This window comes from Prionailurus bengalensis, chromosome B1 (assembly GCF_016509475.1).
Source record: "Prionailurus bengalensis isolate Pbe53 chromosome B1, Fcat_Pben_1.1_paternal_pri, whole genome shotgun sequence".
NCBI classification, from domain to species: Eukaryota; Metazoa; Chordata; class Mammalia; order Carnivora; family Felidae; genus Prionailurus; species Prionailurus bengalensis.
In genome coordinates this window covers 186,149,387-186,221,475 of record NC_057344.1, presented here as the reverse complement: position 1 = coordinate 186,221,475, position 72,089 = coordinate 186,149,387, and the positions used below count along the sequence as shown (strand labels likewise).

General features: G+C 42.8%; 1 protein-coding gene across 2 annotated transcripts; it reads right to left on the bottom strand.

Annotated features, from left to right (window-relative positions):
• Positions 1 to 27,947: 27,947 nt before the first annotated feature.
• Positions 27,948 to 64,950, bottom strand: SEPSECS (Sep (O-phosphoserine) tRNA:Sec (selenocysteine) tRNA synthase). 2 transcript variants are annotated; one of them, XM_043572858.1, is made up of 11 exons: positions 64,724 to 64,950; positions 63,753 to 63,907; positions 61,248 to 61,366; positions 60,723 to 60,881; positions 57,636 to 57,789; positions 54,136 to 54,238; positions 46,852 to 46,981; positions 46,638 to 46,729; positions 34,858 to 34,951; positions 32,844 to 32,934; positions 27,948 to 31,431 (listed from the first exon to the last, which is right to left on the bottom strand). In XM_043572858.1, the coding sequence occupies exons 1-11, from the start codon at positions 64,835 to 64,837 to the stop codon at positions 31,128 to 31,130; spliced, it is 1,515 nt and encodes a 504-aa protein (XP_043428793.1). In that variant the 5' UTR covers positions 64,838 to 64,950; the 3' UTR covers positions 27,948 to 31,127. The 2 variants fall into 2 exon arrangements, with proteins under 2 accessions (XP_043428793.1, XP_043428794.1); XM_043572859.1 differs by having other exon boundaries at positions 27,948 to 32,765; positions 64,724 to 64,936.
• Between the last annotated feature and the right edge of the window lie 7,139 nt (positions 64,951 to 72,089).

Genomic DNA, 72,089 nt, shown 5'->3' with positions numbered 1-72,089 from the left:
ATTTACTTTCTCAGTTGCACTGGCCGCATCGCAGTCATCAACCACACGGGGCCGGCGGCCACAGTATTGGAGAGCACAGGTATAGACCATTCCCGTCACCGCAGGTAGTGCTGTTCCGGAGGAACCTAAGAGTGAGAACCTGTTCAGCATTTCAAGGCTTCTTAAGTCTGGCCTGACTGAAGTGGGGCAGGGCAGAGAGGTCTGACCTGGAAGCAGTGGAGAAGAGATGCTTAAGGGCATGAAGCACGGGGCCACACAGCCCAGGTCCGGATCCCAGATCCCCCACCTACTGGGTAGGTGACCAGACAAGTCACTTACCTCCTCTTTCTACATGTGTAAACTGGGAATGCCGTCTCCTGGGCTCGCGATGAGAACGCTAAGCTGCTTCGTGTAATGGTGCCGTGGCCCCTGCTATCTGCTGTACGTATCTGCAGCCCATGTTGTCTAGGAGGGCGCCAGGGGTCCGAAGCCCCCCCCGGAGGGGCCCTCGCTGGCCACCTGTGCCATGTTACCCGTCAACACCGCCGGGAACCGCACCTAAGCTTCCTGACTGGGGCCCCGACGCTGGCATTTCCACGCCACCCCTTGCTCTGAAGTCTGTCCTCCTGGCACCCAGCTGGATGGCCCACCCTGGTCCCTGCCTGTAGGGCGAGTGAGGGAATGAACGAATGGATGAACCCTGCCCGCATCCTTGTTTTCATTCACAGAGTGTAAGGAGGCCCTTTGCCATGTAACTCGCTCCCGGGTGTGGTGGCTGCAAGAGAGTGTGGGGGCAGGAGAGGCAGGCTGTGTGGTCCCGGGCAGGCCACCGGGCCTCTCTGAGCTTGTGGCCCCTGATCTACAGAATCAAGGGCTGGAGGGAAGAGGGAGTACCGCCTCTGAAGGGCGTGAGATCTCTGCAGCACAGTTTTCCCTTCTTGGGGAAAATTACAGCTTCCTAACCAGGGTGGCTGTACCTTGGTCTTCTTCCAGGGCTTCTGATCTCCCCAAGGTGAGATGGGTTTCCTTTCTCAGCTCCCCAGGCTGCCACCCGAGCCTCCCCTGTCCCTTCCCTACCTCCAGGCTGTGTTCACAATGTCTAGGAATGGGGTCCTGGGGTAGGAAGATGTCATTTACTGCACCAGAAATGAACACGGTGCCCCCCTCCCTGCCACATGAGGGTTCTCAGAAAGTGGGGGCGGGGGTGGGGGAGGGGGGCAGCGGCGAGGCTCCTTGAACAGTCCGCCTCCCAGGGAAGGAAGGGCATTTTCAGATGCAACAACCTTGAGCCTCAGCACATCTGCTCCTGGCGTGCGCACTCCTCAGCGCGGCAGACACGCCACGATGGGTCCCAGTCATTAACTGGCTGTCAGGTTCTTCAGATGATGGAGCTAAAAATAGCGCGCTATAGATAGAACCTTCTCCCACGCAGGCAGGCACAGACTGCAAATGGAAGTGGGGAACAGGAGCTGCGCGGCTCCCTCTCCCCTAAAGGGAGGTGTGTGTGCCCATCTCCAGCCCCCTGCCGCCCTCATGGGCAACGCCCTGCCTCCCTCAGCCGCGTCCCCCCCTCCCCTCACTTGCGACCCGCAGATGCGCCCCACTGTCCCTAACGCTCACTGCTGGCCGGGCGCTGCGGCGGGGTTCATTTGTATGCAGCACCCTGGATAAAAGTGATAAGGCCCCAAACCCTCCAAGGAGACCGCGCAGATGAAACCCCGCGCTGCTCGCTCCGGAGGCGAGCTATTTATAGAATCCAAATATCAGCATTTTCCACCCATTTACACAAAGCAATTTCAGCCTTTTCAGATGAGAAAAGAGCAGCCCGGGCCGTCATTCATTCCGGTGCCGGAATCACATTTGGGGCCAGGAAGCCCTGATTTTATAGGAAACCTCGAGGCGGGCTCGGATTAAAGATCAATGGCCACATAAAATGTAGGCTGTCATATTCTCGCTGCGAACTTGTCCTGGTAATAAAAAATGTTGTTTTAGTAAATAAACTCGGGGAGATGCATTGCCGGGTGCTGTTTATCCCCCCCACCCCTTCCCCGCGCTTCACCCTGAGCCCTGAGAGCAAAGGACTCAGGGACAGAAAGAGACCCGGGAGCAGGTCATGGGAGCCCAGCGCTGAGCCTGCCCCCCTGACTCGCTCTCCACCCGCAGAGCCCACGGGCCTGCCCTGGGTAGGTCTCTCTCTGCTGCTTCCTTAAGAAAAGTGGGAAACGGGTTTGCAAATAATGACGAGGCTGGCAGTGGAGCTGACTGGTTGGCAGAGCAGATCCTGGGACGGACAGACGTGGGGCCGAGGTGGGGTCCTAGCACATTCTAGCTGCTGGCGTCTGGGGAAATTATCCAGTCTGCTGAAGTTCAGTTTCTCATCTGTTAGGTGGGGGTCTGGTGGTCTCCCCTTCCCCCCCTCTCTCCCTCTCTCTCTCTCTCGTTGGGCAAAGATCCTCATGCATTCAGACCGTCCCCTCCACACATCCGCGTCCCCTCCGACACCACACCCTGATTTGGCACACCAAGCCGAGAAGGGGGCTGGCAAGGACCTGTCGCTCATCTGTTTGCTCACTGGCTAGACCAGTGGTTCTTAAACTTTAGCGTGTCCTCAAAATCGCCAGGACAGTCACTGAACCCCAGAGTGCTGAGCCCCACCCCCGGGTTTCTGATTCAGTCAGGAGTGAGATGGAGTCTGAGAACTTGACGTTCCTAACCGGTTCCCAGATGATGCCAATGGCTAGAAGAGGACCCGGCAAAGAGCACTGTGGGAAGGAGGGGCCGGCGTATGTGTTGGATGGAGCCACGTGGCCGAGGGAGGGAAGTGAGAGCAAAGGAGAGAATACGGTTAAGTATGAGTTTCCAACCCAAAGAAACCAACTGCCAGCTGTGGTCTTGTCATCTTCTCGAGACTCCTTGATGAGAGGTCAGAACAGACGCTCAGAGGCTTCCTCCTCCCCAGAATTCCTCCCGCCTGCCTCAACCCCGTCAAGTCCCGAGGCTGAGGGCCCCACCCTTGTTGACTGTTCTCACCCCGTGTATTGTTTCAGTTGGGGACTGCTGCATAGACACCCCAAGGATTAGTTCTCACAACGCTGTGGGTGGGCTGGTTCCTCGGCTGGTCTCACCTGGGGTCCCATGTGCCCGCAGCTGGCAGATGGCCTGGGTCAGCTGCTCAGCTCTGTCCATGTTCTATTGGCGGAGGGGAAATGGAAGGCAGGAGGTGGAGAGAAGAGTCATTCCTTCCTGTTTTCTTCCTGTTTTCATCCACATCAGCCACAGCTTTCAGACCTCAAGAAAGGGTCTAAAGGTTGACAGTCTGAAGGCTGGCTTAGTTTTTCAACAGGGTTGCAAAGGACCCAGATTCTGTCTTCTTACTTTGCCACCTGTGAGTGTTGTCTTTTCATCTTCATGCCTGTCACCTCACGGTAGCAAGATGGCTGCTGCAGCTCCAGACATCATGGCTACATCAAAGGCAGAAAGCAGAGAGATGGCTATGAGGGGCGATGAGAAAGAACTTCTTCCTTCTCCCTCTCTCTCTCTCTCTCTCTCTCTCTCTCTCTCTTAAAATTTCCTCAACAGACTTTCCCCCCACATTTCATATACCCAAACTAGGACAATACCTCTAGCCGCATGGGAGGCTGGTTAATGTAATGTCTAGCAAAGGAGGATGAGATTACCATGAAGAGCTGAGGTCAACCGTCATTTCCTACCCAGGGCTCCGTGTACTACCTGAACAAAAATCAGGGGCCTCTTCTCAGTAGGATGTGGAAGGGGAGCAGCGAGAACGGGGAACACTGCAGAGAAAGCAGTCCCCATCCAGCTCCTTGCCTGGCCTGCCTTCCTTGCCCCCGGCAGATCCACAGGCACTCGGCTGGGCTCCCCTCCAAGTCTCCTGACCCAGGGCTTGCTGCGACCTCTGGGGCCACCCCTGCAACACAGCAAGCGAGCTCCGGCCCTCCCGCTGCAGACACGCAGGTGGCCAGACAAGCCTGGGGTCCCGTGCTCCGGCTCCCTGGCCTCTCTCTCTGCCTTGACTTCCACACTCTTGGCTAAGGGCCCTCTTTCTGCCAGCTAAGGAGACACATCTCTCCCTCCAAGCTCTGTGTTTCCACATACTCCCTCAGACCCCCCCCTCGGAAGACAGGCTCAGACCTTAAAAAATGCGCAGTCCCACCAGGGCCCTGACTCCCCATTCTCCCTGCTGCTGCTCATTCGTGGGCCTGCCTGTGTTCACGAGAGAAATAAAGGAATTTAGGAAAACGTCTGTCCTCTCAACAGCACCTGGCTTCAGGAGACTGTTCTCTTACTAGTGCAGGCAAGAAGATCCCAGCCCAGGAACCCAGGGACACCTCCTCGGGATGGCGTGGCTCCCCACCCCTGCCTCTCCACCATCCCCCATCGCTGCGTCACTGTATGGACAGACTGAGGGCTGGGGTTCCCCGGAGGCCTGCTGCCTCCCCTCGGCCATGAGCGCCCCGTGCAAATCTAGCACACCCACGCTTATCTGGATATTTCTAAAGCTACTCACTCTGCCAGCGGCCAGCAGGGAAAAGAAGAGCAAGGACCTAGGTCCGTGACGTTTTCAGTCTCTGTCTGGTGCCATTTTTCTCCATGACCTCTTGGGGTCAGAAAGGTGGGAAAGGGATTTCCACCTCCTTTGTGTTATATCCGCCTTCTTCTTAACTCCAGCTCAGCTTTTGTGACCCATGTTGGTCACTGCTCTCTTCCCAGGGCCTAGAACAGTGCCTGGCACACAGTGGGTGCTCACCGAGTTGTACTCTGGAAGGCTGAGCGCCTCTGGTCCCCTCCCTCACCCTGCTCCTGGGATGTCCGGCCCATCCTCCCCCACCCCCCCCACCCCCACCCTGCCTCTTCCTGGCAAATCCTGCTTATCTGTCATCGTCCTGCACACGTTCACATTTTCCAGGAAGCTGTCCTCTCCTCTGCGGCAATTAGAATGACTCAAGAGTTTCTTCTTTCTTTCTCTGATCTCTCCCTGAGACTCATCCCCACCCCCTCTGCTTAGAAAGGACTTTTTTTTTTTTTTAACTTGGTGTTTGATCAAGTTGCACACGCACCCTACCCCCATTCTGGGTGTTCGTTACTCATTGAAGAGAATGGGAGACATTTTATTTTGCTTTATATTTATTCCCCCTCCCTCTTACCCCCATTGCCAGGGGCCATCACCATGCTTGGCACATAGTGGGTGAATATTCGTTGAACGACTACTAATGATTATTTTATTGTATATAATATGGATGTAAGATTATATTTACCTATAAAAGATGTATATTGTATGTTGTAGATGTATATATATGTTATGTGTGTTATATATACTAGTTATATATAATGAGTCTTCCTCTACGTTCTTAGCACATTATTAACTCATTCCCTCCTCCCAGCAGCCCTGAGGGCCGCAGAGTCTGTAGGAGAGAGTAGGAGAGAGAGCTGGGAATATAGCACTGGAGGGTGCTTGGTTTTAAAAGCATATTCTAGGGGCGCCTGGGTGGCTTAGTCGGTTAAGCGTCCGACTTTGGCTCAGGTCATGATCTCACGGTTTGTGAGTTCGAGGCCCACGTCAGGCTCTGGGGCTGACAGCCCGGAGCCTGGAGCCCCTCCAGATTCTATGTCTCCGTCTCTCTCCGCCCCTTCCCCGCTCATGCTCTGTCTCTGTCTCTCAATAATAAATAAATGTTAAAAAAAAAATATTTAAAAGCACATTCCAAGAAAAGGGTGTTGGTCTTTGGGGCATGGTAAATCCGGGAAGGCTTCTTGAAGGCAGGGGTAGATTGAATGGTTATTTAAAGGAGAGGAAGAATGTTTTCTAGGTGAGGGGACGGCAGAGAAGAACAAGACAGAGTAGGAGGCCCATGGCAAAGCCAGTTGCCCTTTTTCTATTCCTCCCTCATCTGGCCTGAAGTCAGCGAACTCGAAAGAGCAACTGCTTTATTTGGTTCCAGGGAAAGATGGTTCCAACAAACATTATCCGGATATGCTGACTTACCGGCCATCTCCGCTGCTGGAAAAGGTGCCCCGTCTTGGCGTATCAGACCTTTAGTAAGAGTTTACGGTCAGTTACCAAGGTGCATTACTTCCCACATAGGTATTCAGTGAATTGCAGAAACGCCATCCGCCGTAGCTAAAGGGTTCCATCGCCATCTGCATAATTCCCGATGCTGTCAGTCTGCGTGACATGTGTGCACTGGGCCTCTCACGGCCATCTGGCAGCCTCTCTGAAATCACAGCTTCCCCTGCACCCCCCGCCCCGTCCTCCATCAGGAGTGGGGTCCCCGAGCCAAGACTATCGGTAAAGCAAGATCAGGACGTATGGACGCCTGTGTGATGATTTAGCCGCGTCACCTGCTTTCTGACATTTCCATAGCTCTTCGCGGCTTCACCTCTGCGGCCGGCCAGTTGAAAGCCGCAGGAGGCAACAAGCAGAAATTGAATTTTCCACAGTCTGCCCACATTTGGGAGGCCCATTCCTCAGCTCTAGGGGCAGCTACCTGGGAAGGTTCCAGCAGCTGCGACTGTCCCCCACGCTCTGCCCTCGCCAACTCCCCTGAGAGGAACTGTCCCCACCCGGAAAGGGAAACGTGGCTCCAAGGGCAGAGGCGGAGGTAGGACTGTGCTCTTCTCTGTGGCCCCTGAACAGGTGTATGGAGGCCCTCCCCCGATTATCCCGAGAAAGCCCAAGAGAATTTCCCATTTCGTGGACAATTTGGCCACACAGAGGCTCCCCGGGGCGTCATGGCGAGTGTGGCTATGGGAAAGGCACATCGCATCCACACTTGGCTTAGTTCTCTAAATCCCTCGGACGAAAGAATGTTTGTCCACGGCAAGGTAACACAGGAACCGGGAAGAGAGATTTTCCTCGTGGTCTGCTGGACACCGGACCCACGGGCGAACGTGAGGGTGCGTGAGTGAAGCGAGGGTTCCAGACAACCTGGTTATTTGTTTCCGTCTAAACCCGAAGTCCCCTTTCTCTGACTGAGCGTTTCACTCCAGCACCTATCAGGTGGGCCACGAGTGATGGTTCCTCGGTTGCGGTGTGTAAAGGAATTTCCTGGTGGCTGTGGCGGGACGGGTCCAAGCTGCAGGGGTTCTCACTGAGTCGCTTTGAGTGGACCCAGGAAAATACGCGTTAAACAAGTACCATGCAGGGTTCTCTTGTAGGTGCGGACCCAGGAAAATACGCGTTAAACAAGTACCATGCAGGGTTCTCTTGTAGGTGCTTCTCAGCTGTAGTTTAGGAAGTGGGGTTGCTACTTGTAGTCCCTTCCTACCGCGTGGAATCTCTCCTTGAGGGTTAGGGCAACGGTGCCCATGGCGGGGGGGGCGGGGGGTGTGGGGGCAGGTAGGTGTTACAGATGTTCTGTGCTTTTCCTTTTTTTTTTTAAATTTTTAAAAATTGATTTATTTATTTTAAGAGAGAGAGAGGGAGGGAGCGTGAGCGGGGGAGGGGCTGAGAGAGAGGGAGAGAGAGTCCCAAACACTCTCCACACTGACAGTGGGGGGCTCAAACTCACGAACCATGAGGTCACGGACCGGAGCCGAGAAACCAAGAGTCAGACGCTTACCTGACGAAGCCACCCAGGCGCCCCGATGCTTCCTCTTTTCTATCCCTTAGACATGGGATACAGTCTCTGCAATTCACCGCTCGGGATGACCCTTGCTTTCCTGCGTTCTCCCTCCTGCTTATTTCTCCCCAAAGGCAGGTGCCTCCCCCGACTCCTTGTCACACGCTGGGTGTCCGTGGGGGCAGCAGCAGAAACGACGCCTAGCATGACGGACTTTATAAATATTTTCGAGCTACTGTGTTGCATATGTATTAAGTCCTAACTTTGCTTCAGGCCCTAAGCTAGCTGCTAATGAGAAGAAAGAAGGTAGAGAAATAATTTTAACCGAAATTGATAAATAGCGCTGAGGATAAAGGATGAAGCAGCAAATCTATTGGATTGGCACAGGTTGAAAAAAAGGAAAACACCCAGCTTTGGCAGAGGTGGGGAGAAGTTCTGACGGGGTGTGTAGGACTGCAAATGGGCAGGGCCGTTCTGGAGAGCAATCTGGCAATACATGACCAGAATAAAAATGTCCATTCCCTTCGATCCTAAAATTCTAGTTCTAGGACACTTTTTCTAAGGAGATAACTGAACGAAGACACAAAGCTCTTCACCTGAGTTGTTCCTCAAACATCTGCTGAGAACCTCCTATACCTGGGCGTGGAGCGAGGCACCGGGCAGCCAGAGTGTGACTCAAACAGGCAGGACGAGGTGAGAGCGTGGATGGTGTAGGTGCGTGTGGGGAGGGGGACGGTTATCAGAGCAAAAGCCCAGCAGCAACCTACAAGGCCATCCGTGGGTGGCCCACGCAGCGTTTTGATAGAACAGAATACTGAGGACCCTAAGCATCCATTTAAAATGTTGCTGTGTATTTGCAGTCGTTGTTGGAGGCTCTCCGTGACATCGTTGAATAAAAAAACATGCAAAACCAGAAAATGTCTCATTACGTCAAGTGACACCCAGATGTCCACATGACTGTGTACATAGAGAAAGGTGTCGAAAACTTCACTGTCCCATGTCAGAATGTTCAAAGGGTTTGTTTCCGGTTCATGGGGTGTTCTGTATTCCTCTTTCTACCCTTCTGTATCTAGATTTTTTATAAGAGCAGGCACTCAGGATGCAAATACTGTCTTTGTAAACGGAATGAACGAGCGAATGAGTGAACGAGTGAACCAACGAACGAGGGAAAAAGCAAAATAGCATCAAAGTTCAAGCAAAGAGCTAACTGCCTGGGAGGGCCAAATGGCTTTTCATGGAAGCCCTGGTGAGCCCTCGCCCTCGGCCCTGGGAGGACTCTAGCTCCTGGGGGGGTAGGCACCAGGGCCGGCAAATGGTAGGTGTGCAACTGTGTGGAGGCTGCCCTTCTATGTCCTTGGGTGGCACATCCTCACCCCAGAAAGCCTCACGGGTCTCCTCTCGTCCGACAACCGTTGGACCCCATGGCTTTCCCGGGCCTCTTCCACCAGGGAGGCTCGGAGAGGCTGAGACTCCGACAACAAGAGAACCCCATCCAGGCCTCATCGGGCTGGAGTCCGCCGGCTGGCCCCGGGTTGCTGTTTCTTATCTGCCGAGGCTCCGTTGAGCTGGCTGAGTGACAAGGCACAGCTGAGGCAGTTAAAGCTCCCCCAGCAACGCATGTGCGGTCAGGATTATTCACAGCGGCTTCGGTCCCCTGCCCAAGACCCCTTTTCCCCAAAGAAAGCCTTCCAAGCCCGACGCATGGCTAATAAACCCATACCCAAATTGATCTCCCAGCTGTTCTCCAGAGGAGCTGCCAGACCCCCTCGTCTGATCCAAGCTGTTTGGCCTTGCAATAAATCGGGGCGATTTTTCATCCGGGGCCTTTCACTGGTTTCAGAAATTGTTCTCATTCAACAAAGGCTGTGTGTGTGTGTGTGTGTGTTTTAAGATTTTATTTTTTAGCGCAGTTTTAGGTTTACAATAAAATTGGGAGGAAGGTGCAGAGATCTCCCATATATCCCCCTCCCCCTCCACATGCGTAGCCTCCCCGCTTATCAACATCACTTATCAGAATGGTACATTTTTTTTTTTTATTAAGGACAAACTTACAGTGACACATCATAATCACCCAGAGTCCACAGTTTACCTGAGGGTTCACTCCTGGTGTTGGACATTCAGTGGGTTTAGACAAATGTATAATGACACGTATCCATCATTATACTATCATATAGGATATCTTCACTGCCCTAAAAATCCTCTGTGCTCTGCCTGTTCATCCCTCCCCTCCTCACCTCCACCCCTGGCAACTACTGATCTTTTTATTGTCTCCATAGTTTCAGCAAGGGCTTTTCAGTAGAGACAGTAACACCTCTTGGCAACAACATGGGTTTGGAAAACTGGCTTTCTCCTATCACCACATATATTGGCCAAAAAGACGCTCCCCCCACCCCCCCATCTGCTAATATAGCTTGGTCCTTCCATGCCTGCATGATTTGTTCATGAGAAAGACAAGGGAACGGTGAATGCCCCCTTCTCACAGCTTCCTTTCATCAAATTGAGGCAGAACTTCAAACAACATGGCCCAGATGCAAGAGGGAGGCTGGATATTAAACACCACTGATGAACTCAGTACTAGGCAGCTGGGGAAACAGGAGAGGGGTGGTTCTTAAGAAGGAGGTGTCTGGAGGCCCATGAGGACAAGAGCTGCAGACCACAGTAAGGCCAGCAATGGCATCAGCCCCGGAACCAGTAGCCAGAGTGGTGGTGGTGATAGCGGTGGGAGAAGTAACAATTATCATGACAAATATTTGTGCAGGGCTTGGCCTTCCACAAAGCATGTGCTCATATATAGTCCCATTAGCTTTGGTTGCAAAGACAGATTTTCCCTTAGATGCATAGCACCCAATGACCATGCATGATTCATTCATCCATCCATTCATTCATTCATTCACTCACTTATTGAAAAACACTTACCAAGCTCCTCCTTTTTCCCAGGCACTCTGCTAGGTAATTGCCAAATCCAGGGTATGCCACAGAAACAGAGCTGATATGATATTTGTATATAAAGAGAGAGCTTTAGGGGCGCCTGGGTGGCTCAGTCAGTTAAGCATCCAACTCTTGGTTTTGGCTCATGTCACGATCTCATGGTTTCGTGAGTTCTAGCCCCGTGTTGCTCTGTGCTAACAGTGTGGGGCCTGTTTGGGATTCTCTCTCTCTGTCCCCCCTCCCCAACTTATGCTGTCTCTGTCTCAAAACAAATGAATTTAAAAAAAAAATAAAGAGAGGGCTTTATTTTAAGGAATCTACTTACAATTACGGAGGCTGGCAAGTCCAAAATCTACAGGGCGGACTAGCAGGCTGGACACCCAGGAGGAGCTAATGTTGCCATTCAAGTCCAAAGACCATCTGCTGGAAGAACTCCCTCTTGCTCAGTGGAGGTGAGTCTTATTCTATTCAGGCCTTCAACTGATTGGATGAGGCTCACCCACTTTATGGAAGACAATCCACTTTACTCACTGTCACCTGATTTAAATGTTAATATCATCCAAAAACATCTCACAGAAGCATCCGAAATAACGTTTGACCAAATGTCTAGGCACCATGGCCCAACCAAGTTGACAAATAACATTATTATAGTAATGAAGGCACTAAGCTGAAAAACTCAGTCCTCAAGAAGATCATAGACTAATAGTCGAAGCAGTCGTATGTACTAGAATGGTAGCACAAGATAGGAAGTGATGCATGCTATAAAAGAGGCACAGGTAATAGTGCCAGAAATCCAAACTTTGTTTGGCCATGGGTAGAAGGTAAAGGAGCAAGGGGTTCCCAGAAGGCTTTCCGGAGTAGGAGGATTTGAGCAGGCTCTTGAAGGATGGGTAGACTTTAGAAGCCTGCACGTAGAGGGAGGGATATGGCACTAGGTAGATGGAAGAGCATGAACAAAGAGATTCGAATCTGTTCACTGAGCAGCCAGGAATGGAATACAGGTGTGTAAAGAATTAACAAGCAATGTTGCAATCAACAGAGCAAAGGCATTGAAAGCGTGCTTTCTTGTCCCTTTCCACCTTCCTGTTCCCTGTGGCCTGACTTCTTTCTTTGTTCAGTTATAGTTAACTACGAGTAAGGCAGGCTGCAGGAGGCAAGCAACCCCCGTGTTTGTCCCAGCGTCCACGGAACCGCACCCAGCACTCGGCTCTGGGGGACACTCTTCCCCAGGCTCCGGCCCTGCTCTTCAGTTCACGCTCCGCCATTGGCTCAGCGACGGAACATCTGACCCAGTCCTGAACCAATCAGAGCCCCACACTCGCACTGCTAGAGTGATTGGTCAAGAATGGACACGTGACGGCACCGTGGCCAATTACGCGCTGCGAGCGGGTTTTCACGCTTCCTCTCGCCCTGAATATGAGTGAGAGTATGAATGGGGAGTGAGCAGAGAGGCTCCAGCGGAGGCTGAGCCTGAAGCCCACACGCTGGAGGACAGAGCCGACAAGAGAGAGAAGATGCGTTCCTGTGCCTCCAAACACAGCCCACAGAACACGGAGGAGGCTTCTGTGAGCTCGACATCCATAAGCGTCTGGCAATGATTAAAAACCCTTATAGGAATGAGCAGCAACTGTTTATTGAACTCTTACTGTGAGTCAAACACTAACGTAGTCTGTCCTTGGGGCCTCCCAGCCTTGAAAGGTAGTTACTGTCATCCCCCATTTTATCGCCGAGAAACCAGTTGCAAGAACTTAAGGAACTTCCTCAAGGACCCCTATCAAAAGGTAGCAGGAAAATCAAGTTGCAAACCCGGGTCTCCCCAGTGGTGAACCCCAAGCTCTCTCCACCTCAGTGGTTCAGAAACCCCTGGGAAGATTCTGAGAGAGTGGAGAAATGTGGGTCACTTGGTCTGGAGGGGTTGCCCGGGCACCCCTAAAGGGTAGCCACCGCACCAGATCGTGTGGGAGGCAGTTCCTATTGCTGGAAAGTCCTCGCAGCCACGTGCACAAAAGCGTGTGACCCCGACCCCGCAAACTCCCAGCAGCCCAGGGCAACCCTGACTTTGACTCCACACCGCCATTTGGATCACGCGATTCCAGTTCAGCCCTGATTGCGAGAACTGCCAAGTCTTCTAGAGGGTGCAAGGGAGGCATGGGGGGGGAGGGGGGCGGCTAGGCCAAAACAGGAGACCCCCTCCTTCTCTTTTTAAATTTGGCCTGTCATTTTTAGAAAACAGGCTGCATAGTCCATGAAGTGAGGAAAAGCAGCTGCAGTGAGAAACTCAGGGACGTGGGCTCCTGGCTTGTCACAGCTATGATCCACGTTCTGTTCCACTCCACTTACAGGCACAAATGTCCCTGTGATATTCAGGGAACAGTGTGCACAGCTGGTCCCACCACAGCATACCACAGCCGGGGCCAGGAAAGAGGCTGTCTGAGGCAGGGCAGGAGCCTGACTCCAAGTCTGGGGGCCATTTGGATTTTTAATTGTTGGGCGGTGGGGATGGGAATGGGGGGTGGGGGGCGATGAGGAGGGAGAGAGGTCGGGGTTGTTTGCTTGTTTTGGAGAGTTGGCCAAATGTAATCAGAACTTTTCTGAACATTCTTCTTGCTTTAAAAAAAAAAAAAAAAAATGCCTGGACTACAATTTTGGTTTTATGGCCTTTCCCATGAGATCAGCTTTTATTTCAAAAGTAAAACCCCAGCACAAAGGGTAAGGAAGCTTGCAAACCTTTTTGAGGATGGCTGTATAGCATGAGTTTTCATTAAAACGCTTCAGTAACTCCTATGTTACCAGGAGAAGGCCTTTTGCACTTACTCTAGAAACTCCAGGTTCCTTCTGATTTTCTGGTCCTGTGATTCTCTTGTGCCCAGCACCGTGCCTGGCACATAGTTGGTATTCAGCAGTTTTTTTTTTTCCCAAAGAACAAGAGCAGAAGAGAATCCTTATTGACCAACTAGCTTTTTTCTTCAGTAGCAAGTTGCTGCAAGGACATCAGTATTACATGAAACGTGAAATTATTGCCAAACTGAATTTTAATGAAACATTTCACCATGGGGGGGGAAACTTTAAGTAAAAAAAAAAGCAAAAAACACAAAAGCAAAATTATCTTCCTTGTTGTTACTATTTTAACATGATCCTACAAATAAATAAACAAACTTTAAAATAATGCTCAGAGGGGGGATAAAAGCCCCAGAATAATAGGAATAGTGTTGGAGAGCATGGTATCTATTTCTAAAATGCAATAGAGATATATTTGGGCCCAAGACTCAGCTCTTAAGACCTTTCTCTCACACTGGTCATTACTCAACATTCTTTGGCTACAACCAAAGATGAATCAATCTATCTGTGCTATGTAGCCAGACCACATTTCTTCATCTTGTCCAAAAGGCTGTTGTTAGTGTCTCTGATAAAGAGCTCACAAGATCAAGGTCTACCAAGTCTTCAGCATTTCCCAGACCCATATTAACCCCATCCCCAAAAGGGTTTAAAGGGGTTTGGCATGACTTGTTTGTGGTGAACCCATGAGAGTACCTGGTGATCACTTCTTTCTTCTAATCCAGGTATGTCCAAACTGTTGGATATTTTTATAAGGGATTATTATCACACAGTCTGGGGTTTCTACAATATATCCTTTTCTCCTTACAAAAAGAACTAGAAAAACCCTTTCCATCTCTGGCTCTCTCTCACGACTCCCCTCTTTTGATTCCTCATAGGACTCTGACAGCAGCTCTATGGCCACGTCCACAAGTTTTTCAATGTCCTGGAGTACAATTTAGCTGAGCCTTGGGAATGGCACTAAAGTAGCTCCATATGCTTTCACTATCTTCCTGCTCTTAAGAATCAGTTCGCTTATTCCCTGAACAATTGTTTAAAGGCAAGCCTCTCCAAAGAAGCTAGAAGCAAACTAACTGTGATCGTGGTCTGTTCTGGGCTTCCACACATGCTCACATTCTCTAGAATAACAGCTGCATCTGCTGAAGAACCTACAACGTGTTGGACGTGATTCTTTCAAAAAACTCAGTGAAGAAGGTACAGCTATTAACCTTGACATGCAGATGAGGAAACTGAAGCATAGAGAAGGTGAGTCATTTCTCCAAGGTCACACAGCACAATGGCAGAGCTGGTATTCAAACCCATGTCCTTATCCAGCATGCTATACTGACCTGTCCATTCTTTGCCACTTTTTCTGAACTCAGTTTTAAAAGCTCTTTATGATATGACAGGATTACGGGAGATGATTTTTCAATTTTTCTGGTAAAATGTTTTTATCCGATTAGTAATTTATAAAACCTGTTTAGGTGACTCCAGTATCACTGATAGGTCCTGCCTTTATGGAAGCCTAGCGAATCAGGCTCCTTTCCTGCCTCCTGCTTCACTCCCCATCGGTCTTTTCAGGAGCCACAGGCCCAGTCTCAGATGGTGGCCGGAACAGAAATCACTTCCGTGGAAGCATCAGCCATAAGGAAAGACTTAATGTTGTGTGTTGAAATGTGTCCCTCTAAAATTCACATGTTGAAGTCCTAATCCCCAGGATGTCAGAAGCTGACTGACCTTATTTGGAACCAGGGTCATTGCAGAAGTAATTAGTTAAGATGAGGCCATATCCGATATGACTGGTGTGCTTATAAAAAGGAAATTTGGACACAGACACACGTAGGGAAAATGCCATGAGGAGGCATAAAGGCAAAGACAGAGATCAGGATGATGTATCAGAAGCCAAGAAAGACCAAAGGTTGCCAGCAAACCACCAGAATCTGGGAGAGAGGCACGGAACAGATTCTCCCTCACAGCCTCCGAAGGTACCAACCGAGCTGACATCTTGATCTTGGACTTCCAGCTTCCAGAACCGTGAGACAATACATTTCCGTTGTTCGAGCCTACTTGGTGGCACTTTGTTACGGCCACCCTAACTGATACACTGAATGTGAAACAGTAAAGAGGGACGAAGGACGTCCCAGTTAATGAAATCCTCTGACTCTCCACTTAGATGCCCCCGGTCTCAGGAAGCCTTCCCCAAGGCCCCGACAGTGGTCTACAAGAGAGGGGGGCTGGGGGCAGCTCCCTGGCAGAAGAGAAGGCCAGGGGAATGGTGTGGAGGTGGGGGTCACAAAAAGTAAGCCTAGGCCCTTAGTAAATAGCAACTATTCCTACCTTTGCTGTTCCATGAACCAACCAGTGATATTCTTGGAGCCAGTAGCCCATAGTTGCCTAGGTGGTATGTGGGAGGTGGGGTGAGGGGGAGTGGAGGGCTTGGAAGATGTTTGGAGCAGGTCCCCAACTTCTCCTGCACTGGTTCCTATTCCCCAAACCTTAGGCAATTTTACAGTTTTGGGGACCCTGCAGGGACTCTGTTTAGAAGGCCATCCTGGGTGTGGGGCTAGTTCCTATAAAAGTAGGTTGATCTCAAAACTGCTTCTTCCAAGATGTCAGTGTTTGGAAGCAGTCGCTGATGCTCCCACCAGCTCATCTGTGAGTGGTCTTGCCTATCTGGGGGCAGTAGACCTCTACAGCCACTCTGCTGTGGACACCCCCTGAGCCTGGGCACATCGGCACAAGGCACAGCCCTTCAGCTCTTACCAAGTCAGCTCGTGCAATGGTTGGCAGCTCCCAGGTCTATCAGGGTCAGGGATGGGACCCAGCCAACTCTGAACACTGGAATCGATGCCCAGGATAGCACAAAGGCCCCTTCTGCTTCCTATCCATGTTAGCTTAGGTCTGGAAAGACTGACTACCTATGGTCCCTATTGTCTGTGCTGTGCTCTTTGTTCCTGGTGTCTCTCTGTGGAGCCTCCATGGTCCAAGCTGATTGCTTGAGTTCCAGCCATCACATCTGCATTCTGCGTGCTTCCCAGAGGCCCCCATTGTGACTGTTACTAAGTGCATGCCTTATTGATATGGGTGCCTCTTTAAAACATGTCCACAAATTCTCTGACCCTCCTACAGAGAAAGATGAGGTGTATGTCCCCTCCCCCTGAAAGTGGGCCAGCATTGGTGACTCACTTGTAACCAGTAAAATGCAATGGAAGAGAGATTGCTAACAGGAAATCAGAAAGGTCATGCAGATTCCACCTGGTACTTTCTGGCTGCTGGCTCTGGGTGGGTGGGGGTGGAGCTGGGGGTCATCCCTTAGGAAGTCTCAGGCCCCAGAGCCACCATGCTGAAAAGGCCATGCCCAAGAGGGCCAAGGCCATGCCCGAGTGGCCGTTCCGGAACGGCACTTTCTCCCTCTAGCCTGTGAGCGGACAGCAGGGCGCACCGCTCGAGTGTGGACCCGAGCGACTGGGGGTCAGGATTCGCGTGCTGCTTCATCCACTCCCTGGCTGTGTGCCTTTCACAGGCAACTTGATCTTTCTGTGCCTCCGTTTTCCCCGTCTGTAAGATGGGGATAATAATCGTCCCTACTGCACAGAATTGACGTGAAAATTAAATTGGTTACTACCCGTGACAGACTGAGAACCTTGTCACGCTCAATATTGCCTTGTTCTCTTTACTTCATGGCAACGGTTATTCCCTGGCATTAGCGTGTTTCCTCATTTATAGCTCTTTCTCCACTCGGATGTGAGTACAGTTCTCACTGCTGGGTCACCACCACCTGGAAGAATGTGTGGCATACAGGGGGGACTAGTATCAGCTTAGAGCAGGTTTGGCTGTGTGTACCAAATGGATTCATGACAACAGTAGTTTTATTATTTTTAGAAAATTTTAATGTTTACTTATTTTTGAGAGAGAGAGAGAGAGAGAGAACAAACAGTGGAGGGGCCGAGAGAGAGGGAGACACCGAATCCGAAGCAGGCTCCGGGCTCCGAGCTGTCAGCACAGAGCCCGACGTGGGGCTTCAGCTCACAAGCCAGATTATGACCTGAGCCAAAATAGGGCACTTAACGGACTGAGCCACCCAGGCGCCCCAGGACAATAGTAATTTTTAAAGGTAGCCTTTTAAGGAAACTTTCCAAAAGTCACATACAGTAACTCAGCCTACCTCTCATCGACCTGACCTTTCTACGTTTCTACACCTAACTCCAAAGCACGCTGGGAAATAGAATTCATTGGAAGGGTGCCATTACTCCCGGTTAGACTTGGGGTTCTAGGGGAGAGGTGGAAATACTGAAAAGAAGCTAGCGGTCTCTAGCCAGTGCTCAGTAAATCTTAGTTTGACAGATAGATAAATGGTGTAGTCCTTTCCAAGGGGATTGCCCTGGGGAATCCCATGGAACTGAAGGCCAGTTGACCTGTAATTTGCATACACCAAACTATGACTGCTGTCTGAGTCAGAGTCAGAAGGTAGGAGGCAGGCTCAGCAGAGAGGAATGCTCAAGGCAGAAGCAGTCACTCTTTGCTCTGTAGCATACCCGCTCCTTCCCATAATTAAGGTCCCCAAGTCACGGCCAGAGCAAGCCCTGGGCACAGAAGAGGCGACTGACCAACAATGAGGCTGTCGGATGGAGTGGGCGCGGCCGAGAGCTGACCTCCTTCACTTGCACTTCACCCCAGGACCTCATCTGCTTGGTTACCGAGGGTTCTATGCAAAGTGTCACCTTACTCATGGTGAGTGGGAGCGTCAGGGGTCACCTGGGCAGGCGCGGACCTTCCGGCTGACAAAGGGGAACTTCAGGCTTCCTCTTAGTATCCTGGGTCCTGAGAGCCCTGCTCTCATCTCTGGAGCCGCCCCCTTCCTACCTCCAGAGTGTAGAATCATCTGAGGTGGGTCTCTAGAGGATCCCAGAAACATGTGCCAAGCCACAAGCATCTGCTTCTGAAAGGGGAGAGCAGGGAGCCAGATTTGGGCAAATCTAGGCCAGCCGCCCACATGCTGAGCAGACAGACTCAGGACTTTTTCCTGGATTCAGCTCTTCAGCAGCTTTCTGTGCTCCCAGGCGTCTTCTTCTGGCCTCCATCCCAGTCTTCCCTGGTGATGCCAGAGGCCCGTAGACCATGACTCCTGGCCTGGGTCTGAATTCTTGGGGTGATAGGATTGGAACGCTCTTTCCAAAGTTCACACCCTCTTAGTCCTCAGGAATTAGAGGAGCATATTTGGCTGGTAGGCAATTACCCCCCTCCCCCCACCACCGACACCAACACTCAGGTCAGGTTCAGAACCTGAGCTTGGAGGTGGGCGCCGATGAGGTACAGAACGGGGAGTTCATCGGCTCTGGAAGAGTGCTGACCCCATGCACAGCACCAGGGTATGCACTTGACATGCGTTATCCCCAATCCTATGGGGTAGAGCCTGTTGTTATCACCCCCATTTTAGAGATAAGGACACTAAGGCCAGGAAACACAAATTCCTTATCCTGATTTCGGGTCAGGAGACCTAACATGCAGCCCGTGCTTGTTTAGCTTGGGCCTTTCTTATCACCGATGAGATGATTTTTAAGAGCGTATCTTTGGTTTAAAAAAAAAAAAAGGATTTCTGCCCTGTGGGCATGTCTGGATTTCTCTTCAGTGCACAATTTTTCATTAGCGCCAGGTGCGGAAAAGGCTGGGGTTGTTTGAAAGAGACACGTATATTTTGGGAGGACAAACCATTCCGACGTAGCATCGGGTCGGGGGCACCTCGCATGTCCCGAGGGCAAACTTACGACACACATTATGCTGAGTGCTTCACAGCCGTTACATTTCACCGTCCAGTTCCTGCAGGGAGAAATCATCACCTTTTCCGTCTTGTAGTTGAGGACACTGAGGCTTATCTGGATCACCGGCCCCACTTAATAAACGGCAGGACCAGCTCTAAACGTGAATCGCACACCATGGCCCAGAGCAAAACCCAACCAGCCTCCTTAGTTTTGTACAGCTCACGAGCTAAGAATAGGTTTTACACTTTTAAATGACTGGGGGAGAAAAAAATCAAAAGAAGGCGAATATTTCACAACTCATGAAAATTATCTGAAATTCAAATTTCAGTGTCCATAAATAAAGTGTTACTGGAACGCAGCCATGCCCATCATTTACATATTGTCTGTGGCTGCTTTCGAGTAATTGCGGCAGAGGCCGTATGGCCTGCAAAGCCTAAAATATTTACTACCCGGTTCTTGACAAGAAAAGTTTGCCTGTCCCTGTTCTAAAGCAGGATCCTGTTTGAAACCCTTGTTCCAAAGTTTCCACGAAACCTCCGAAGGCCTGAGTCACAGCCCGAGCGCTAGGGTTTCTAAAGCCCTACCCCTCGGAGTGAGGCCAGACAAGACATCTAAGTCATCAAACGCCTCTTGGGTTTCACCGCAGAGTAAGGATCATCACCACACCCTGCCTGGCTCCGAAGGCTGTCAGTGGATGAAAACATGATAATGTATATGAAAGCATTTTGTAATCTGGAAAGCACTCTACAGAAATGGGAGGGATTACTGCATTATCTGGTTCAGGAAAAGGAGGTTGGTATGAGGGAACGAAGCCAGTGAGTGCAGGGGAAGGGGGTGGAGGGGAATTCTACTTTGCTTTGGCATGATTCATTAATAAAACAGACCAAACCTGCTAGAAATGGCCTTTGGCATAAGCCCTAGCCCCCTGGCTCATGTGGTGGTTTCTTTGGCCTTGCACAGTGGAATCCACCCTCAAGCATTCATATTTGAGGCCAGTGCCTCGGCCCTGAAACGGCTTGGGCTGCCGCAGGGGGTGGGGGTGGGGGGCTTCCCAGGTCCACCCTTCTTCCCAAGGAGTGGCCTTCCTCCTCAGCGGCTCTTAAGGTGCTAGGAAGACACCCTTGCCCCCAAACATGCCCTGCTCTTCTGTTTTCTTGTTTGCAAAATTGCAAGAACTTCACTTCTAGCTTTATTCCAAGGTCGTTAAAACAGGTATTTCTAGAATAGGCTACCCTTCAACCCTATTGGTTATGTCTATAGTGTTTAGCAAGTTAGTTGATCATTTGTTCAACAAATATTTACCAAGGTCCTCCCATGTGCGGAGCAAAAGGGGGAAAATTCGGGAAGTAGATCAATGCTTCCCCCAGAAAGGAGGCAATCCGAGGTTCCAGGCAGGGGAGGCGAGGAGGGCGAAATCGAATCTGGTGCCATCACCACTGTGCAAAATCGACCCCATTTTTCAAGGTGTCTAGGAAAATGAAAGGTGGAGAAGAAAGTGCAGCAGGAATCTCAGGAGGTATGGTTAGGTTCGAAAAGTTTTGTAATATAGGAGGGCAGGGGCATGAGCCAGGTCTTGAGTCCGAAGGGATAGTTAGTTGGATCTGCCGCCTGGTAACTCCGGTGGGGGGGGGGGGGTGTCTGCGGCTGCAGTGAGCCCCCTCCCACTAACAGAAAACCTGCTGTCCTGTTGGCTCTGAGCACGAAAGCCAGGCTGGAACCCAACGGCAGCCCTGCTCTCCTATGCCCCCCGCCTGGATCCCCCTGCTGGCACGGTGCACGCCTGACACTCAGCCGATCTTTTAAAAGTGAGAGACAAACAAAACTGTGTGCGGAATTGGATGTTTATTTCCACCATCTGCGTGGCAATACAAGTTCAAGTTATAATGGCATCCGCTCTCCACCAGTATTAGGGAACCATTTAAACATCCACAGCCATTTACTGATTATAAACACACACTGAAAAAAAGGCGGCAAGTGGCATGTGGCCCCACACCTGCTGCCTTTGTGTGCGTCAGTCAATTTCATGCCTAGGAAGCGCTGGGCTCCGTGGGGATGGCGATAGAAGCAGCTTGGTTGGTTGTGAGTTTTTCTTTTTTTCCTTTTTTTCCCGAGGAACAGCATACACCAAGTTATAAACCAACCCCAAATACTCTTATTGCAGATAGATAGGAATCAATGCGACGGAGACAGTGATCATAAATGCAAACCAAAAATGCTGTATTTCCTAATGTCAAAAGGTCCATTTGCTTCCAATTAGTAGATTAAAACTAAAGAATATTTTTTTTACTGGCCTTCCAGAAAAGTTACAGGGGTCACTGTGCAAAAGGCTCCCCTCTCTCTCTCTCTCTCTCTCGGCCATCGAAACCTCCCACGATCACCCCGGAAAATTGAGTCACCAGGCAATGGCAAGTAGGTCATAAATTGAACATGGGAACAGCAGGTGTGGGAAATTGAAGGAACAGAGAAAACTTGATGCATCTTACAGGCAAGAGAAAATTTACCCGAAAACTGTGAAAATGGTCTCTGGATCAACTTTTTCTCTTGCAAAGGGCTTCTTCACCTCCTTCAGACCTGCCCCTGCCCTGTCATGGGTCCACTGGAGGCTTCAGCCTCAGTTCTGACCTTAATTAGCTGTGTGACTTTGGGTCCTCATTCTCAGAACCTGTTTTCTTACTGGGGAAAGCTGAAGGGGGTTGGGGTGGTGGTGTTCCATTAGACCAGGGCGTTCCTGGGCCTTTGGATCACCCATTTCCCCCTTAACTTCTGCAAAGAGAGGTTTTGGCTTTGTTTGGCTTTGCTTTGTTTTGCTTTGTTTTGTTTTGACTGCTTGTTTGTTTGTTTTGCCCCCTGACAGCTTTCTTAGTGCAAGTACTTCCTGCATTTATGGTGTAAAGGACCCATCTATTGCCTCCACCAAATTTTTTTTGGAGCGGGGAGTGCAGAATAGCTCTCTCAGCTTTTTATCTGGTCAAAACCTCCAAATACTTCCTAAGAGTTCCTTCGTCTTTCTGATGTGATCCAGGAGACACATCAGGCTGACTCCTGCCACAGGAGGATCACACTGACTGCTCTGATCAGTCCCAGGGGGCCCTCTCTGCCTCCCTTTTCCTCTGAACACTGGCTTTGAGATGGCACTCTAGTTTCCGCTGCTCATTAAGGCTGGCTGACTGGAACCAACATAATGGCTCGATGAGCCTTCGATACATTCATTTAGAATAAGGGTTCCTTCTCTATAGTAGAACAATTACCCCCACTGCCTTGTAGGCCTAATGCACTTTGGGGTTCTAATTCACAGCGTTATATGAAGGAAGTGGGCATTGAAATTGTACACGAGTTCGGACTGAAGTCCATTTCTTAGGTCAACCAGCAGGTAAAACTGTGACTTCTCCAGTGTCCTGGGACATCTCTGTAGGATCCCATGCACAGCACGAATATCCTCCACGAATCCAGTATCATTAGTCGGTGGAAAAGTTGTTAGAAAAACACCACCTCACATGTTTTGACTCTCCTCTCTCTGTGCTGGTCACATTTTCACTGTTCCTTGTGTTACTTCTCACCTTTTCCCCATTTCCACTAAAATCTACCCCTAGGAAATCTTATTTGGATCCTGACTCAACCGTAAAAAAAGAAAAAAAAAAAGGCAATTAGAAAAATGGACACTGACAGTGTATTTGATATCAAGGTATTCATATTAATTTTTTTAAAGTGTGATAATGGTATTGTGAGTTAAAAAAAAAATGAGTCCTTTACTTTAGAGAAACATTGAAATGAGCTATCTGTGAAACGATGCCTGAGATTTAGTTTAGAATAGGGTGGTGTAGGGGACACAGACTGCACTTGAGTTTGTAAGTGTCGAAGTGCATGATGGATACGAGGCTTCATTACACGGTTCTCTCTGCTTTTGTATACGCTTGGAATTTTCTATAATAAAAAGTGTTTTTGTTTTTTGTTTTAAATAACCCACTCCTAGGGAAACGTGATAAACTCATCTACACTAAGATGTCACTAGCTGATAAGTATAAATATAGTTATCTGATTTCTCGGTGTATCTGCATTTTACCAGGAGGAAATAGACTTATGGCAGAGCAATGAATCCAACAGTGGCAAGTCAGGAAGGGTGGGAGGGCACGGAGGGGAGGCAGCCGGGCCAAGAGGAAAAAGGCCGCTTGAACCAAGAACTCTGAGTACAGTTCCAGTCTCTGTGTTCTTTTTTTCATCTGACCTAATAGGATTTAATAAAGATCAGGCTGATGAACACGGCTGCATATTAAAAAGATTCGTTCGGGTGTTACCTTACTGCAGATACCGCCCAGTTCTTGCTAACCGCCATGTGAAAATAGCGACTATCTGAGCCCTTGCCATATATCAGACTCTCTGCTAGGTACTTCACACACGTGATTAAGAGGATCTTTATGAACCCTTTTAGATATTGTTGCCCCTATGTTACAGACGAGTCAAAAGTGGCTTGTGCAAGGCCCCTCAGCCCAGGTGAGGTCTGCGTCTTAATGACTCCACGGTCCCTTTGCGCCTTGAACAAAAACTCTTCCTGGAGGTTGGTCATTGGATGACTTCCTTCTCTCACAGAGTATGGACCACTTCTCAAAGTTGAGCTAAATTATTAAGCCTGGCCGCATACTCAAAAACATTAATTAGCATTTTAAACTATGAAACAGCTAGCAAATGATACCACGTTAAAATAAGAATCTGTGATGGCCAACACGCGAAAGATCAATTAGGCTAATGAGGAATCGTACTGTGGATTGGTATTACTTAAACGGTAGTAAGCGGGTGCCCTTGGGGTTTGGCCTGTTTAGAGCAAGGGACAAGAGGGGTGGGTGATGAAGCCGACTGGAATGGTGGGCAGGGGAGTATATAGCCCACCCTGTAGGCCACAGGTGTCTGAGGTCGGAGTCTCTGGGAAGCACGGGCTGAGACAAGCACCTACCTTTCGTACTTAAGAGTACGGAAGGTTTATGGGAAGTAATAATGCCTGTCAGAGACAAGGGGGAGAAGGAGGCGGGAGCCAGGGGAGCCATCAGGCTGCGATGCAGGCCCCATGAAGTCCAGCCGGCCCTGTGGGAGACGCTGAAGCAAAGACAGCCCCTTAGAGGAATCCTACGTTAGACAAAGTCCGGGCCCTTGTACCACTGCCTTGCTCAGAATTTGCCCAAAGGGTGTGACTTTGGCTCCACAACTGAGCTTTGAGCTAAACCTTGAAGGAGCTCACAGCAGGGAGGCTCAGCACACTCCCCGGCAAGCTGGGTAGGGAGTCTTTTCTTGAAGGAGGTCTGAGCAGCAGTACCTTGGTGTCGAGCCCCGTCCTGATAGTGGAAAACCACAGAATAGTTCCAATCAGACATGATGAGACTGCACATATGGTTATGTAAATATTCACCAGTGCCTATTGAATCGTTCCTACGACAAATATTTGAGTGTCTGTCACGTTCCAGGTACTTTTTAGATGCTTGGGATACATGAGTGGGCAAAACAAAGATCGTGCTCTGGTGGAGCTGATGTTCTAACCAGAGGGAGAGAGACAAACAATAGGGCACAATAAATACCTAAACTACTTAGCGTGCTGGACTCTTGCTCCTGTGTGGTCCATGTGCCAACAGTATCACCTAGGAGTTTGCTAGAAATGCTGGCCTTACTCCAGACCTACTCATTTCAAATCTGCATTTTAACGAGAACCCCAGGAGATGCTCATAAGCACAGCACAGTTGAGGCTTCACTCTCAATTTTAAGACAATCTTGAGACACTGTTAGAGCGGGGGAGAGAACTCTAGTGTTAAAAAGGATAGTCCAAGTAGACATCACTGGAAAGGAAAATTTTGATTAAAAAAAAACGAAGGAGGTGAGGCCTTTAGCCGGGCGTCTGGGCTGCAGGGTTCCCAGGCAGGGGGAATAGAGGGAGCCAAGGCCCTAAGGCAGAGGGTGCCTGCGGTGCTTGAGGAAGAGCAAGATGGCCAGTTCGGCTGGAGCAGAGGAGGCCAAGGTGAAGAACAGGAAGAAACGAGTCAGATAAAGGAGGGAGGGTAGGATGGCCACATGCCGTTGAACCTTTGGGGACAGCAGGGACTTTGGCTTGTACTCGGTCATATGGGATCGGAGTCTGAGCAGATAGCTGATAGGATACAGGCCTTAAAAGGATCACCTTGGATGTGGTATTCACAACGGACTGCAAAGGGGCATGGAGAGAAAGCAGGGAGGCTTTTGAGGAGGGCGGGGAGCAGGGGGAAATACTGCGAGAATCCGACAAGAAACGCTGATGGTTCAGATGCGGCTGGTAGCGGGGGAGGAGGTGAGCAGGGGGTTCGATTGCGGATAACTTTAGAAGGTAGATCCAAAATGATTTCTTGATGGATGAGATGTAGGATGTGAGGAAGAGGTTTTTTGGCCTGAGTAATTGAAAGAACAGAAGTGTATTCAACTGAGGAGGAGAAGGCTGTGAGTGGATCAGGGTTTGGGGGGAAAAGATCAAGGGAATCACCTTGGCATGAGGAAGACGAATGTCTAACAGATATCCAAGAGATGATCAGGCAGTTTCATAGGAGTGTGGAGCTGAGGAAAGAGGTCTACTAAAGATGTAAATTTGGGAGCCTTCGTCAGTCATTCTACTGAATGTGCAGTCATCTAAGAATAGGGCTAAATATAATGAGCTGCTGGCTATTCCAAACACTTTAGTCAGATAATGCAACTGATGTGGAAGTCCCTGTGGCATGAACTGTTACTCTTAACATCTCTCCTGAGCTGTGATCCGAGTTCAGGTGCATAAAATAGTACAAGCATCTGAAATATGGTTCTTAAAAATAATTCCTAAGTGTAAATGCAAAACAAAAAGAAATTCATAAAAACCAAAATAGAAACACTGTGAAAAAACAAAACAAAACAAAAAAAGAGATGGTCAGGGGTGCCTGGGTGGCTCAGTCAGTTCAGCACCTGACTTCGACTCAGGTCATGATCTCACGGTTTATGGGTTTGAGTCCTGCATGCTGGATCAGGCCTGGGTCAGCCCTGTACTGACAGCTCAGAGCCTGGAGCCTGCTTTGGATCCTGTGTCTCATTCTCTCTCTGTCTCTCAAAAATAAATAAATGTAAAAAAAAAAAATTTTTTTTAAAAGATCATGTAAAAATCAACTGCATACTTTTTAATTTCCACTGGAGAATGGGCAAAATTCATGGATGACTCCCCCTCAAAAAAAGTTCTAATACATTCACTAGAAAATGAATATAATTTAAATCTAGTACAAACTAATTTTATGCTGAGCATTCATAGCAGTTATTAACAGAAAGTGCTATTTCAGGCACTGAGTTAAATCTTTACATATATTACCATCTTACTTAACCCTCAATCCTGTAAGATTGTACCCATTTCACATATGACAGGACTGATATTCAGAAGTTAAATGTGAGCTCACATGGCTAATAAGTACCCGTGCAGAGATCCAGCTCCAAATCAAATTAGAAGTACCTGCAGAATTCAAACATCACAATTTAAAAATGAAATCTGAAGAAGTAATACTATTTTATTTCTTTTCAAATAAAAGTGCTTCGTCTAGAAAAGATTCTGTACTTGCATGCATCCAGCTTTCTATGGGCAATAAATCCTCTGCAAAAGGTTGGGGTGTCATCGCCTTCCTCTTTTTTTTTTTTTAATTTTTTTTTTCAACGTTTATTTATTTTTGGGACAGAGAGAGACAGAGCATGAACGGGGGAGGGGCAGAGAGAGAGGGAGACACAGAATCGGAAACAGGCTCCAGGCTCTGAGCCATCAGCCCAGAGCCTGACGCGGGGCTCGAACTCACGGACCGCGAGATCGTGACCTGGCTGAAGTCGGACGCTTAACTGACTGCGCCACCCAGGCGCCCCTTCTTCCTCTTTAAAAAAAAAAACAAACAAAAACCTAACCCCCACCCCCATGACTCATGATTCTCATTGTAAGTATGACTTTTCTTGCTGATTGATACTGATGACTGAATCAAAAAAGCGAGCAAGTAATTTGGTATCAGTTATCTGTACTTCCAGATTGTATCTGTAGCAATGATTAGGTAAAATAATGCACTGTCAATGACTTATTAAAAATTTATTTCATGTAATAAATTATATAATTCATTTTTATTTTTAAACAGTCTACACCAAAAATATTTTTTGAAACATCTTTTTCTTTTGGCAAAACGTACAGGGTAGCAGGCTGACATCACTTCACTTCTAGTAGGTAAAATCCCCTTGCAATGATACAAACATAGCTTTTCCTCACATGTCTCTAAAAGTTCAAGTTGATACCACTTGATAAAAACAAGACAGCATAACATAAACATTTCCGGATTTTTGCCTATGGCCTTAGATCGAACTGAATATTAGGTGGAATATTACAAAGATATACTCGGCAGCCTTGAACTCATCATCTTACATGTATACACACACCATGTGGCTACAAGGAGCAGGAAAACAAGAAAGGCACAAAAGGACACAGTGGGGAAGTCTCAGACCTGTACATCAAGAATGGCCATAAGAGACATATAACCAACACAATGTGACAGACAAGGAAGTTATTTACAGGAATTTTTTAAGTGCTAACAGCATATTCATGGTTTTTATCAAATTATTCAGAGGATATCAAACTTCTGCAATGACCAAACTTCTGTGTACACACACTGGATTAATTTTTAGTTGCAAAATGAAGTCGGCCTCACGAATGCAAAAACATAACAAAACCATTGAAGGGCTTGGGAGAAATTAGTAAATGGGAAGAGAAAACTCAAGTGTAATCTGAACGATACTCATCAGAGTTTGCTGTTGTTATTGTCAAATGTTGGCTATTTTCCTCTATGAAAGAACGCAAGAATTTGATTCTCGTGACGAGCTAATTCAAGAATAAAGCAATATCACTGGTTCAAAAAATTTGCCTTTATTTAATTTAAATTTTACACCTATCATAGGTATATAGTCTAGAAATAAAAACACATCCAAGAGCTTAGGCCTCAATGACAGTGTTTTGGGGTGCTGGGGAGAAGTACCAGAAAAAACTTAATTTATATTTAAATTTACCATTGTGTATATCAAGTGCCTACTGGCTGAACAGAACTGGAGTCAATAATTCATACTCTATAACTTCATTCAACTAATACAAAAAGCTAAATAGAAAGATTTATAGTTGAACACCGAGTTCCTAAGGCTGGTATCACATATCATTCCCTGATAGAGCAAGAATTCATCAACAGAGGACATAGGAGCCAAATTGAGAGCTGGATTTTAAAATACCTTTCCCTGCTGTGCGTATAAGTAACACATTGTGTAGTGACCTAAAGAATATTCTGTGTTACTCAATTTTCTTTTCTGGGAAGACTACCACAGTCCAGTGACTTTAAGAACCAGACTCCAAAAACTCTACCTGAGAGCCTTAATAAGGGCAGCTGGGTCATGATTGGAAAATCTATCAGCCGATGCCCCTCTGCCACAGTTCAAGGGTAACTAGGCCAATTATGAGGCTTACCCAATGGTACCAATAATTTAAAATAAATAATTGTACGTGTATACTTTTTTACACTTACACGTGAAAATGGGCGAGAGTGAGTGAAAATGATGCTTGGCTGGGAGCAAAGGAAACCTACGACACCCCTTCAAAAACTCTCGTGAATTCCAGGACCTCAAGGTCAGATTTAAACCAGCAGGAATAGGGCTGTTATTCCAAAACCTCTGAAAAGAAAGAACTAATAATAAAAACTGCAGCTGATTTTATGCACCAGGAATGAAATGTTACAACACATCTATCATTCACATGTGGGTTCATGTAATTTATCTTCAATTAGAATTATTATCTATTCAGCAGCTGAAGCCCAAGAAGTGCTGATACACTGCAGATGAGAAAACATTTGCTGGTCTCTCGGCTCTGGCCTTCTCCAGCTAAATGATGAGCACACAATACAGATCACTCGTTCTATAAAACAACCTTGGCTCACGTGTCCAGTTAAGCCGTGCCGCCAGCACGTACATTTGCAACATCTCTTCATCCCCTCTCGTGGACCCCAGAGGGTCCGCTGGGGCTCTTCAGCTTTATTGGTTCTACAACTCGGTCCCAAATTCACATAAAAAAAAGCCTCACACAACCTTTTAATCCAGGATTTACTCCTCTGAAATGTATTATTGGAGCTATAGCTAAAATATTTGAACCCCAAGGATACAATAATTTAAAAGTAACCTTTACAATATTTATAAGTGAGTACTTTATCTCCACAGCCTTGACTTCCAAGGTTGTCAAGCTAGTGTCAAAGTACTTTAACTTCCACGTTGATGGGAGTGGCATCCCTCTGAGCTCGTGTTTACCGCAGTTTACACTCTACCAAATCAACAGGGAAAAAGACAACCCGGAAACAAAGGCAGCATTCTCGACTGCAGTGTTCTCAAAAGCATGTTCAGTGGGATGTCAGTAGGCGTCTAACTGAAAACAGGGGTTTCATCTTCGGATAAGGACACACTCAAGCTGGTTTCCAACCAGTTCTTTGAGCCTTTCATGTGCCGATAGGCAGGTTTGCAAGGGCCCCAGATTATCTGCCTCTGAACATTTATCCCCGTGAGCACCTCCTAGGAACACGGCTCCACAGGGCAGGTCTTGAGAAACATGGCTTTGGCATTTTGGTGTTCGGAGACTTCACTAATCCCTCGGGCTTTGAGACCATAGTCTAGTTCTTAAAAATAAACAACACAAATAACTGTGATAGCCGGTAAGTCTGGAATAGCAGACTCAGAAATTGAGCGTGTGGGCAGGGAGGGGAGAACACACCTGTTTATCCTCCTACAACATTTTCATCTCCCCAGCAAAAATACGTCCCCAGATTCCCAGGTTAACCACTCCTGATAATGGCTGTGCACAACACCTGAACGAAATAAACAACATACAAAGGTCGCCTAAAGCAAAAACAGTGGAATAAAGTTTCACTTGCCCAAATGGGGAAATGAACAAGTGCCATATAATCTCATGTTTACAACCGGTAACCCTGGTTATTGCTTACGAGTCTGACACTGTACAAGTGCCTGGGTGGCTCAGTCAGCTAAGCATCTGGCTCTTGACCTCAGCTCAGGTCACGATCTCACAGTTTGTGGCTTCAAGCCCCTGTTGGGCTTTGCACTGACAGCTTGGAGCCTACTTGGGATTCTCTCTCTCTCCCTCTCTCTCTCTCTGCCCGTCCTACACTCATGCTTTCTCTCTCTCTCTCAAAATAAATAAATACGCTTTAAAAAAAGAGTCTAACACTGTATAATTTGATAACATTTATAGAGCTTTCTTCTTTGAAGCACTACTGAATAATTAAAGTTGCTATGGCAAACTTCTTTACTTGAGGAGTTCGTTTACTTTAGAGTAGGATTTCTTGACCTCAGTACCACTGAGATTCGGGGCTGGATAATTCTCTGTCTGGAGACGCTGTCTTGTCCATCGTATGGTGTTGACGGTACACCCCTGGCCTCAAACCCTGGATGTCAACTGCACTCCACAAGTTGTGACAACCAAAAATGTCCCCAGATGTTGCTTAGATATAAGCAAATCATCCCCAGTGGAGAGACATTGCTACGGAGTGCAAACTAAAGCTTGACTCTGCTTCCCTGGGCAATGTCCATTTCGCAGGCATACTGTGACTTAGACACATCAACGTCTTGTAAACAGTAGCATCAAATCTTTCTACCTTCTCTGTGACCAGAAACATAAGAAATCTGTGTGTGAATGGTAGAGAATGGTTAGAAGGAAGCAGTCTACACATTTCAAAAGGAATCAAGAAGTATTTTCACTGTCCTGTAAGAATTATCGGAATCATAATGCGTAACTGACAAATAGGATAACAATTAGGAAAATGTTAATTGTGTATTATCTGTTAAGGATCATAATGACTGAGGCAGTCTAAGAGTAAAAAAACTAACAGTCAACAGCGACTAGCTCCGATCACATTCTAGTTCTCCACCAAACATTCTCCACGAAATTCTCAATTCAAAAACCTAAGGTCTTGTCTTTAAACCGCTTATTTGTACTGCAGCCTCGTCACTTCTTTCAAATTATCAAAGAGAAACCTTTCACATGTCATGGAGAATTCTGGTATGTGTCAAGAAGCACATTATCTAGTTTTAAAGCCATTTCTTCAATATCCACATTTTCAGTTCTGTCATAATTGTCAACTCCAGACACATGACTCTCTTTATTTTGTTCTTTCCTTACTGCCTTTAAACACTTGTCAAGTCTCTTTATGAACAAGTCCACATCCTGCGTCTTCATTCCAATGGCTGCGGCAGCATTTAGGTAAGCACAAGGGTAATTATTTGTATGTGACATAAAGCCTTGGAAAGTGTAGCCACTCACGGTTTGCACAGACCCAAGAGGCACAACCCTGAAAGAGAAAAGATTTAGCAATTTAATGTCTGGTGATGCTAACAGAATATCACTCATAAACAAAAGATATCTGTGTTACTAAGCCTTGTATCTACTTATTGAGAAGTTTAAAAAACAATCATAAATCATGACCTGATTTATAAATCATGAAAATACACTGTGGCAGCCTTAAAATAAAATTATGCAATACGTTGCTATTTTACATAGAAAAGTACTGCCTGGAGAGTACCGCTCACTTATCTTCTATTAAAGAGCCATAACCTCTAGGAATTGCAAATACCTTTGTACCTTCTTCAAAGAGAAAAAAGAAAATGATTTCTGTTTTGGTACCAACTATGGAATCTGACTTCACATATACCTACCTTAATGAAATACTGAAATTTGTAAGTCAAACCACTTTGGTTAATTGTGTATTGCCTCAAAAAATCAACAAACTAAAATCACACCCATCTGATCTGCGCTGTGCAATGGAGAGCTGTAAAGCAAAGATCCAGAAAAAACTATGCACCCACTCACAGTGGATGGTGGTCAGCAATCAGTATATTCAGCAATGGCATGTGCATTTCTTAAGCTAGATTTCATTAGCAAACTTGATATAAGCAGATTTCTACCAGTATTTCTTTCAAAAAAATAAGTCAATTAAGGTCAATCTAAACAAAAAGACAAATACTGGCGACACTAAAAGCAAGGCTAAGAAAACCACTTTAGAAGTGTCAAAACTGTGCTGTGTATAGACAGAGTTCATCAAGGTAAAAGCTGAATTAATCTAAGATTTTTTCTTTTAAAAAGTTGTCCTTTGATGTGAAATCTCTAATCTCTGGTAGTCAAGAGAGAAATGCTTTCATAGAAGCATGTAAAGAAGAGTACTTAGGGCAAGATATTTCTTTTCAAGTCATTTTTCTCTGACCTCATCAAATATAAAATGAAAAATGAAATTCATTTTTAAGCCGTGTATCTATAAGAGAAAAAAGTACACTTTTCAAAGGTAGCACTTAGACAAGAATTGCATAACCTTTTTAGTTCAGGAAATGGGCTTCTCCTTAAAAATGTTTTCATCTAAATTTAGTAATGAAGATGACTTATTTCTAATACCCTGACGTGACACCACTGAAGATTATCTAACAAAGGAAAATAAAGATAAAAACGTATAGAGACAAGCGGTGTAACTTTGTTTCTGTAGCTCTACGAAACAGACAAGATCCCGATCTCCCTGAGGCTGTTTCCGGCGTGGGCCTTCCACAGGCGAGCTTTCATAGCACCACACGTTTTCCATCTCTTCATTCTTTCACTCATGACGAATCCTCAGATGCAGCTCAGCATATACATGGGGGACTATTGTTAAGGAAAGGTACTTTATTACAGGGAGCTTGGAAAAGCCAAATAAATCCGGCCTCTTTCAGACACACTCACCTGGCTCCAGACACCTGTCTGGTAAACAGCATTGAGCCAAGCTGAGTGACAGCTTTGTCTTCGTCTTCACCTAGTGTCTTAAGTGTCATGGCTGAAAGAGAATAAAGGATCCCAATGTACTTTGGTTCACCAGCACAAAATCACTCAGAAAAAAAGTACTTAACGAGGGAGACCTGACTTAGGTGTGTGCGTGTGTGTGTTAAAGGACACATAACATAAAATGTTATCATCTTAACCATTTTTGAGTGTTCAGCTCCGCGGTGTTAAACACACCCACACTGTTGTGCGACCATCCCCACCACCCATCCTCGTCACTCCTTCCATCTTGCGAGGCTGGGACACTGTACCTCCATTCTCCCCTCCCCTCCGACCCCCAGCAACCACCACTCCATTTTCTGTCTCTAGGACTCTGACTACTCTAAGTACCTCATACAAAAGGAATCCTACATTCTTCGCCTTTTTGTAACTGGCATGGAGATATTACTTTTTATTCATTGTCAAGGGGCATGATTTCACTTTAATGCACTTAATAAATCTTATTTTCTCTTTTTTTTTTTTTTTTTAAATTTTTTTTTTTTCAACGTTTATTTATTTTTGGGACAGAGAGAGACAGAGCATGAACGGGGGAGGGGCAGAGAGAGAGGGAGACACAGAATCGGAAACAGGCTCCAGGCTCTGAGCCATCAGCCCAGAGCCTGACGCGGGGCTCGAACTCACGGACCGCGAGATCGTGACCTGGCTGAAGTCGGACGCTTAACCGACTGCGCCACCCAGGCGCCCCAATAAATCTTAATAAATGCAGACAAAAATTTGTTAATATAAACGAACATACTCAGAATCAGAACAGAATTTCCGGATCACCCTTCTGAAGAGTGAACATTCCAATTAAATAGATGGAACGATGACATGATCAATATGGCAGTTTATTCAAATTCAACCATGTTTTAAGAACTTATAAAATGGGAATGTGGGATATTTTCAGCACATACATAAGGTTATGTAAGATCAACTTCTGCATATATAATGAGAATAATCTTTCTGAGGTTACATGAGTAAACTATGTTCTCACCACCACTACTAGCTACCATTTCCTGAGGACTTGACTTCCCACACTAGATACTTTACAGTCTCAACCATTCTTTAACAATTTTGCATGTGAGGGATCACTGTCTCTATTTTATATAGATAGGGGAAAGGAGGTGAGAGGTTAGTACATAGCAGAGTTGTGATTCAAAATCATACCATATCATCTTCTGTACTATAAACCAGCAAAGGACTAAATGGGATGGGTTTATTATATATTGGTGGCATATATAATTTGTTATATATTAATATATATTTAATATATTTTTAAATATTTAATATATATTATATATTTTCCATGGAAGCCAACTCCTGCAAAAGGCTTCAGTTACAAATGATTGTTTCCTAACTTTCCTCAGATATGCATGAAATATGAAACATTCCACTATATATATATTTGCAAAAGGGAGAATTATGAAGCTTAAAAGCTAAATGCATAAAAGTCAACGTTCATATTAACCTGTTAGTAGCCTTTGTACTACATAACAAAAATATATAGTCCTTTTACAAAGGAAATTATCATAAATATGGAGTTCTCTAACATAAAGACAATCAGGAAAACAATCACAGCATTAAAAACAATACAGATTTAATTTTTAATATTATGGTGTTTTGTTAAATGGTGAAACATTTTATAGAGTTCTTACTAGTGACTAAATTATTTTGGTTAGAAGCAGGAGTCAAAGTATCTTTTTCTGTATATTCTAATATTGATTTGGATTCTTTCCAGTGTATGGTTTTTCATCTCAGGAATATATTAAAGCATTTCTAAAGGCTAACTAAACCTTTTCAATTTACAAATTAATAATGTAATGAATTTAGAAATATCATTGTAACCAGAAAGAATTCATACTCTTTCTAGAAATACCAGGTCCCTGCTGGGGATGGTTATGAAGCACTGATTTTTTTTTTCTTAAGAAAAATATATTACCTAAAGATATGGGATTGTGAGGTGTATGCAACAGTCTTTCATTGTAGGTTTCTGACAGCTTCTTTAGTTGGCTGGACAAATATGAAAACATTTCCTGCAACAACAAAATGTTACATTTATTTTTTTTTTTGAAAGATTTTTAAGCAATCTCCACACCCAACATGGGGCTCAAACTCACAACCTCAAGATCAAGAGTTGCACATTCTATTGACTGAGCCAGCCAGATGTCCCCAAAATGTTACATTTAAAGAAAATCAAATGGATGCTTACTGAAACTTGCCAGATTTAATAAAACAAAATCTGTTTGGTGTGGTATCTGTGCTGTAAATTAACTCATTTCTGTGCCCTGGGAGCCAGTTCTTTCCTTTGATACAATATAGCGAGATTCAAAGCCGCCACAATTATCAGAAACCACAGGATTTAGGTGAAGAAGGCAAAGGACCGCCATATTTCCTGCTTTGGGGATATTATGGAGCTATCACAAATCCGTCCTCTCTTCCGAACCTCCAGGGCTACCACTCTGGTCCAAGCTGCCATCACCCTGTCCCCTGGACCACAGCAGTAGATTCCAAATGATTTCTCTGTCGACTTTCCTGCCCCTCTACAATCTGTTCTACATGCAGAGGCCAGAGCAGTCTGAAAAGCATAAATCAGATCATGTCCTTCTCAATGATTCCCGTCTGTAAGTACTGAAAACCCAAACTCTTCACCTATTAAGGCCCCAAATGATCTAGCCCAGCCAATGTGCCCAACTCAGCAACTGTCATTCCCCCATTTAGTATAGCGACAGCCACATCAGCCTTCTTTGCAACCACCAAACACAGCAAGCTCATTCTGGTATAAGAACCTTTGCGCCTGCTTCCTCTAGACACAAGACAGTGCTTCTCCCAGAACGTTCGATAAGCCCTCCCTTTATTATTTGCCTATTAAAGTCCTCCCGGTCTCCCTCCTACGACCACTACCTATTTTGGTTTCTTCACTATACTTATCACAATCTGAAATTACCTTATTTATTAGCTTAAATGAATACTTCCTGTGACTACCTCCTCGAACGGGAAAACTTGAAAGCAGGGACTTTGTGTTCTTCGCTACTGTTTTCCAAACACCAAGAAAAACGTGCCGTACTTTTAGTATGTACGTAACATAGGAAAAAGTAGTTTAAAATGCATTTCCTTCCAAATGCACAAACTCAATATTAACAACTCCCTCAACTCAAAAGAACATAGCAACTCAAAACAAAACAAAAAAAAATTGTGTTCTTGGTCCTACTCTGGAAAATAATGTATACCTAAGAGTAGAAAATAAAATAAAAATATTTTATAAGTATAGTTCCATGTGCACATGTATGTAAGCAGTTTAATAAAGTCTAATAAAATAAATAAATCTTAAATTGGCAACTGTTTGACCTAAAATTATACTTTCTTCTAGTAAGCCCTTTATAAAGTGTTGAAATAAAAATCTGACCAAATAAGTCTTTCCTGAAGAAGCCCATTTGCCCTGACCTCCTCCAGTCACAGTCAAAACACATAAACTCTACGGATACACTGAAGGGCCAAGTGCCAACAAAGTACCAGGTGTAGACAGCAGGAAATGATACTTCTCCTACTTCGAAGGCTGCAAAAAGTGCTTCAGTTTTCTCTAAGGTAAGGGTTGGATAGTCTGATTCTACTCAACCCATCTTCTGTTAAGATTAAGAAGAAGAAAAGTCCTACCAAGTTTGTTAATTATTAATGAGTCTACTTAAGACCAAAACATTTTTTTTACACAGTATATTTTGTGCTCTGACCTGAAAAAAAATTTTAAACTAGTAGTCATTCTTAAATTTTTAGGCTATTATATAAGATCAATTGTCTCAGCATGTCAGAATTGTGAAATCTTAGATCACTAAAATAAACTGACTTTTTTATATTAGAAAACTTAACATCCACATTGGTCATATCTAATGAAGTTATGAGGAAATGTTACTGTTAGATGTAATAAACCTTTCTCTTTCATTAAAAAACAGAGTAGGGACGCCTGGGTGGCTCAGTCGGTTAAGCGTCCAACTTCAGCTCAGGTCATGATCTAGCAGTTCGTGAGTTTGAGCCCCAGGTCAGGCTCTGTGCTGACAGCTCAGAGCCTGGAGCCTGCTTTGGATTCTGTGTCTTCCTCTCTCTTTGCCCCTCACCCACTTGTGCTCTCTCTCTCTCTCTCTCTCTGTCTCTCTCTCTGTCTCTCAAAAATAAACATCAAAAAAAAATAATGTAGAGAAATAATTAAGGAGGTAAATGTCATCACCACTTGCAAACTGTAAAGAGCTGTTTAGGCAACTTTTCTTAGACATATAAAGATTTCTTGGCCCCTCCTTCTTAAACTACCATTCTGATATTCATTTCAGAAGGTGAAACAGCAAGAGAATCAAATGGAATCCAAAGATCAAGAGTTTTTCTGACAACTGGAACGATTCCTAATCTTTTCGTACTATACCAGTATTAATGAACAGTAGAATTTCTGGATTTCATTTATATATTTTCATCTACTATAAAGTAACTAGGTCACTAATCCAAATGCTCTGTATTGCCTAAAAAAGAAAAAAGCAGTCACATTTTAATTTAGATGTTAACTGCTGATTTTTCATCATCTATATTATACACCGAAGTCTTAATTTGCAACTGGCTGTCTAACTCTCTTAGTCTCAAATTCAACTTCTCATAAGCAGAAACAAATCTGATAGCTAGGAAATGCCTTTTATTAGCCTCCTACATCTTCCACCCTAAGAGTAACAGCAAAATACTTACTTCAGTGGTGAGGACAAATGTAAAATATTATTCTATCCAGTATGGCTACCCCAAGAATCACCAATGTGAACACACTCGTAAACTAAGAAGCCTGACGAGTAATTAATATGTATTTATTTGTACTTAGCTATTTCCAAAAAAAGAGGAAATGTTTCCCTAGTAACACCCCTAGAGGGTGCTTTTAAACTTACTGATGCATACATGGCTATTAAAAAACTGAGATTCTCCTAATACTCAATTTCTAATACTTTAACAAATCACTTTTAACCAGTTCTACTGATTGCTAATATCACTAGAAATCAGTTTTACCTAAAACTTTAGACTACAAACATAATGCTAAGGTACATCTTTAGACTACAAACATAATGCTAAGGTAACTAAATCTTACATATAACGAGTATGGGAGTAATTACACAAAAAAGAAAACATCTGTGAGTCAAGTTCACATCCATCTGCAAATATTTCGTGTAAAGGGTTATGATAGGTAATCCAATAAGCAAAGAAGCTTAAATATCTTAACGTGCAATAAACTGAATCCTACAATATCTGACAGGTTAAGGCCCTCAATGTTCTCCCATTAATATCACTACATTTAAAAAATATCATTTGGAAGGCTGTACCACTATTTCCTACACTACTACTTAGCTAAGCAGTTTTTTCCTGATATATTAAAGGTACTACAAAACCTGCACTATTTTTTTGCCGCAGTTAAATCTATAACTGACATTTATTATAAAATACTTCTGTAAAGGGAGAAATTTATAAGTACCCAAAGCAAATGTATATAGAAAGATCTTACTTAAAAGAAATGAAATATTATTGATTTTCTATGTCTTTTGTGCTGTATTTAACTTAATTTTAAAAGACTCTTCACTAGATATAAACTGAACTGCATACCTGAATGCTAATGTCAGCTGTATTTCTAGAATAAAAATACAAAACTTTACACCATAGTTCAAGATGTTAATGGAAGGGAAGCTGAATTATATTAAGCATTATCTTTCACATGGCCTTTTGTAAATTGATTTGCAGCTGTAAAGCCCAACGTTTAGCCTATCCCTCCCCATAACCCCCAAATGTGCATAATTCACTGAATTTTAAGGGAAAATGTCTTATGTAATGTTTTCAAAACATACCGTTTCTTGCTACAAGATAAGATGAAAACAGAGCTTCAGAAATTATTATAGTATGTCTTACAAAGTAGGTAATAGATTGAAAGGGAAACGTAACAAGTGGTCTAACACATCCATGGTACCATGAAAGGATAGGCGACAACAGACCGCACGTACAGACCCATGCACACGGAGGTCCCCGTGTGCACATGCCAGCACAGAATGCCACGTGCTGCTCTGGCCGTGGCCAGCGGCAAGGACCTGGGTGCCCTCAGCAGGCCCTACATCTCAGGCTAACGCCCTGCTTTCAAACTCCTCTGTGGAGGCTCCATAACCAGGCCTGAGATCTGACACTCTGATGGAAATTCAACTACTCCACTTCTAGGGCTGCAAATCTACTCAGGTTTCCAAGCTTAGCTCTGTTACAGAACAGCATCTGAAGCTGTATGTCTGATGTTCTTTCAGAACTTAGCTGGTCTTCCAAGCCCAGCTAGCAAGCGCTGGCCACTGGAGTGGCCCTTCCGCTGTCACTCCTCATCTACCCTTGGCCCACTCAGCAGATACTTGCAACGACGAATGATTATGCATGTGCCCTGTTCAGCAAAGCACTCTTCTAGAAGGAAAGCTAAGCAGAATGCTGGCCTTCTCTGGAAGTCAGGAGAAACTTCTAAGACTGATGCTTCTTTTTGCAGAGAGAAACCCATAGAAATGGTGTCTTAAATTTTAACCCCTTTCTCAAAGGGTTCTTCAGTTAAATTCATGGCCATCTCTCCCCTCAGTGAAGCAGAATGTTGATCAGGAAGGGGCTAAGGGCACTAAGGGCACAGGTTCAATTCACACGCCGCCGAGTGCCACTCTCTCTGATCCTTTCACACTTCAAAAAAGAAGGCTTGAGAAGGAATGGCTTCAAGCTGAGTTCTTGTCTGCCTCTACTGTGAAAAGATAAAGCACTTTCTGAAGAGATATACTAGATGAAATAACCTCTAAAAATATCATTGTGGTGAATAAGGGCACAGAATAAAAAAAAAAAATCCTAAGTTTTCTTTTAACACTCCTTTTTTAGTACGCAATAACACCGATAATATAAAAAGGAGCTCTCAGTGATGGTATATAAATAGCTCCGGCTGAAGCAAAATAACTTTGCCTCAGCTTCTCCAGAGCCGAACCGATAAACTATCACGATTAAATTTTCACAGTTCAAAAGCAAGTCCATTTAAACAAAAGAGGCCCTTACTTCTGCAACAAATCCAATAAAAAAACAATATTTATGCCACATACATGCAATTAGGGCTCATGGAGGACATCCAGATTTTTCAGTGAAGAGCCCTGCCTGTTGAATGAAGTTGTTAAAGAGTAAACTTTTATTCACTCACAATGACAGGGTTCTCAAAGGAGTACTTTAATACTTTGAATGTTACTACTACAGGTAGTCTCTAAGAAATTCTACACAAAGAATTTTAAACATTAGTCTTTGAGGTTTTTACATACCTCCAGTAGCGAAGAAGAGAGGGTCGCGAGATCATCATTTTTATGGCTCTGATGCCTAGCACAGAGCAGGAAACCATGCCCCCAGTGCTGGACGAGCGACTGGAAGCAGTGGGAAGGGAGTGGTTAAGACACAAAGCGCAGAGGCGTTAGAACCACACAGACCTGGGTTTCAGTGGCAGTTTTGGCATTTCTTTTTTTTTTTTTTTCAACGTTTTTTTATTTATTTTTGGGACAGAGAGAGACAGAGCATGAATGGGGGAGGGGCAGAGAGAGAGGGAGACACAAAATCGGAAACAGGGTCCAGGCTCCGAGCCATCAGCCCAGAGCCTGACGCGGGGCTCGAACTCACGGGCCGCGAGATCGTGACCTGGCTGAAGTCGGACGCTTAACCGACTGCGCCACCCAGGCGCCCCAGTTTTGGCATTTCTTGTGCTCTTTGGATAAGTACCTGACTTCTTTGAGCCTCAACTTTATCTGTAAGATGGGGATAATACCTACCTCACAAACTTGCTTTAAGTCGTACATGAAATAATGAATATAATAAACCTAGCAGAGCTCCTGACATACAGCAAACATTCATAAAAATGCCAACTTTCCACCCACCTACTTTTCCCTCCTAAAAGAGTTTTCTGGTTAAAATAACTAACATTAGCTGGCAGGACTCTCATAGACACATGCCAACACCCCATAGCTATAATCCTATTCTTGTCGTCCCGTGCATTCCACTCTATTCCATCCAGATAAAAGGAAAAGAAAAAAGTTCCGGATGTTACAAAGACAAGTACTTCTTGACATCTGAGATGGAGCCATCCAACTTGTAAATATCACTAGACATAAAATTAGTCTCATAAAATATTTGTTCGATGATTAACAAAGAACAAAGTCCCAATGAGAAGCAGAGCGGGGCTACCTGCTGGATCTATTCACTTGTTAAGCTACATATTCCTACAGGTCACTCTCAAGGCAGGTGGATTTGCTATGCTGAGCAAACTGTACACACGCATGGGTGTTTGGAATCATCTAAATGTATGTGAAAAATTTAAAGTCAAACCCTAAATGTCAGAAGTCAGAAGAACCATGGCATCACAGAAATTCTTAGATTCCAAAAAGATGACAGAGCCCCTGTAAGATCAACAATTCCAAAATCCTACGGTAAGGAAATAAATTTGGAAGAGGAGTAGCCTGATATAGCACCTGTTACACACAACAGGTTATCACCATTTTAACTCATTCCTTTTCACAAGTTATGGTGAGTATTGAGAAATACTGAGAAATATTCCTATGAGAACATCTAGTTCATAACGTCAGTATCAAAAGTTATTTGCTCTCTAACTGGAAGATACTTATTCTGCGTAAAACAAGAGATGACCACGCCAAAGTAAACCTAGGTGTTCCCTAATACCTCCCGTTAGTTCATTCAACCAACATCTGAAGAGCATCTAGCGCCTCAAGCAAAGGATGCTAAGCCCAGAGGGATGAATGCAAGCTCCAGGCTGGACACGAGTCTCCCAGACTCCCCGTCCAGAAGGACCAAGTCTCATTTCACACCCCTGATGGTGATTTCTGGGGGGTATGCACTCAGATAATCAGTTTAATATGCTAGCCAAATAAACTTAACTACAAAATCACTCAAGACTGATACTAGTTTATTACAGCAAATACATAATTTTATTAGCTATTATCATATATAGTTTCAATTGAAGAACAGAAATAGGAAATGCTGAACAGTACACTTATTTGATACTATAACAGCATATAAAAATTTTTAAGGTTTCAGGGCGTCTGGCTGGCTCAGTTGGTTAAGCATCTGACTTCAGCTCAGGTCCTGATCTCATGGTTCATGGGTTCAAGCCCTGTGTCGGGCTCTGTGCTGACAGCTCAGAACTTGGAGCCTGCTTTAGATTCTGTGCCTCCCTCTCTCTTTCTGCCCCTCCCCCCACTCTCTCTCTCTCTCTCTCTCTCTTAAAAATAAATAAACATAAATTTTTAAAAATTTTTTAAAAGTTTCTATCTACATGATAACAATAATCTTTTTTTTTTTAATTTTTTTTTTCAACGTTTATTTATTTTTGGGACAGAGAGAGACAGAGCATGAACGGGGGAGGGGCAGAGAGAGAGGGAGACACAGAATCGGAAACAGGCTCCAGGCTCTGAGCCATCAGCTCAGAGCCTGACGCGGGGCTCGAACTCATGGACCGCGAGATCGTGACCTGGCTGAAGTCGGACGCTTAACCGACTGCGCCACCCAGGCGCCCCGATAACAATAATCTTTAAATGTCTAACTTAAAACTTGATGTAATAGTCTTCTCAGAGATATTATATTTCCAAAAATGAATTTTTAGCCAAATCTGAAGAGGGACCATTAGAAGGCAAAGAGCAACAACAATACAAGAAAGGACTATAACTAGGACAACTAAAGAGATCAGAAACAGATAACTAACAAGTTATATTTTTAAACCTTTGATATTTTGGGATATTTATTTGGTCCATCTCAAACTCCACAAAATATTATCTACCTATGTACTAAAATGCTAAAACGTTATGTTTCTTCTCCAAGTTTCTGTTATAGATACAAGTGACCTGTGTGCCTCCAAAATAATGGGTTTCGAACTAGGATGCGCATCAGATTTATCAGGGAAGTTTCTTAAAAATGCAGTTGTCTTAGCCCCACTCCAGACTTACTGAATCTGAATTTATCATAAAGGAAAGTTAATTTTATGAAGTGATCTAGAACAAACTCTCTTGGAACTGCATAGGACTTTGCTTTCTAGACTCAGTCTAGAATATCCTGTAAGTAGGGCACTTAGGTGGCTTAGTTGGTTGAGTGCCTGACTCTTGATTTTTGGCTCAGGTCATGATCTCACAGGTCCCTGAGATCAAGTCCCACATCAGGCGCTGACAGTGTGAAGCCTGCTTGGGATTCTCTCTCTCTCTCTCTCTCTCTCTCTCTTTCTCTCTCTCTCCTTCCCTCCCTCCCTCCCTATCTCTCTCTCTCTCCCCCTCTCTTTCTGTCTCTTCCCTGCTTGCACTCTCTCTCTCTCAAAATAAATAAATAAAAACTTTAAAAAAAATACCCGGTAAGAGTTGTACAGGTATTTTAGCCATCCAGTCTAGTTTATGATGACACCATAAGAGTCTAATAAATGCACAAGTTGTACCTTCACAGAACAGATGCCACTTCGTCAGGGAGGCTTTCCCCAACCCTCCCAAAACTGGGTTAGGTGCCCCAGCTGGGTTGGGTGAAACATGCTCTCATATCTTCTGCTTGTCCTTACATAAAGCCAAACAGATTTGTAATTATTTATTTAACATCCAGATTTCCCCCCACTATAACTTCCATGAGGGTAGAGACTACGTGAGTCTCACTGGTGAATGTGACCTTAGGGCCTAAGCATAAACATTTCTTTGCCTGAATAAATGAACAAGCAAGGTCCAATACTGCCAACATAATGTGGGGGCCAGACTATAAAGGATCATGATGGCAGGGTAAGCTTTGTCTTGCAGGCAACCAGAACTCAAAGCAGAATAACTTGAAAAACTTTAAAGTACTGACCTGGCACACTCATTTACAACACAGCAAATGAGAGTAGGCTACAGATTAGAAGGAGAATTAGTAAATTCCTGTAGCCATCCAGGGGTGATATGGTAAGGGCCTGAGCTAGGGAGCGGTAGCAGCGGAAGGGAAAAGGAGGAGATGAATGTTGGGAAACATTAGGAAGGACTCAAGGGCATAAGAGGAATCACAAGTATCAGTGTCAGAAATGTAGTTTAAAACAAAAAAGGGAATGTGTTGGTTCATCTACAGCCAAGTCTACAAGGAGGCATGGCTGGATCCAGAAACTCAGATGATTCTTAGTTCTGTTTTCCCTCTTAGATCTTCTAGTCCCAAGAAGGCTTTCTTGGTGAGGCCAGAAGTATGGCAGGTGAGTAATAAGATCATAGGCTTACGGTTTACTATCTCCAAAGCAGCAAACCCCCCCTCTCTCAAGACTCTATCAAGTCTGCTGGAAGGAGCCGACCTCCACATGCCCACCTGTGAACCAAGCTAGCCGGGTCATATGCCCACCGCTCCGACAAAAGGAGGAAAGAACACTGTCACTGACAGTCCCACTGGGATCACCTGGAGTCAGGGAGGGGCAGCTCCCCATCAACAGCGGTTCTGTACAAATACCTTATATCCTTTCTAAAATACAACTGAGCTTTTTTGGCCAGGGTTGCTAAATTCATTCATTGCCTTTGCCTCCTTTGCGTATTGGTAGACATAAGTCTTCAGATTTATAGCTATGTAAGATAACTACACAGCTACCAGGCTAGATTATTTACCCATATAGGAAAAAAGCGGCAGAGTTTAGAGGTTAAGATAGAGGATCAGAGGCCCAATTGCCTAGCGTTAGACCCATGGCCCACAATTTACCTCAGACACATTCTTTATCCTTCCATCTCCCGTAAAAATGAGGATGACAGAAACACCTCACAAAAAATCTGCAAGTTCAAATGCCTTTTCCATAGTAAAACAACCAGTTGTAGGAGAGCTAAGACCCACGGGCACTTAATACAACTAAACTCTCATATGAACAATACAAACAGGTGATAGTTTTGCTCATCTATAAACAGGTCTCATCTGTCATATGGAAAAGGCTCCTTGGAAGATTTGTTGAGGTCTTCTCTTAACTACAACAATCTATTACCGTGATGATCACTTCGGGGAGTTGATCAAACTGGAGTTTTAGTCAAATCATTTGGAAATGTTTGTTAGGTTTTTTGAGGCATAATTTATATACAGTAAAGATTCGGAGGCCCAGTTTTCAGGGGTTCACGTCTATGAGTTTGGACAAACATATACAGTTATGAAAACACTCCCACTCTCAAGATACAGAACAGTTTACTACCCCAGGAGTCCCCTCGCTCAACCCAAGACTCTGACAACCACTGATCTCTTCTCCGTCCTGATATGTTTTTTGCCTTTTCCAGGATGGCATACAAATGAAACCATTTAATATGTATCTTTTGAGCATGGCTTATCTCATTTAATATAAGGCCATTATTTTGAGAGCCATTATTTTGTTGCACATATCAGTGATTTGTTCCTTTTTATTGCTGAGTATTATATACCACAGTTTGTTTATACACCAGATGACAGACATTTGGGTTGTTTCCAGGGTCTGGCAATACTGAATAGAATCACTACAGACATTCACGTATAGGTTTTTGTACAGACATAAATTTTCATTTCCCTTGAGTAAAGAACTAGGAGTGGGCTGGCTAGTTTATATGGTAGCATATGTTTAACTTTATAAAAAACTGCGAAAGTGTTTTCCAAAGTTGCTGTACCATTTGTGTTCCTATCAGCAATGTCTGAGCGATCTACTTGCTTGAGAGGTTTGCCAGCATCTAGCACTGCCAGCTTCCTTCTGCGAGGTGTGCAGTGGTACCTCACCGTGGTTTTCATACGTGTGATGTTGAGCATCTTTTTCCATATCACATAAGTATTAAGAGAGGTCCTCACAATATAAACAATTACTTTCCTATGGACTGTTTTTTGGGGGGCGGGGGGGGCGGTGCGAGGACTAGAGTAAAACAGGGAACAAAATTTTTCAACTTCTGTTGCATATTCATAAGGCCGTTGAGAGGATCTACCACAAAACATACATAAAGTATCTTAAAATACGTGAAGTGCTATTAATAATCTAAGGGACTTCAACTGCTACTGATGGTTGGGAAGTTACACAGATACAAAAACTGTCCCAGGGGCCGCTAGCTCTCCCAGATGGGAGATGAATAAAACATTTTAGTCTGACCCGCCCTGCCAACACTGTCTCTGTCTACAATTCTGGAGTTGTCCTGAATTAATTAAAGCTAGTTTTTAGTGTTGGAGACAAAGTCTAGTTTTCAAGCACAAATGTCACTTTTCTTTTCACAGCCAACATAACCACTGAGTTCAGCATTGCAGTAATGACAAGGGATGAATTTATTATTTTAGAATGAGAAGCTAGCTAACTTCTGACCTGGTTCTTTCTCCTGTGACTGACATCTCACACCTATACAAGTCTTCAGACTTCCCAAAACTAAGAGGAAACAAACCTGTATGTTTGTTTTTCAAGGGCCTCTATCTTTAAGTGATAAATGAACTGATTTTTACTGAACTAGTAAGAATCTCTGATGTAGGAGTTTCTCAAAAAAAACAAAAGCAAACTCACTTGTCCAAGATCTCTCACCATATCTGGACAGACAGGAGAGAACGATTCACTGGAAACCCCCTGGGGTGATTCCAGATCAAAGTAAATGCTCTAGGACCACACTAGCTAGCTATGCCTTCCAAGTGGCAGACCAAAAGGCAAAAACACCAGTAATATGGAAGGATTTTAGTCAAGGGTATGATTTTGTACCGAAATGGAAAACTTACCTTTCTTTCTTTTAATAGCTTCTTATAGCCATTTGATCCAAGTGATAATAAAGTAATAAGGACATCTAAAGAAGGTGAAGCAGAAGCTCTTCCTGAAATAAGATGAACAAGTCACATTCAGGGCAGGGAAATTAAAATTTATTATAGTGGCCTAGGTACAAATGGAATTTTTGTTTGTTAGTTACTTTTTCTTAAGAGCAACTGATTTATTTACCTGGATACATCTTGCTGATTTCCTGAATGAAGGAATCATTAAAGCCAGCAATTATAGCGCCACCTACTGGAACCATGAAATTTTTGTCCAAGCTCTGTACGAAAGCATCAATTCTACCAACTCGAGCCCCCTAGAATGAAGTAACATGTAGTATTACAGATTGGCTTCTAGAAAAAGAGACGACAACTGCTATTAACAAGTAAATACCATTAAACAATGCACGAAATATCAGATCAAATATTCTAATTTTCTTTGTAACAGTGCCAATAAAGGATTTTTAAGTATTAAATGAGTTTAAAAAAAAATTTTTTTTTCAACGTTTATTTATTTTTGGGAGGCAGAGCATGAATGGGGGAGGGGCAGAGAGAGAGGGAGACACAGAATCAGAAACAGGCTCCAGGCTCTGAGCCATCAGCCCAGAGCCTGACGCGGGGCTCGAACTCACGGACCGCGAGATCGTGACCTGGCTGAAGTCGGACACTTAACCAACTGCGCCACCCAGGCGCCCCTTAAATGAGTTTTTAAATGCTGCTCCTTTTATGCGAAAGAGCACTTTATAGTTTACAACCTGCTTTCATACAAACAAATCATTAACTCCTCACAACACCCTGGGGAGGAAGGCAGCGTTCCCGTAGTAGTTCAGGTGAGAACTCAGCTTTTCACCTTAATGTTCCCTTGTCTCTCATCTGTGATCTTCCATTTGACAATAAATGCCAACAGTGGGTCCTGCAACTATTAACTAACTTTAAACAAGAGTGGCCACCGTAATCTAATAGACGTTAGCCGCCCATGTTGCCAATCGATTAGCTATACGTTTAAGTACTGTACTTCTCTTTGATGCTTGGATAATCTACTACCTGCATGACCACTTTAAGCGACAATCTGTGCTCCTACCACCATTCAGACAACAGGAGAGAAAATTTGTTTTTAATATCAACTAATGGAATCTTTTTTGTATACTCTTGGCAATGTTTCTAAAGAACTCGTGTTTCCTAGTGTCATAATCTTAGGTGATCTTCTTCCACTGCAAATGAACTTCAAGTGAAAATCTAATATGCTCGTGAAAAAATGAATACTTACCTACTAGAAATGTAAAAACTAAGTTCTAGTCCCCATCCAACATAGTCTGTGACCTTCTATCTAATGTGCTTCAATTTTCTCCTCTTAAAAATAGAGATACTATCTAAATTTCAACTAAGACAGTTTTTTTCCTTTATCTGTAGTGACAGATTTTCAATCTGTATTCACAATCTACATTCTTATTAATATAACCACATTTGACCTTCATCTTCACACTTTCCCTCCACATCCATATCTCAGGGAGAATAGAAGGAGCAGATAGCTGGCCTAATCTAAGAGACCAGATCCAGGCAATCGGTAGAAACACAAAAGCAGGAAAGGGAAGCAGACTACTTCGGAAGCTACTGCATGATTGTCTCAATCTCAACCTTTCCCTACGACTCTTCTAATTTCCTCATAAACTATGATCAAAGAAAAGCTCACTGTATCACAGGAAAACAGAGAGAAGCATATAAAGACTAACAGAATAACTCAACAGCACACAAAGTAGCAGAAGGTGAAAATAAAGAGGAACAGTTAAGAGTTGTCTTTTATTAACACTTCAGTACTGTCCAAGGCTTCCTGAGAGAAACGTGAGCCTAAATCAGGTACAGGAGTGTAAGAGAACCACCACTGCATTGGACTTTGCTAGAATCCCCTCACGGCTAAAACCCAGAGAGCATAAAAGGCACTACCACACCCCATGGCAAGAAGACAAACAGGCTCCCAAAAAACAAATGGCTTTATCAAAGAAACAGAATATCTAAATATTTTTAAAAGATGAAACTTCGCAAAAAAATGTGGAAGTGAAGTATGGGTTTTTTTTCAAATTTTTAAGTGAAAAAATGCCAGCTTTAGTGAGATATAATTGACACAGTATGTAGAAGTTTGAGGTATACGACACGATGATTTGATATATGCATACATTATGAAGTGATTACCATAGTAAGTTTAGTTAATATCCATCAAGTATGATTTGATAAATTGCTTAGCAAAAAAGATGAAAAAGCAAGCTAGACCCACTCACTGAAGTCAGAGGATATCAATGAGGAGGAAAAAAATACCGGAAGGCTGAAAGGGTTTTTAAAATTTTTTTTTCTCCGTTTTTATTTATTTTTGGGACAGAGAGAGACAGAGCATGAACGGGGGAGGGGCAGAGAGAGAGGGAGACACAGAATCGGAAACAGGCTCCAGGCTCCGAACCATCAGCCCAGAGCCCGACGCGGGGCTCGAACTCACGGACTGCGAGATCGCGAGATCGTGACCTGGCTGAAGTCTGACGCTTAACGACTGCGCCACCCAGGCACCCCTGAAAGGGTTTTTAAATAAAACAGGAATCATACGAGCATGTTCTATGAAGGAAAGGGTTGTCAATTACCAGCTCATTCATTTCCTTGTTTATTTACAAAAGAAATATTTGGGCACCTATCAGCTGCCAAACATTGTCCAAGGTTCTAGGGACAACGATAGCAAATAAAACAGATACTTGTTCATATAATAATTTCTGCCAGTATTTATTGAGAACCTACTGTGCATCAGGTACTGTTCTAAGCACTTCACATCCTTAACCCTTGTAATAACCGTATGAGATAGATGCTACTATAATTGCTATTTTACAGATGAGAAAATTAAGGGACGATAAAACTAAAGCGACCTGCCCAAGGTCAGGATTGTACTTAATATTAACAGCACAGCTGGGATTCAAATCCAGGCAGTTAAAGCACCTCACTAGAAGTCAGTCACCAAGGTAATCCAAGATACAACAGGGACTAAAACCTAGGTAATCTGGAGGAAGAGCCCAGGTTTATAAAATAAACTCTTATTCCCATGGCATTTCCATTCTTCCAACTGCCCAAGCTAAAGCCTTGGGCTCTGAATTCTCATTTCCTCACACCTCACATCTGATCCATCGGTACACCCTGTGAGCCACTCTCAAAATACATCTGAATCTAACCATTTCTTAACACCTTAACGCCTGAGCCACCAACTTATTTCATGTGAGCTCGGCAACAGCCCTCCACTCTTGCCTTCCTACAGTCTATTACTCACATAGTAGCCAAACGATGGTCAAAAAACAAATCACACGTCTCTCTCCTGCTCAAAACCCTCCCATGGCTGACGACCATACCAAGGATAAAATCCCAAATGCTGACACACCTCCCTTCTCTTTACTACCACTGCCGCCCTCATTTGCCCTGGTCCAGCCATACTGGCCTCCTTGTTCTTTGCATACCCCAAGCACATTCCTGCCTCAGAGTCCTGGCACTTGCTGTTATTTCCGGTCTGGACTCTAAAGAGCTGCGTGGCTCACTCCTTCCTATCACTCGGGGCTCTGCTCACGTTACTTCCTGGGGAGGACTTTCTGGATCGCTCCATCTAATCTGATACCCCCTTCCCGATCCAGAGCATTTATCAAGGCCCGTCGTACTTATTGCTTACTGTCTGCTTCTGCTCCGTGAAGATAAGGATTTTGTTGTATTCGCCCCTGTATCCCCAGTGCCTAACCTGATGCCTGGCACACAGAGGGAAACCCTGTAAATATTTGTTGAGTGAACTGAGAATTAGGTCTGTGAATAAGTAGTATAATACCTACTTTTCCCAAGTTCTTTTGTTTTTTAATGTTTACTTATTTTTGAAAGCAGGGCAAAAGGGCAGAGAGAGAAGGAGACAGAGGATCCAAGGCGTTTCTCAAATTCTTAATAAGCGAAGCCACTGCTTCCCACACTTCGGGAGCCTTACAATCCATTCTGACTCTAAAAAGATTAATCCTATGTATTTTTGTGACTCTACCACATCCTTCTCCATTAATCTGTCCTACTATCCATATTCCATCAGTCTTCTAAATGAGTCAGTTTAGCACAGAAACAGAAGCACAGGTTGTTCGGAGCTGACTTCAACGACACGTGCATACCAGAATGCTTTCTGTGCCGAGGATTAAGTCACCCTGGGGCAGCATCTTTAAAATAAAAATAAATAAATAAGCTGACACGCTGTAGCTATAGCTCTTTCTTCACTGACGGTTTGATTACTACACTGCTGTCTTCTCAAGGAAGTGTTTACAGTTTCAGCACGCTGTTTTTTAAAGGAAAACATGGGGCTTTGAAACCTCACTGAACCACATGGGCCATTTTGTAGCTACTGGACCTTGGGCAAGTCACTTATTCCTTCTAAGTTTGCTTCTTCATTTATAGAACAGAAATAATAAGTACACCTTAAGTTGTTAGGATTGAGCTAATAAACTTTAAAAGTCCAGGAGGATGCCTGACGCATGGTGGGTACTCAGTAAATGGTATATATATCACTAAGAACTATTGAGATGAATGAAAGCTAACTTTCATTTTCTAGAACATCATGAAACAGCAGTGGCACTCAAAAAGACCCAAATATTTATTTAGTTTAAAGCAACAGTACCGACACCTCTCTTTGTGAGGGCCAATTTGGGAAAATTCAAATGTTTAAGTACTGGTTTTTTTTTTTTTTTAAGAAATGCTAATTTTAGAAGGTAATACAGTATCTGTGACAATACAACAGCTGTGTTTAAAAACCACTCACCCACCCATGTTACAGTGTTATTTTCTGGTTAAGATTTTCACCTCACCGATGAAGAGAGGGGACGACAAAGGCAGGCATTCATGAAGCACACTTGCACTGGCACCTTCTACATCACATCCTGGAACGCACTGTCTTTGTCTTAATCTCTCCAGTTATGCCGCCAAATTTTCCAGTATTCAAAATTATACCATGGGCACCACAACACTAAGCACTTCTGGGTTAAATATATAATATCTGAGTGAATGTTTTGGAATCACTGAAATGATCTTCATGACGATTTCACAGGCATGTGGAGAACACAGAAATGTAATCTATAAAAATTAAATATTTTTTGCACTAAGTTTAAAAAAGTTAACACTAAATGCACACAACGACTGTCACTACTGTAAAAAAGGAATATACATATAAAAATGAGAAGAAAGTGGACACAAACTCTTAAGGTATTTGTTAGTGTACAGGTTTGAGTGATATTCTACTCCTTCCTCACTGTTCTGAACTTTTAGTAATGCTGATGTGCTTAACTTTCAAAAGAATTGAGGCTGATAAAACTTAAAGAGGAAAAGGGGAAAGGGAGAGGAGACATAAAAACAAATCACTGAAATAAAATGTTTTTCAAGATTTCCAGTGTAGAGAATTATACAGCTTTTCTCTGCTACCATTCACATTGGAGATAATCTAGCCTAGAATTGTGATGAAAACGTTCTTTGAAAGTTCAGGAATAACGCAAAAAGATATGGAAGAAATGGTGAATGGTCTCCCTTGACATAACATGCCTACCACCCACTCCAGCTCTGGACTTCTGACGTTATGTAAACTTCTGGATTTCCTCACTGGTTAGGCTAATTTGAGTTGGGTTTCTTTTACTTGCAGCCAACTGCATCCTAACTGGTACAACCTTTGAGTAAAAAAATTAAGCAGGGGCGCCTGGCTGGCTCAGTCAGTGGCATCCGACTTTGGCTCAGGTCATGATCTCACGGTTTGTGAGTTCAAGCCCCATATCAGGCTGTGTGCTGACAGCTCAGAGCCTGGAGCCTGCTTTGGATTCTGTGTCTCCCTCTCTCTGCCCTACCCCCACCCCCCCTTGCACTCGGACTGTATCTCTCAAAAATAAATAAACATTAAAAATTAAAAAAAAATTAAGCAGATCAGCTAATACCATCATATAAACCACATTTATATGAGAGATGATACTAGCATGCTCCAAGAAAATTTTTTTTTCCAGATAGGATCTACTTGGCTAAGAAGCATTCACCACCACACTGGAGAAGATCACAGATAATCTGTGAGTTAAGTCTTGCCCACGTAACACAAACCACATGTGCCCAAACTGAGTATGTGATTCACAACATTATGCATACAAATTATGTAACTTACACCATACATGGATAACGCGTATCCACATCCTCATACAGTATAAAGAATCGTTGTAGTAGATATAATACTTCATTTACTCATCCAATTTTTTCAGTAACCAGTTACTGAGTATCAACTATGTACCAGAGACCGTCTTAAATACTGAAGACATAACAGCGAACAAAACAAAGTCACAAAGTCTCTTCCCTAACAGAACCTTAATTCTAGTTACTACCAATAACTAGACAATAAAAAAATAAATATCTTATCAAATGGTGAGAAGTGCTATGAAAAACAGAGCAAGAGGTCATCAATTTTAAGAAGCATCCAAATTTTCCACACTACTAGGTAAGAAAAAACATTACCAATTAACATTACAATGTTAATCAGACACCACTGATTCTAAGACACCCCAATTTCAGGGATGTTATAATGTGGAAAAATGTGTACCTTAATATCAACATTTCTGGTAAAAATACAAAAAGGGAGACAGAAAATGCAGGCAAGACACAGGACCCTGTTATTTTAGATAGAGAGTCTAAAAGAGTCTCACTGACTTCAAGAGAGGTAAGACACCAAGTAACTCTCTGGAAGAGGAATCCAGTGAGAGGAAGGAGCAAGAGTAAAAACAGGGCAGTGCACACACGTGTGGCACACGGGAGGCACAGAAAAAAAGGCAATTAGGCCCAGAGACAGCGGATGGGAGGGAGAGCACAAGTGAATGAAACTGGAGAAGGTGCAGAGGTCTGAAGACACAAAGCCTTGCAGGTCATGGCGAGATTCTTATTCTGAGCGGGATGGGATGCCCAGACACATTTTCAAAACGTGAATCTAAAACAGATGACCAGGATCTAGTTGAGGCTTGTAAAAACAAAATCATCACGTGTTTTAAACCCTGCCAATTCCATAGCTATACACTAAAATGTTTATAAGTGAGGCCATTTCCAGCCTAGGATAATGAGGTACAGTGGTTCCTTAAATGTTAAATATGGAATCAATCATCAATATAGCTTAAAAAAGACAATAATCCAGTAGATTAGAAAAATGAGAATACTGGTAATGAAACGTTCTCAGAAAGTTACAAAAAATAAGCTACTGAAGTATTTCTGTGTTGGTCTTGACCAAAGCTAGTAGTCCAATTACCATTAAAGAAGAATGATTTTTACTGTGTGGCTATAAAATGCTAATTTCTAACCTGCCATGAAGTTGAAGATGCTACAGAGTTGATTTTACTACATTAAGTTGTAAGAAAAACAAAGTAATAATCCTGTAATACATTAAAATCATTGTTTCTTGACGCATCTTTCTAAACTCTCTTACCTGCTGGATGAGGTGCATACATTTGGAAGACTGCACCCCGTACGCATTGTTGACTACGTGCGGAATGCCGTAATCAGCACAAATCACAGCCAGTTCTTCTAATCTACAGACATAAATATTCAACAGAAAGACATATTTTTACTGTGCTTTTATAAATTACAGTGTGAAAACTTTTCTAATTTAATAGTTATTCTTAATGTACACTAGGAAAAAAATGGGAAAATTGAAATTTCTGTATCAGAATTTTAGCATAAAATTCAGCAGCAGGCACTTTAGGATAAATCTAAAAAAGCTTTTAAAATAATGTTACCAATAAATGAGAAAATGGGTATTTATAAAAACTTACATAGATGGTAGCTTTTAAATCGCTTTAAAATTTCCTGTATATATATAAAGCAAGAAGCAGATTATAATGACCCCTTACAAGGTGGTATGCTCATTTTTAAATGCTTTTGGTTGCTTATTATACTAAAGCTAATATCTGCAAAATAATTAGCATATCTCGAAATCTTAAGAAATCTCACATTTAACATCTCATAAAGTAAAAAATACATTTTCAAGTAGACTTTAATGTATTAAAAAATACAGAACATTAAAACGTTTCAGTACCAAAATAACATTTTCCAACAACTTGGAAACTAAAGAATCTTTTAAATAGCTGCCAGTTTTAAATTCACTCTTACTTTTTCATTTGACACTCCTTATATTAAAACAATTTGAGAGTCTAACTCTATGTAAAGTAAGGTAATAAATTTCAATTAGAATGTAATAAATGATGTTCCTCTGAGAAACTAACTACTACTTGTGACGGAGGTGATCTCTTAATAGAAATGTCTTCACGTGCTGTGAAGCTAAGACTAAATCCTATGATTTAATAAAGTTAAATTTTTAAAAAATGTTCTTTCTACAATATAAAGAATCTAGAAGCAAAGCACTTTTATTCAGTAAAAGTTCTTTCCCACACGGATGTATTTCAAATATCTATTACATGGTTTTATTACTTACTTTTGCCAAATACGTTTTCTTTTTTAGTAGACACACGTTAATATGTTTTTTAAAGTACAGATAGGACTGACATTATTCTGTTCATTCGTCCTAAGTTTTCAGTTTACTTCCTTAAAGTATTATGAATTAAAGAGTCATTTTATCATTCATTTTCATAAAGCTCACAAATTGACACAGGAACCTTTCTACTACTTAAATTAATCAGATGTCGTTTTTAACAAACTAGACCTTCTGGGATACACCCGAGTATTTTCTTCATAAAATGCACTTTGATGTGTTTGTGTTCTAATGAAAACATTCCTTAATAACAAAGTTCCTTGACAGTAAGATACTATAACAACATAAAGTACTATTTTATAAAGAAAAAAGAATCACTTGTGAGTAGTTTTAAATACTCAGAATTGAGGAAGTCTGCTCACGTTTAGAGCGTATAGAAAGGTATTTAATGAAAGGCAAGGAGAGACCAAAAATCTTACATGTGAATCAAATTGTATTCTAACTTAGCAGCCAACTGAAGATCAGCTTGTCAAATAGAAAAAATGATATCCTTTTTTATTACATTTCCTTTGACTGATTTTGCCCCACAATACTCTGTCAAATTAATTAATAAAGACAACATATATATACAACTATTCAAATTAAGACTATAAAGGAATTAAGCTTAATGCAATGAAATAAAATCATATTTTAAATTTAATAAAATCAGAAGTTCAAACATATTACTACAACTGTGTATTACCATTTTCCTAAAGTTCACCCATACCAGAAACAGTCATTATATAACACAACTAAAAAAAATGGCACGAGAATTTTGCTCACTGATAAAAAACTTTAGTGATTTGTTTCCAAAAGAGATAATACATGTAAAATACTTAACCCTACACCAAGCATACTGTAAACATCAAAAAAAAAGTCAAAATGAAACAAAACTATCCTCAAGCATAAATAATCTAACATAGGGGCCCCTAGGTGGCTCAGTTGGTTCAGCATCTGACTTCGGCTCAGGGCATGATCTCACAGTTCGTGAGTTCAAGCCCCGCGTTGGGCTCTGTGCTAACAGCTCAGAGCCTGGAGCCTCCTTTGGATTCTGTGTCTCCCTCTCTCTCTCTGCCCTCCCCCGCTCGTACTCTGTCTCTCTCTCTCTCAAAAATAAACACTAAAAAAATCTATTACAAATATCCATGTGCTGTTTTTAGAAACGGGATTTATTTCTATCACATTAAAATTCTTCTAGATAGCAATATCATCAATGAAGAACAATAGGGATTTTTTTAAATATTTCAATACTAATTTAAAATCTGATTGGTAAGTAATGAATAAACAACAAAAGCATATGTAACATAATCTTAAAATAGAATCCACAGAGTAACATAACAAGGTAAATTTTCAAAAGCATGCTCTTAAAATTGTCTCTTAAAACATGCCTATAATAATAAGTAGTAATAATAATAGTAAAATGATAAAAATTAACATACATTCATTACTGCCGAAGTATGTGATTCCATGAATTAAAACTAAAGTATATACAACTCAACCTAAAAAAAATAGTCCAAGTCAATATAGTTTTCACAAATTATTAGCACATCAGTTCAAAATGTTCAAATGAAACAGTTGCTGTCAAAACTAGGAATCTGTATTACTATACTCAGGCCTATTACATTTCCAGAATAAAAATTTGTGGACACCCTTTAAAGAGTAAACATTTGCTTTTTCCCTTTCTGCTTTCCTTTATTCTTTTCTTCCCTTTTCTTTTGAGAGAAGAAAGGTGCAAGTGAGCAAGGGGGAGGGGGAGGGGGAGGGGGAGGGGGAGAGGGAGAGGGAGAGGGAGGAGGAGAGAAGAGAGAAAGGGAGCAGCAATGCTCTCCTGAAGCGAGGCTCCAGCTCAGCCGACGTGGGGATGTGGGACTCGAAATCACAAACTGTGAGATCATGACCTGAGCGGAAGCCAGATGCTTAACAACAGAGTGACCTAAGTGTCCTTGCTTTTCTTAAATGTATGCATTTTTCTCAAAATGCAAAGACATCCACTGTGAACACTTGAGTGTACATGTGAGTTAATCTTCCAATTAAAAGAATTCAAAAGGCAATAAATAATCCTAAAATTTTCTATTTAAAAATCTGTTAATACTGATAGTTCTTACATAGGAAAACTTACTGTAAGATCAAAGAAATGGAGATAGCAATGAAAACAAGTAAATCCAACATTATGCTTAGAAACTTCTACAAAACAATGAGGAAAAGATACACAGAGATTAGAAACAGGAACAAACAAGAAAACAGAGATGTTTTTTGTCTGCTCAGGTCCACTTGCTACTAGTTGTTTTCCCAACTTCTCTATCCAAATTTTCATTTTCCCAAACCACTGTCGTTTCTCCACCGGTCCATTCACCTATTTACTGCCACGTGTTACTTAAGCATGTTTGACAATTAGTATGTCTGCATTTCCCTGAAAAGACCAATCAACATCAACCGGACAGTATTTACAAATTATTTACCTATCAGGCACCCTTGGAGCAAAACAGGAGGTAGTAGAATGAACGCACAGAATGTGATCGGGCCCAAGTTCCCGGACTTTAGCCTCCACTGCTTCCAGGTCTGTGCGCAGCTCGTCACCTTCTAACACGTTCTCTATCACCACAGGTTCAAAACCTAACCAAGCCAATCCGAAATCAAAGTGTTAGGTAAACGAAAGTAAGAAAAATCCTGGAACTCTAGGAAACAGTGCCATTCTGCATAAGAACTCTAAATATTTGATTTGGTCAGTGAACCCTCCCCTAGTGATAAAGACCTGGCTCAATACTGGTATGAGTCAAAGGCAGGTCAAAATAATGTGAAGGACCCCTAGACCACAATTAGGACCACAAAACTATTTAACACTCAGATATGCCCAGAAAGATATGCCTATTTCTGGGAAGGAAAACAAATGTCAAATAGACACCTATAAAAGTAATTACACAGTCACTGATAAAAGGATCACTTAGTACATACAATTTCAGACCACAGAAAAGTAAATCTACTCATTCTCTGGCAACATTTCATTCTAAGTTCACCTTATGTCAGGAATGAACAAAAAATAATACAATTGAAGTACCAAAACAAATCACAATCAACTTAATATTTTACTGCTAAGGAAAAAGTAATGCATTTTAGTAGCCTAATGATCACTGACCCATCTCATAGTTTACAAGGGTCTTCTATAACTTACATACAAAAACTTTCCCAATTTTCAATTGAATTAGTACACTTAACTAGCATATGCTCAAAGGTCTACCCAAATAATAACTATGTAATCTTGTATGGTGAATATTTAGAGATCCATGAACATTAAGAGTTGTATGTGCAATATACACACTAAATAATGTATGGAGCATTTATTTTTTTCATATGAAATTTACTGTCAAATTGGTTTCCATACAACACCCAGTGCTCATCCCAACATGTAAAGCATTTAGATAACTAAATTATTTTGTAATATTAGTAAGTACTTAGGGTAAAAGTAAAATATAAGTGCTTAAATCTTACAAACTGGATAGAAACTAAACTTGGGAAATTTTACACATAAAGTTATTATGCAGTTACATCTTGAGTCTTCCCAAATAGCAAATCCACAGCAGACTAGATTCATGGATTTAGGGGCTGTAAGAGATTAAGAAACCATTTAGCTGACCTCACTCGTGTCAAAGATAAGGGTGCTGAAGTTTAGGAAAATTGAGTGGCTTTCACAAGACCACACAACAAATTAAAGCACAGTTATGAGCAAGTAGTTTTGTGTTCTAAAATCTATATCAAGTTGTCTGCATTCTATCTACAGAAATATAAAAACCTGGCCACTATAAAATCAATTCAATTATGTTGGTGCAGATATGTCCAGGTTTTATACCTGTATTTTCACAGCTATCAAAACAAACACACAAAACTTTACTTAAATAAGTAGCTTCCTAATTACAGCTGATTTTCTATTACTTCTCAAATTCTCTAGACACAATCTTATTTTTGCTTTTAAAACTTTTTAAAATGCAATTTTTTTTGAGGATACAACTATCTTATTTACTAAGAATTAGGCTATCCTAAGAAAGGATAAACTATAAATTGTAGTACAAATCCTAATATCTTTTGGAAAAGTCTCCAGTTTTTCAACATGGCAATCTTTCCCAGAGGTTTGGTTATTAGTTCTTTGGTTAACATGATATAAATAAACAGACTTAACAACTTGACGCCACTTAAAATAAATCAGAATATTTTTTAAAAGTCTGTCAGTTTCTGCTATATGTCCTTACTATGAATCCCTTTACATGAGTTTCTTTAGGATTATTATACAGTTTAATTATAGCCTAATACAGTTCATTTCATACAACACACTGAGGCCATTCAAAATTAACCTCAAATTCTCAAATTCGACTTGAATTAATCAAGCCAAATACTAAAATACCAAAGTAGAGTTTCTGCCTCATTTGTCCTTAATAATGTCTATATCCTTACACTTTTTCTTTCTTTCTTTCTTTCTTAACTTAGAGACAGAAAGAAAGAAAGTGTGTGCACGTGTGCACGTGAGTGCAAGCAGGGAAGGGGCAGAGAGTAAGGGGGAGAGAGAATCCCAAGCAGGCTGTGTGGAGTCTGACGCTCAATCCCATGAACTGAACCATGAGATCATGACCTGAGCCAAAATCAAGAGTCAGACATTCAACCAACTGAGCCACCCAGGTACCCCTGTATCCTTACACTTTGATTCATGCTAATAATTTATGTGTATTCCACTTATGTATATGCAACAACCATTCCTGAAGCACAGTCTATGCTCCAAGGATTGCCGTTGGGCATTTCATATGCCACCCTATTTAATCCTCAAAACAATCTTGTGAGACGGGTAATCATATTCTTTAAAATGGGGACATATGATACAGCAATTCCACTTCTGAGTATACACCCCAAAGAATTCAAAGCAGAGACTCAAACAGGTACTTAAGCACCCATATTCATAGCAGCATTATTCACAAGAAACAAAAAGTGAAAGCAACCCAAGTGTCCATCAATGAATGAATGAATGAACAAACGAAATGTGATATATACGTATATATATGCATATATATATGTATGTATATATACACAGTGGAATATTAGCCTTAAAAAAGGAAAGAAATTCTGATACGTGCTACAACATGGATGAACTTTAAAGATACTATGCTATGTGAAATAAGCCAGTCTCAAAAGGACGAATACTCTGATTCCACTTATATGAAGGACCCAGAGTAGTCAGATTCATAGAGACAGAACGTAGAAAGGTGATTGTTAGGAAATGGGGGTAGTGTGGAGGGAGCAGTTATTGTTTAATGGGTAGAGACTCAGTTTAAGAGGATGAAAAAGTTCTGGAGCTGGTGTTACGCAATGGTTGCACAACAATGTGAATGTATTTAATGTCAGAGAACTATACCTTTACAAATGATTAAAATGGTAAATCTTGTTATGTGTATTTTATGACAATAAAGGGAAGGAATAGGAACACGCTTAGTTTCTTTCTCATTCATCTATCTCTATATAAACAGTCTGAATCTTCTGCATTATATATGCCGCTCCTCTTCCTTTACCTGCAGTGATCATGGATTTAAAGCAGGACTTCTGGTCTATTCTCGGCCATATAATATATTTTGCCTTTGGTCTTCTGTGTCGTAATGTTAAGAAACACAAGGTTAGACTCATACCAGTTGCCATAGGAACTACAAAGCAGTTGGTCACTGTATGGACACCTAAAAATAAGAAGTAAAAGAGAAATTAGTTATTCCACTGAAAAACCAGCACCCTTCATAAAGAAATGATATACTTCTTCAATTAAATAGTAAGAGTTATAGACTTAGTGCTGCTTCTGTCCTTGGTCTCAGGAGGCTCACTGCCAAATTCATCCTCCTGGCTTATGGTTCTGATTTTCCATCTTTTTCTAAAGGGTTTTAAAATATATATATATATATATATATATATATATATATATATATATATGTATGTATCTTTTCAAAAGCCATTTATAACCTATTTGGAAAGAGGCATTAATAAAAGATATTAGGCAAAAGTGTGTATGGCTGGTCAGCCAAAAGTATTATGATTAACATAGTACATACCAGCCAACTTTATGATGTCCAGGACCAAAGAATTGGTAATTTTGTTCAAAAGGCTAGAACCTGCAGCTTTTGGTTGCACAGCAGAAATATCACCCGATCGTCCAATTCCATGAATGAACCTAAGCAAAAAATGGGCCAACAACTGGACAAAAATATTCAGTGTTCTAAGTAATCCACTGTATAAGTATACAGACACAATAATCAAAACAACAGGCAACACTTGACTATTGTAGACATTTTTCATACACTATTAACAATGTAAAAATATCCTAGTTAAGTTGAAACAAATTCATCATTTATACTGTGGTAGCTAGTCTCCCAAGATGGCCACCATCAATTCCTCTTCTCCCTATGCTACACACTATTGTCAACACCGAGAGAGAGAATCAAATTCCCCTGCATTGAATCTGCACTGGCCTTAGTGAACTGCTTAGCCAGGAAGAATCTAGCAAGAAGTGATGGTCTGGAATTTCTGATCTAGGTCAAAGAAGCCTTAAAGCTTCACCTGACCTCTTGAAGGGCTTGCTTTTGTGGGAGTTCCCTCTCATAATCCAGCTGCCATGCTGGGAGAGGCCCATGCCACCTGGAGAGGCCCATGCCACCTGGAGAGGCCATCTGATCTCTCAGCCATCTAAGTGAGTCAACTTAGACAAACTGTCCAGTTGAACCTAATGACTAAACTCTCAGCCAACATCTGACTACAACTGTATGAGAGACAGAAAGCAATAATCATCCTGCTGAGCCCAGTTAACCCCCAGAACTGTGAGAGATAATAATAAATGATTGTTTTCAGCCACTAAGTTTCGAGGTGTATGTTAGCAGCAATAGAAAACCAGAATATATGTAACATCAGATTCTCTTCTTTCTTCCCACTTCCTTAACCAGAGCAGTGGACTAAGTTCCCATGGGCATAAGCTGCTATTTCAAATATCATGTTAATTTTAAAAATACTACAGCTGACCCCTGAAGGCAGGAGTTTGGGGGGGGGGGGGCACACAGTCAAAAATTCACAAATAACTCTGATTCCCCCAAAACTTAATTACTAATAGCCTACTGTTGACTGGAAGCCCTACCAATAACATAAACAGTCAATTGACACATATCTTGTATGTGTATTATATACTGTTTTCCAATAATAAGGTAAATTAGAGAAAAGATCATGTTATTAAGAATATCATAAGGAAGAGCAAATGCATTTACAAGTACTGTACTATATTCATCAAAAACAAATCCACATGTGAGTGGACCTGCACATTTCAAACCTATATTGGTCAAGGGTCAACTGTGTCTACTCCTTAAAATAGTGCGCAAATCTACTCATTTTGATTAGATGATGTCATACACGTGAGAGACACTTCTGACTATTCTTCAGAATCAAAAGTCTGTTTGTACTTTATAGTTAGATCAGAAATCCTTCACACTGGGATTATCACAGAACACTAGTGTTATACTTCATTATCCCGGAAACCTAATGTAGAAAGCATTTTTTTACAAATATTATAAATCATGTTATCAGCCCATTTTAACCATGAATTTTTCATCCAAGTTATAGATTCATTATTATTATTAGTTCCGACTGCAATGGTTTTGATTGAAATAAAATTCTACTATCTGCAGAAGAGTTTCATCACTGCAAATTTCAAGACACGAGTGTTTACTAGTTTACCTATATTTCATGGAAACTTTGAAGAACAGAGAAATGATCATATTTGGAAATACTACCAATTAAATGGTTAACAGAATTGATAAAAAGCTCTCTAAAATATTGCAAAAGAAAAAGGTGACTTAATAATCTAAAATCAAATTTAAGGTATCTTTCCTGCATCTACTGCAACAAAGCAAGGTATTTATAAAATAACTCATTTTAGATACAGATGAACAACATTTTAAAGTTCTACCTACATATCATTCTCTTAAAAAAAAAAAAAAACTTGCAATGTTAGAAAAGAAACAGCAAACTGGGGCACCTGGATGGCTCAGTCGGTTGGGCAGCCGACTTCAGCTCAGGTCATGATCTCACGGTCCATGAGATCAAGCCCTGTGTTGGGCTCTTGCTGACAGCTCGGAACTTGGAGCCTGCTTCAGATTTTGTGTCTCCCTCTTTCTCTGCCCCTCCCCTGCTCACGGTCTCTCTCTCTCTCAAAAATAAACATTAAATAAATTAAAACAAAACAAAAAAAGACCCAGCAAACTATAAACAACCTTAACATCTTTAAACTCTTACAACCAAACAGGCTTATTACATTAAACGTTATTAACGGAACGTATAGGCAGTATTGTTCACCACCCAGAACCTGACAGAATAGCCACCACTGTCATCCTACTGTCCTGAAAAACATATACTCAAATTGTTTCCATCTCCCTGTTGCATCTAGTTTCTATGTCCATTTGAATAGGGAAGAAGTAGGTTACCAATGGACATTGTATAATTTAATATGTTACTATTACCACCATTGTTTTTAACAAAAAAAAGGGGGGGGGATGTCTTCTACTTTAAAAATATACCTGTAATGACGCCGAGCAACTAATGCAGATGCCACTCTCCCTTCTCTTTCACCAACACCACAATTACCCAGGAAGTTGTTGCTGTCCATGATTGCAAGTTCATGCAAAAAGAGTTCCAGTGTACTTTCATCCCAACCATCCTCTGGACACTTGCCCTTTAAACAAAACAAAACAAAACAAAACATGTATATTGAAGAAAACCATCCCCCAGGACCTTACTTCAATACATTTTTTAAACTTTGTAATGTGTATTTTGCCATACTCCTTGCTTTCTAAACTTCAGACATAAATTCCGCACTATGAGGAAACCTCGAATAGGCAAAACATTCGTTACACTGCATTACAATTCTCTACAGATTGCCAGAAGTGATAATAAATGAATACGATGAGATTTACTCAGGTTTGATGTTTCAATGAGTTAAAGTAACTGAAAACCAATAAACCTTATCTTCAACGAGGACTGTTCCAACCAGGCTGCTGAAACTAGGGATTGTCAAACGTCGGTGAAATTAAAATTCGGGATACCGGTAGGAACGAGACCTGTGAAGTTCGGGGGCAGCTCTTGGCTCGAGTTAGTATGTCGTGGTTTAGAAACAAAGTGTTCCTTCCGTGAGTCCTTGGGAGTAGTGGAAGACGGAAGATGCGAACCTTGCCCTTTTCGCCAACAAAACAGTAGCAACTGGGACTTCCACATCCCGAAGTTAGAAAAGAACCAGACTCAAAATCCCGACTCCCGCACGCTCCCTTCACAACACTCTCTGGGTTTTGCTGACTCTGGTGAGGCTGAGAAGGAGCTGAGCGCAGCAACTCAGCACAATGCTTGCCAAGCTGCGACAGACTGCCGCGGACAGGTCTCAACCAGCAAAGAAGAGCGGGTGGGCAGGACGCAGCACGACCGGGGCGCTGGGCGGAACCGGAGGCTGGGGGGAGGGGGGGCGCTGCGGCTGGAGAGGGGCCCGACAGCTCGGTACCTTCTCCAGAAGCAGCCGTACGAGGTGCTCATGCGAGCGGCGGGCCTCACAACCCTGCCGCACGTAAGCCGGCGACACCAGCCGCTCGCCCGCCGCGAAGCTCTCGCGGTTCATTTCGGCGGTGGCGACCGCAGCAAGAGAACACTCGACACACCCTGCACCCACTACTGAACCGGGACGCAACTCGCCGCCTGGACGGTACGGCAAGGCCTTGGGACAAAAAGCGCGTCTCGCTTTCGCACATGCGCAATCCGCATAGATGGTGCCCTAGCAAGCGTGGACTTGAGCATGCGCAGACGTCTGCGCGTGTGGCGGGCTCCTGAGACGGGCTTAAAGGAAGAATTTGCCCTTGTGCAGAGGGGCCCAGGAAAGTACAGGGGAGCTATGTGAACTTCTCTGCAGAAAAACTTTCGGATCTTATGTGTTCCAACTCCGTTGAATGGTGAGAGTTGCGCAGTCTGTGCTTCAGCCTTACACAGTAGTTCTCATATTGCAGAACCTTTCATCCTTTTTGCACGTCCCAACATTTCCTATTATTGCTTTGACAGCCCGCTACGAAATAACCGTGTCCCGCGCCTTCCGTCCTTTGCACTACAGAAAGCCCCAATACTTGCCACCCACCAACTGATTTTACTTTTTTTTTTTTTGTATACCCCACACCCACGCCCACATACCTATGGATATAAACTTCCTAAAGTCTAGGGACTTGGTTTTCGCTGCCATACCTCCCCAAGCGCCTAGAACAGTGCCCAGAATATATAGTAGGGACTACAAACATTTTCATGTTGATTTAATGAATTGCTTTGACCATTAAACAACCCAGGGCTAGGTATGGGATATATAGGAATGAAAAGATAGGATCCCTGCTTTCAACTTCCTTGCACTCTTCTCCTTAGGTGAGCCTACAGTAATTCCTGACATCGCTCGAGTCCACTTGAATTGGTTCATACTCGCTCGCAAAAGCTGATTGTTAAATGTGCGGTAATTTTGTGAGCTGGTTTTTAAATACAGCCACTTTAAATTATATTAAAAGCAAAAGTGATGAATACACAAACTTTATCACTTCCTACTTATTTTTACTACATTCTATTGTTTAAAGTGCGCTTCTGAGATTATTCACCTCTATTATATCCGTGTGGTGGAAACACAACGTAATGGTGTACTACCGCACATCTCTTTCCAACTCCCTGTTTAGGGGCATCATGATGGGAGTTTGGAATTGGCCATGGTAGAGTGGAAATCACCATGGAAATCAACAACTGCTACACATCAGGCCCTGACCTCCCTGCTGCTGCCCAGGAATTAATTGTTTAGTATGTACCAACTCACCACTGTACCTACTACATGTTCCCAGGGCATCCTACCATTTGTCAGCCTGGTACTTGTCAAGCTGCATTTCCATTGTTAATTTTCTGTTTTCCTCAACTAGATTGTGAACTCCGGTTTGACGAAAGCTATATGGGATATCTGTGTTCAAAGCACAGAACTAAACACAAAATAGATGGGCCACAAATTCAAATTTATCTGAATGATAGGCGGTTTAAAAGCTTTGTAAAATTACACAGAAATATAAGCCACAAAAATAATGAGAATTTAGCTCATTGTTTAAAGTAAACATCAGCCTTCAAACTTTTGAAGAGTTCAGTTCTTATTCCCAAAATACAACTATTTTTGCAACTTCTTTGGAAAAGCCTTCAAAGCTATCTTGTCAATCACATGTAAGTGCAAGACCCATCTCATTATTGAGTGGACACTCTAGGTTTTTGAGCCAGCAGTTTCTCTCACCTTACTTACCAGTCTTAATTTGGAAAAATGTTTGTTTCCAGAAACTAAATCCATCATCAAGGTATGCCTTCATAGAAATTATTCAAAAACTGCAGGCTGTGGAAGCAATTTCAAAAGAGGTATTCCAATATTATCTTCACCCATTCACACACCCAATGAGTATTGAACATCTAACATTTTTTTAATTTTTTCTTTCTTTCTTTCTTTCTTTCTTTTTTTTCTTTAGAGAGAAAGTGCCTGTGCAAGTGGGGGAGAGAGGGAGAGAGAGAGAATCCCAAGCAGGCTCCATACTCGGTGCAGAGCCAAACGTGGGCCCCGATCCCACAACCCTGAGATCATGACCTGAGCTGAAATCAAGAGTTGGATGCTCAACTGACTGAGCCACCCAGGTGCCCAGGCATCTAATATTTTTAATACCACAACATCAGATAATTTAATTGTCTTTACAAGATGTAACATAGTTAAACATAGATCCAACATTCATAGTCTGAATTTTGCTTGTGTCACTAGTTGTTTGACTTTGGGTACATTGCTCGTACTCCCTGAGCTTTACTTTCCCCATTTGTAAAATAGGAACATGGAGGAGACCATTGTCTTGATTAAATGAGATGTAATCTCTCAATGCCATCTTTGCCTTGATGGACTGGTTGTACAAATGGACAAGGACTAGACCTTGTCTGATGTCGTAAGAACCCCAACCCATAATCTCTGCAGTAAGTAGCCCAGGGAGCCAAACCAAAACCCCTGCAGCAATCTCGCCAGAACAGTTAGGACTCAGTCAATGACTTCCAGCTTCCCAATTTTTTCACTTGCTTCCAACGCAGGACTAACCAGAGAAAGCCAAGTATGCTCCCTAAACCAATGACATAAGATGCCCTTTTCTAATTAGCCTACCTCCATCTTCCCCTTGCTAACAACTCCCAATCAGAGCATACCTGAACCCTTCCCATTTTTTTCACCATAAAGCTTTTCCACCCTTCTGCCTGCCATTGAGTCTCCAAATGTGAGTGATGGTGACTAACTCCCTTGCTATAGGAAGCTCTGAATGAATAGTCTCTGTTTATTATTTGGGTGGTCTTTGTTCCTTGCCACAGTTTTCCTGGAGACTCCACTGAGACATGGTCTGCACTGTCCATCACTGTGGCCCCCAGCCTTTGACCAGATGTGGTACACGCAGAGGACCCTTGTGCCTTGCTGCTTGTGGCCTGTCAAGTCTGTGCCATCGTCGTAAGTCAGTGCTGGGTCTGAACTCTGCTATCTTTGCATGGAGTTCCTCAGCTATTTATTGTACTTATTCTATCCTTGGTGGAATCAGGCCATTCCTTTTCATTCTTTTTTGGCTGTCTTTTATATTTTTATTTTGTATTGTGCTACCTGAAAATGCTGTTTGTCATAAAAAGGAGAATCATAGGGTAGAACACAGCCATAGACCCTGTAAGTCTGTTGTTCAAACCAGCCTGAGAGACCAGTGAGTTTAAAGTTCTCACCAGATGGCCATCCATTTGGACAAACATCACTGTGGGTCACCAATAAAACTGAGTGAGGCACTCCTTCCATCTTGATTTTTGGTCTTGAGAATTTGCCTTTAATTTAGAGAGGGGGCTCACTCTAATTTTCTACCTGCTGGGGGGGGGGGCACAGATTGTCAGGTCTGTGTTTGGAGGGGCCAACCCTCAGGTGGGAGGCCTGAGACACAAAGAGCATAAGCATCACTTTCAACCAACCATTGCCAGCTCTCCTGGGTTTGTCTAAGCCTAAACCCACTTCCCCGCCAGGAAAAACAGCTGCTTCTTATATGTGGTGTCATTACAATCCTAATTCTGGTGGCTGTCTCTCTTAGTGGCATAACTTCAGCAATGAGGATCTGGGCCTTCCGTGGCCACGCTGCGGGACATTTGACTTGGATAAATTTGGTGTTGATAGGCAACCTCGAAAAGAAGGGGAATTAAGATTTCTCAGGTCAATGGACTGCAGTTTTTAACTCGTATGCAGAAGCCTCCAAAAGAAATTCTGGTTCAAAATTTATTTCACTTAAACATTCTTTGACCAAAGCTCGTGAGCAATTTGACGAACTTAGGCAACAAGAAACTAGACTCATTTCCTAGTAAATCCTTCCTGTCCTTGTCTTCCAGTGGCCTCCCTATATCCAATACCCCTCTACTTCTTTACCCTTCTCATCTCTGTCTTTCCTCGCTTCTGTCAACTATGCCATTCTCTTCCTCTTGAGCAGACCCCCCCCCCCATGTTTGCCCAACAGCCTCCTAACGCCACAAAATATCACATGCCTCTGAAGATCCGTATCTTATGAGCCAGGTAAGCAGGCAAGTGTAGAATTTAAACTTTGGATGATGAGTTAAGATGAATTAAGAGCTATAGTTAGAGACCTCCTTACAAGACCCCCAACAAAACCAGCAACTATTCCTAGAAGAATTTACAATGCTTTTGGGTACATATGATTCAGGGCTACCTAACCTATGTCAGCTTGTATACATGTTGGTCAGAACCTCAGATGCTAAATCTTGGATAACAAAAACTAATAGGATTGATGCAGAAAGGGGTCTACAGGCTCTCTTTTATCCACAATAAATCTAGGGTTTAAAAAAATCCTGAAAAGTAGGGCAAAGCCTCTTACAAGCTATACCCCTAAACATTTCCAATAAAAATTAATCAGACTATAATTTAATCATGAAACCAAGAAAAAAGGTAAAAGTTTAAGATTTTTTTTTTTTTGTGCTAGACTAGAAAATACCTCTGACAACATTCGGGAGTTAATAAAGGTGTCAGTGTAAAAGCAGCCCTTTTATCTCATTCTGTCAATGGAGTTAAGCCTGAAACTGAAGCCTAATTCAAAAATAGAAATTAGAATAGGAAATAGCACCTTTGCCTAAACACCTGTTGGTATATTTTAAAAAAGGTTTAGAATCAAAATGAGACAGAGTCTAAAATAAACTATGATCTTGCCGAACCAACAGCTAGGTGATACACCTTCCAAGCAACCATTTTTGACAAGGACGCTGTAGACAGTATAAATAGAAGGGACACTGGCAAAACAGAATGTCCTATCTCATAAAAGAAAACCAGGGACAAAGGAAAACCCTCAATCCTGATCAAAAAGGGTACTCTAAAGAAGGAAAAAGCTCCCGATATCCTGACTTACCCTTAAATGCTCAAGTTGAATAAATACAGTTGGTAAACCTGCTCAATTCCTGGTAGATAGGTGCTGCTCTTACTACATTAAACTCCTCACTTGCTCAAAGTCTTTCTCAGACTAAACATGTGCACAATTCTTTCAGTCAGAAATACAGATAGGTCTTTCAGACAACCCACAGACTTTTCCTAACTCCCAGCCCTTAACTGTAGCACTTACTCTCTTGAATGAAAAGCACTCCTTTCTGCTCTGTGATAGCACCCCTGCGAATCTGATAAGGAGAGACTTACTCCACAGCTGTAATTGTAATATTAAATGCTCAACAGAGGAACTGTTAAAGTTCCAGAGCACTCTTCTATTCATAATCAAATTGTGTCTGTCAAGATATACCTTTGCCCTCCTCAGTATAATTTACGCATACTCCAGATAAAGTTCTTGCCATCATACCTGACATTCTATGACCTTCAAAGTCCACTGACACAGAAAAAATAATTGGAGCAGAATGCAGAAAGTTCTACTTACCAAACAGGGAAGGGTTATCATTTTTTTCAAGACTTAAGGACAATCAATAAAATGTTTGTCCCTTGCTTCCCAGTAGTACCTAACCCAAATATCATTTTGGCATAATTCTACCTAAAGTTAAGTTGCTTCAAAATAGTTAATCTTTGCTTTGCCTTTTTCAATGTGCCAGTTCAGGATAGCACATTGTATTCAGTCATCATGTCTCCTTCATTTCCTTCAGTCTATTATAATGTCTCAGTTTATTCCTGTTTTCCATGTCTGTGACAATTTTGAGGAATACTGGTCAGATATTTTCTAAAATGTTCCTCACCTGTAGTTTGATATTTTCTCATGGTTAGACTAGGGTTATTGGTTTTGGAGAATCCCATAGAGATGCAGTGCCCTTCTCATATCAGTTGTACATGAGATTCAAATGATTTAATCACTTGTGGTATCCTAGATTGGATCTTGAAGTGGAAAGAAGATATTAATTAGAAAACTAGAGAAAGCCAAACAAAGTCTGAAGTGTGGTCAAGAGTATGTGTCAAGTTGGCTTCTTAGTTTTGACAAATGTATTATGGTATCATTAGGGGAACCTGGGTGAACATATGAGAACCTTCTGTTTTATCTCTGTAATTCTAAAATTATTCCAAAATTACAAAAAAGTTTACTTTTAAAAAATGAAAGAGACATTTTCAGATGAAAACAGAGAATTCTCACCAATAGAATACCATAAAAGGAAGCCCTAAAGGATATTCTTAAGGCAAAAGGAAACTGGTTTCAGGTGGAATATCAAATGCAAAAAGGGGTAAAAAGCAACAAAAATGGCAAGTTATTGTGGTAAATGTAGGTTAATATTGTCTATATAAAAAAACTACAGTAATGTGTTGAGGGGTTTATATATGTATAGAGTCAAAGTACATGATTGGCATTTAATTATAGAGGGACTTAGTAAATAGAGTTAAGTGTTATAAAGGCTTTGTACTCATAGAGTGGCCCATGGAGGTTATTAGAAGGCAGAATCATGGACTTCTTCTCAGACTTACTAAATCAGAATTCCTATTTTAACAGGGTCCTCTGTTGTAGGAGATAAACTTAGGAATCCCCCAGGGTTACACCAGTGGGTTGACAAGTCATAAAGAAATACAAAGTCATAAAATGTTCACACCCAAGCCTGGGTAAACCAGATTGACACTCCAAGAATAGCGGGGTGCAAAGACACCCTGAGAATAGGGAGGCACAAAGGTGCCAGGAATAGGGAGGTGCAAAGGCACCCCAAAATAGACAGAGAGATGCAAAAGCCTGAAATAGAAACAGTGCAAAGGTGCCCAATACATAGAAATAACAAGATTAAATATTCAGGGGGAAAGCACCCCAAATTTAGTACTATAGCAGAAAAGCTCCTTTCATAGGAGAATAGGGCCAGGTTAGGTAAATTGGTGAATTGGACTGTGGACCACTGCGCTGCAGGCAGAGCAGCCCAGAGCGGAAATGGTTAACAAAAGAAAAGGTGCCTTGTCAACCCTGAGGTTATTTCCCCTACCTGTCTCGTCCCTGAGGCTAGCTAAGGTAAACATAGGTGCTGCCTCATGTCCGCTGTAAACAACGCTCCTCCCAACTGCCTGGCGCCCGGATTTTGTTTTGTATTAACCCAAACCCCTAACCACAAATATCCTCAAGACCCCCTTTCCCTCACGACCACAAGTTAATGTTCACAGATTCATTGTCCCTTTGTGCGTGTCCATCACGATGTTTGTAAGCCTTCTGATCCTAATAAAAACAGGCAAGGACCCTTATTCGGGGCTTGTCTTTTCCCAGACACTAGCCATCTCTCGCTTTAATCCTGCGTCCGCTCCTTTGCTGGCCAAAAGAGAAATTTAGACATAGAGTCTATGACACTCTGTGATTCATATACACATTAAAATTTGGGAA

Bases quoted from the DNA above. Each gene is read 5' to 3' on its own strand.
- SEPSECS (XM_043572858.1), bottom strand. From the start codon at position 64,837: ATGAACCGCGAGAGCTTCGCGGCGGGCGAGCGGCTGGTGTCGCCGGCT. The intron at 54,239-57,635 runs GTAAATAATTTG...TTATGTCTGTAG, and splicing joins GCTCCAAGGGTGCCTGATAG to ATTAGAAGAACTGGCTGTGA. The intron at 32,935-34,857 runs GTAATATATTTT...ATTCTCTTTCAG, and splicing joins TCACAATCCCATATCTTTAG to CCATGACACTTAAGACACTA.